Source organism: Oncorhynchus kisutch, linkage group LG18 (assembly GCF_002021735.2).
Source record: "Oncorhynchus kisutch isolate 150728-3 linkage group LG18, Okis_V2, whole genome shotgun sequence".
In the NCBI taxonomy this organism is placed as follows: domain Eukaryota; kingdom Metazoa; phylum Chordata; class Actinopteri; order Salmoniformes; family Salmonidae; genus Oncorhynchus; species Oncorhynchus kisutch.
The window spans coordinates 75,696,533-75,747,980 of NC_034191.2; the positions used below are offsets into that span (position 1 = coordinate 75,696,533).

Here is a 51,448-nt window from a genome sequence, read left to right on the forward strand (position 1 = left end):
CTGAGATGTTATTATTCAAAATGATGCGCAAACTGTCACGCTAAAACATGACCCTTTGACAGGCATAAACTGGGAGAACGGTCTGAATGGTCAAAGTATAGCCAGTTTGCTAACTCGACTAATATGTCAACAAATTATCTGTAGCTAGTTAGCAACTCTGCTAGCTATTAGCGTATCAAAACATATCTATGGATAATCTTCTCCTCCGCCGATTTATAGGAACCTCAATATAGGCGACGGTTGGGTTTCGAATCCCAGTCTGGTTCGTTCTATCACAATGCCACGCGGCACAGAACCAACCCAGGGAGGGTTCCACGTGAACAGCCTCGTTAAAAGGGCCACATTCTGGAACGCCGTTTTGAGAGAAAAAAAGATACAAGTCAAATAACACTATTTGATGTGTCATATCAACCCTATTTGACGTCCCAAATAACACTATTTGACGTGTCAAATAAGCTTGTTGACCACCCAGGACCTGAATATGACTGCACGTCACATAATTTAACGAATTCATACATTTAAAAAATGTTTACTAGTTATTACACATTGATTACACTATCACTCGTATTTAATATGTCACAACGATTCATCGATACGTATGCTAAAGTTGAATCGAGCACCTACAGTGCTGGTCATAAAAAGAGCTAGCTAGCTCATGGATGCAAACAATGTTCATCCCCAAAAGCATAGCAAAAACAACAATCTGTTTCAGTAGCTAGGGGTCATCTAAAATAACCCTAATTTACAAGACAGTTCTTATTTGATTAATGGTCAGACCCATCTATGTGAAGCTAGCCACAATAAGGATTAACCACAATAGTGGACTTTTGCAGTTAGCCTCCAAAATAAAATTATGTAATTGACAGTGATGCAAATAAAATACAAATAGTAGAATTATGCCATAATTGAATAGCTCATGCTAAACGAGGTTGGCTAGCTTCACAAACCGGTCCCGGTCCTAGCTGGCTGCTTATAACGTTAACTTTGGGCAACAGGGTTTAGTAGCTGGCTAGCTATTTATTTTCATGAACTGAAGTTTAATGTCAATAGGCGAACAACAAGCGACTACCTTGCTAATACTTACAAGGATTCCTAAATCATTGCTAAGAATAATGAAAATAACTGCAGTTTCTACTGGTCATTGTTTTCAGGCTGGTTGTATTGGTGTTAGTTAGGTACCAAGCTAACGCTAGCTAGCTACCCCAGAAGTTGCAGTCCAACACAACATTCTACAATTAAACTGTTATTTGTCAAATTATGAGATTATTTAACGTGTCAAATAGTGTTATTTGACGTGTTTGACACGCAAAGACCCAAACGGTGTTCCATACCACATTGAAATACACATCAACATCAGCTTTACAAGTGTAGAGCGCCTGTTTTGGGGCGAAAATGATCAATATTGTTTGTGAACAAACTACCGTAGAATATTCTTGCATGAGTGCGTGTCTAATTCTACACGTTTTCAAGTTGTAAAAACGTTGTTGTAGTTGAGCATGTCTCAATTGACATGCAGAGTAGTATGAGGTGACAATTCGCACCTTTTAATAAAGGTCACAAAAGAGACACGGACACTAAAGAAATCGATTATCGAACCTGCCAAACACACACTCCACACCTATGACCCCCCCTGCCCAGTTAGAGATCAGTAGCTATGTCAATAGTCCCATAGTCTCAACATGATCACATATTCTCACCTCTAACTGAACCATTACAATGCAGCCACGGAGGTAGACTAAAGCATTCAAGCATTTGAATGGTAATTCTTGGGCCAGTTTGGTCCAGTATGTGAAAGCATTGCTAACAGGTGCTGACTATACACTGCATTTACATGTGAAGCCATTGTAGCCATCTGTCTCCAAGTTGCCTGAATTGTCCTATGATACCTATAAAAAGTTATTTACTGTACTACATTAAGAAATATGGTCCGGCGGGGTGTGGTATATGGCCAATATACCATGGCTAAGGGCTGTTCTTATGCATTATGTAACATGGAGTGCCTGGATACAGCCTTTAGCCGTGGTATATACCACAAACCCCCGAGTTGCCTTACTGCTATTATAAACTGGTTAGAAACAAGTAATTAGAAACAGTAAACATGTACCTGTGGTTTAAGGTGCTATACACCATGGCTTTCAGCCATTTTTTTTCATAGGCAGACATGTTTGGAGAACCTGGCAACTGTTAATAGCTCTACACTGAACCACATGGAATGCTTCGACCAGGATTTTTGGTAATGTAATTTTGTTGCCTGATCTGTCACTCTTGCAAAGGGGAAACAAGGCCTGGTTGTACAAATAAAGCATGTCTTATCAGAGCAAACACTGACCCAATACTTGGTTTTAGGTTGGACCTCGACAACTTGTGCGGTATTAAGAGGGCAGCAGGTGCTGCAATATTCCAATTAGTTCAGAGTTGCCATAAACCCCCGAGTTGCATTCAGACTCTCAATGACAGGCAGGAAGTAAGGAACTAGCTTCTCTTTGGCTGCATTGGCTGAAAGGAAGAGAAGAGTTAATACAGTTAGCTACGTACGCACCACTTGCATCTCAACAGTCTCAAGTGGCTTCCTCAACTTCTGTCCTCTCCATCTGCACTGATCTGAAAACAGTTTTTAAAACAACTGGGACTACCTTTTAGCTTTCAGACCAGTGTGGATGAAGGAAGACACCAGCGCTACATTATTGAGATGTAACATGCTCTATTGAAAGGCCTTTTGCTGGGTGTTACCTATAGCTCCTATAGCACTGACAGCCAGCTCTTTGAGCTTCAGGTTCTCTGCGTTGCTGAGGGCAGACAACATGGTCTCCATCAGGGTGGGCAGGTAGGGCTCAATCTCTGAACCTGATAGGGGATGGAACACTGTTAGTGAAAATATCAGCACAGAACAGAGATGATGACAAATTCAACCTCATCTTATTTGTACATTGAAAGTAGTCTGGGGACGAGACTAAAAAACAAGAGAGTCATTGACTGAATATTTGTTTACCTAGCTACAGTTTAGCATTTTATTATCTGAGTATAGAACAGAACAGAATCAAATAATAGCAAGACAGATGGTTATGGATCAGGATAAGGTGAATGGGAGGATCCTCACCCAGGTTTTCCAGGAAGTTCTCCAGGGCGTAGAAGGCCTTGGTGACGTGTCCGATCTTGGCCTGGTTCAGAGCAGACATGTAGCCCAGCAACAGTGGCATCAGCTCAGCACAATACTTACTGACCTCAGGCTGCAGGTGCTCAGAAAACTGTCCCAGGGCAAAGAGGCCGGCGCTGCGGACCACTTGGTTACTGTCTGACAGACTCTGGCACACCGTCTGCAACATGGACGACAGCATCCTGACAGACAGAGTGGGATTAGCAGGAAAAATACAATCTCTCCATTTGAATAAGAGGAAAAATAAAAACCATGACTGTGGTTTATATCTACATTACACACATTGCCAAATGTAAACCTTTAAAAAAACTTATTTTTTTGGACACGGAGCCACTGAATAGACATCAGAAACAGCATTGCACAGGGGACTCACTTGGTCCGTATGTGGTCGGCACAGCCCTCGGCCAGCACTGCCAGACACATCAGGCCAGCTTTCCTCTCATAGGGGTTATCACTGGCCAGACATGCTTGAGTCAGCGGCATCTGATGGACACACCATGGGTCAGACATACATACTTACTAAAACCATATGTACTTCTATGCATGGAAATTGGTGTACCTCAGTACAAGACCGCAAATTAGTTTAAAAAATACTGCTGCTACAATCCTACCGCTATGTCACAGAGATGATAATAATATGAATTGAAATGACTGATTGGCAGGCAAATGATGTATGAAGCGAGTGAGTGTGTTCACTAACCAGTTGGTGGAATAGTTTCTCAGGGGGCATGCGAAGAGCCATGGTGTCAATAACCTGCAAACAAAAATACATTCTATTTCAAACACGCTCTCTGAAAAAACATCACCTGTTTTCTGTGCATGATATATTTTCTGTGCATGATATATACAGTCCAACAACAGAGAAGGGAAGTTTACCTGAGCAGCAAAGTGTTTGGGACTCTCGTTGTCAGTGTCGTCCTCATTGCTGTTCTCCTCGTCCTCAGGGTCCTCCTCCCCAGGTGGTGGCGCTGCACTAAGCACGGGGAACACCGTCTGCAGGATGGGATTGAGCAGCTTCTGCTTTAACACTGTCTGAAGCGGAGAGAGAGAACAACCCAGCATACATCACTTGACAAGCTACACATTTTTTAACTGACAAAAGGAGAAAGGCTCATCTCTATGGTTTAGTGGTTTAGAGAGACTTTTGACATATACCTCAGTTTAAGGACAAGAGGGCTCACTGGAGGGTGAATCTAGGCCAGGGCATCCATTTTATAACTGGTGACTTTACCTTGCTCTTGAGACGAATGAGAAAAGCAATGCAGGACAGAGCCTTCACACGCAGGGAGTCAGTCAGTGTAGTGTCTGCACTGACCTGAGACACACATACACACATGTCATTGTCAATAAGACAAACCATCACTTTTCCTACAATGGCATGTAAGCAAAAAGTCATTAGAAATATTTTTATAAGCTCCTTGTTCTCACCTCCAAGCAGAAGTGGACAATTTCAGTGATGTGTGGGACCATGATGGACACCTCACTCTCCATCAGCTCATCGAACACCTCCATGGCCTCACTGGCCTGATCCTGGTCAACACATAGAAACAGTCTAATAACACCTCCATGGCCTCACTGGCCTGATCCTGGTCAACACATAGACACAGTCTAATAACACCTCCATGGCCTCACTGGCCTGATTCTGGTCAACACATAGAAACAGTCTAATAACACCTCCATGGGCTCACTGGCCTGATCAACACATAGAATAACTCCAATCAAGGGACAATAGTGTTTTTCAACAGTCATCCCTGAAGACTGGTGCAGTCACCAGTGGTGCTAGTGGGGGCTGACATATTGAACTATTCCCTACCTGGTCTGCCTTGATGAGGTGTCTGAGAGCAATGATCAGTGTTGGGATGAGGGAGCGCATTAGGTTCTGAAAGACAAGACATTTCATTTCAACACAGCAACGAAGGAAACTGGTAGACTAAAACCTCTGTTCACTCCAAAAGGACATCAAATAGATAAGATTGTGGCCTCACCATCTCTTCTGTGCCAGTGTAGGCAGTCATAGCGGTGAGGGTGAGGATGCTGTAGTACATGGCTGTGGGGGTTGTCCAGGTCTCGCAGCACGGTGCCAAACAGCTGCAGCAGTTGGCGATAGTGGGGCTTGAAGGGCTCCGGATTGGACTCCACCACTTTGCTGAGCAAGAGTAGACCCACCTGAGGGAGACATTTTGATCAATGCATATTCTGACCAATCAGTGAGCAACCATCAAGAGCGCCGGTCAAATCCACGTAAAGCCCAACCTCTCGATGTTCACGTTGTCAGGACAAGCCAACTGAAGCCATCCTTTTATATCCCGTGAATTACAACAAAGATGTTGCAGTTTTTTAGTTCTATCTAAAGAAGCTGATACCTGTCTGTCCATTGGGTTGTTGCTCTTGGTGGACTGGTTGAGGAGTGTGAATAGAGCAGGCCAGCGGTCTGGCGTCTCGTGTTTGACCATCACTGCGCTGAGCTGCGAGAGGGAGTGGCGTACTGTGTGTCTGGAAACAGAGACAGGGGTTATTGTCAAGTTCAGATGTAACAAGTTTCATCGGTGTGTATGGATGAGTTAGTGGTTATGGTCCGATATAGGTTATAGCTATCTGTTTGATAATCCACTGATATTCTAATAAATCGCGTTTTCCACCTCAAAATAAAATGTGTGACTGTGTGTTTTTATGTAAAGGATAAAATATGCTTACTCTGTCTCCTGCTGGAAGGCTTTCAGGACCACTGCTTTCAAACTATGAAGCAAAAAAAACATCTCAAATACAATAGAAATGTTTAAAAAATAATGCTCAGTGGGAATTCATTCAACAGTCCAAATACAGAGGACTTGAAAATTACTGATGGGGGGGGGGGAATTGGACAACAAAGGGCAGCCAACCTCTCTCTGTGATCAGGGCTAATCTTCTTCCAATGCTTCTTCACTCTCATCCGCAACATTACTGCAGCTGACTGGCAGATCTGATGAGAGGGGGGAGCAACGATTAATTCACTGGTGAGAGTCAGCGATAAGCAGCACAAAGATAACTCATGCAAGGCCCTGGGTTCAACATCTGGTATCTTCACACAGATGATAGGTGTTAGTGTAACTCATGTGTCACCTACATACCTGCGTGTTCTGGGACCCAGTCATGACAGCACACAACGCTGGGATGATGGCTGGGTCTTTAAAAGCCAGCTTCAGCTGGGCGGTGGCCTGTAGGAGGAAAAAAATGTTGGATATGGCGAATACTGACTGAAATAAAGTAAACTAGCCAGGCAGCTAAAACATTCGTGAACTGTCAAGTTTATAAAGTGAGACAGACCATGTAGGAAAATAACTGTTTTAGCCACACTCGTTCGTGACATAATTTGGCTTGCTAATAGTTGTCCATTTTGATAACTAAACGTTAACAGTTTGATAGCCCGTTGGTGCTTGTTATCAAAGCATGCCAGGGTAAGTGTCAATCCCAATTTCACAGGCTAAATCAGGAGAGTCTTTACCTGCTGAATAATCGCATTGTCAGGCTGCGTGAGCTGTAAGAGAATCTGCTCTAGTTCCCCAGACATCTTGGCTCTTCCAAAATCTTAGTGTTTCTGAGATGTTATTATTCAAAATGATGCGCAAACTGTCACGCTAAAACATGACCCTTTGACAGGCATAAACTGGGAGAACGGTCTGAATGGTCAAAGTATAGCCAGTTTGCTAACTCGACTAATATGTCAACAAATTATCTGTAGCTAGTTAGCAACTCTGCTAGCTATTAGCGTATCAAAACATATCTATGGATAATCTTCTCCTCCGCCGATTTATAGGAACCTCAATATAGGCGACGGTTGGGTTTCGAATCCCAGTCTGGTTCGTTCTATCACAATGCCACGCGGCACAGAACCAACCCAGGGAGGGTTCCACGTGAACAGCCTCGTTAAAAGGGCCACATTCTGGAACGCCGTTTTGAGAGAAAAAAAGATACAAGTCAAATAACACTATTTGATGTGTCATATCAACCCTATTTGACGTCCCAAATAACACTATTTGACGTGTCAAATAAGCTTGTTGACCACCCAGGACCTGAATATGACTGCACGTCACATAATTTAACGAATTCATACATTTAAAAAATGTTTACTAGTTATTACACATTGATTACACTATCACTCGTATTTAATATGTCACAACGATTCATCGATACGTATGCTAAAGTTGAATCGAGCACCTACAGTGCTGGTCATAAAAAGAGCTAGCTAGCTCATGGATGCAAACAATGTTCATCCCCAAAAGCATAGCAAAAACAACAATCTGTTTCAGTAGCTAGGGGTCATCTAAAATAACCCTAATTTACAAGACAGTTCTTATTTGATTAATGGTCAGACCCATCTATGTGAAGCTAGCCACAATAAGGATTAACCACAATAGTGGACTTTTGCAGTTAGCCTCCAAAATAAAATTATGTAATTGACAGTGATGCAAATAAAATACAAATAGTAGAATTATGCCATAATTGAATAGCTCATGCTAAACGAGGTTGGCTAGCTTCACAAACCGGTCCCGGTCCTAGCTGGCTGCTTATAACGTTAACTTTGGGCAACAGGGTTTAGTAGCTGGCTAGCTATTTATTTTCATGAACTGAAGTTTAATGTCAATAGGCGAACAACAAGCGACTACCTTGCTAATACTTACAAGGATTCCTAAATCATTGCTAAGAATAATGAAAATAACTGCAGTTTCTACTGGTCATTGTTTTCAGGCTGGTTGTATTGGTGTTAGTTAGGTACCAAGCTAACGCTAGCTAGCTACCCCAGAAGTTGCAGTCCAACACAACATTCTACAATTAAACTGTTATTTGTCAAATTATGAGATTATTTAACGTGTCAAATAGTGTTATTTGACGTGTTTGACACGCAAAGACCCAAACGGTGTTCCATACCACATTGAAATACACATCAACATCAGCTTTACAAGTGTAGAGCGCCTGTTTTGGGGCGAAAATGATCAATATTGTTTGTGAACAAACTACCGTAGAATATTCTTGCATGAGTGCGTGTCTAATTCTACACGTTTTCAAGTTGTAAAAACGTTGTTGTAGTTGAGCATGTCTCAATTGACATGCAGAGTAGTATGAGGTGACAATTCGCACCTTTTAATAAAGGTCACAAAAGAGACACGGACACTAAAGAAATCGATTATCGAACCTGCCAAACACACACTCCACACCTATGACCCCCCCTGCCCAGTTAGAGATCAGTAGCTATGTCAATAGTCCCATAGTCTCAACATGATCACATATTCTCACCTCTAACTGAACCATTACAATGCAGCCACGGAGGTAGACTAAAGCATTCAAGCATTTGAATGGTAATTCTTGGGCCAGTTTGGTCCAGTATGTGAAAGCATTGCTAACAGGTGCTGACTATACACTGCATTTACATGTGAAGCCATTGTAGCCATCTGTCTCCAAGTTGCCTGAATTGTCCTATGATACCTATAAAAAGTTATTTACTGTACTACATTAAGAAATATGGTCCGGCGGGGTGTGGTATATGGCCAATATACCATGGCTAAGGGCTGTTCTTATGCATTATGTAACATGGAGTGCCTGGATACAGCCTTTAGCCGTGGTATATACCACAAACCCCCGAGTTGCCTTACTGCTATTATAAACTGGTTAGAAACAAGTAATTAGAAACAGTAAACATGTACCTGTGGTTTAAGGTGCTATACACCATGGCTTTCAGCCATTTTTTTTCATAGGCAGACATGTTTGGAGAACCTGGCAACTGTTAATAGCTCTACACTGAACCACATGGAATGCTTCGACCAGGATTTTTGGTAATGTAATTTTGTTGCCTGATCTGTCACTCTTGCAAAGGGGAAACAAGGCCTGGTTGTACAAATAAAGCATGTCTTATCAGAGCAAACACTGACCCAATACTTGGTTTTAGGTTGGACCTCGACAACTTGTGCGGTATTAAGAGGGCAGCAGGTGCTGCAATATTCCAATTAGTTCAGAGTTGCCATAAACCCCCGAGTTGCATTCAGACTCTCAATGACAGGCAGGAAGTAAGGAACTAGCTTCTCTTTGGCTGCATTGGCTGAAAGGAAGAGAAGAGTTAATACAGTTAGCTACGTACGCACCACTTGCATCTCAACAGTCTCAAGTGGCTTCCTCAACTTCTGTCCTCTCCATCTGCACTGATCTGAAAACAGTTTTTAAAACAACTGGGACTACCTTTTAGCTTTCAGACCAGTGTGGATGAAGGAAGACACCAGCGCTACATTATTGAGATGTAACATGCTCTATTGAAAGGCCTTTTGCTGGGTGTTACCTATAGCTCCTATAGCACTGACAGCCAGCTCTTTGAGCTTCAGGTTCTCTGCGTTGCTGAGGGCAGACAACATGGTCTCCATCAGGGTGGGCAGGTAGGGCTCAATCTCTGAACCTGATAGGGGATGGAACACTGTTAGTGAAAATATCAGCACAGAACAGAGATGATGACAAATTCAACCTCATCTTATTTGTACATTGAAAGTAGTCTGGGGACGAGACTAAAAAACAAGAGAGTCATTGACTGAATATTTGTTTACCTAGCTACAGTTTAGCATTTTATTATCTGAGTATAGAACAGAACAGAATCAAATAATAGCAAGACAGATGGTTATGGATCAGGATAAGGTGAATGGGAGGATCCTCACCCAGGTTTTCCAGGAAGTTCTCCAGGGCGTAGAAGGCCTTGGTGACGTGTCCGATCTTGGCCTGGTTCAGAGCAGACATGTAGCCCAGCAACAGTGGCATCAGCTCAGCACAATACTTACTGACCTCAGGCTGCAGGTGCTCAGAAAACTGTCCCAGGGCAAAGAGGCCGGCGCTGCGGACCACTTGGTTACTGTCTGACAGACTCTGGCACACCGTCTGCAACATGGACGACAGCATCCTGACAGACAGAGTGGGATTAGCAGGAAAAATACAATCTCTCCATTTGAATAAGAGGAAAAATAAAAACCATGACTGTGGTTTATATCTACATTACACACATTGCCAAATGTAAACCTTTAAAAAAACTTATTTTTTTGGACACGGAGCCACTGAATAGACATCAGAAACAGCATTGCACAGGGGACTCACTTGGTCCGTATGTGGTCGGCACAGCCCTCGGCCAGCACTGCCAGACACATCAGGCCAGCTTTCCTCTCATAGGGGTTATCACTGGCCAGACATGCTTGAGTCAGCGGCATCTGATGGACACACCATGGGTCAGACATACATACTTACTAAAACCATATGTACTTCTATGCATGGAAATTGGTGTACCTCAGTACAAGACCGCAAATTAGTTTAAAAAATACTGCTGCTACAATCCTACCGCTATGTCACAGAGATGATAATAATATGAATTGAAATGACTGATTGGCAGGCAAATGATGTATGAAGCGAGTGAGTGTGTTCACTAACCAGTTGGTGGAATAGTTTCTCAGGGGGCATGCGAAGAGCCATGGTGTCAATAACCTGCAAACAAAAATACATTCTATTTCAAACACGCTCTCTGAAAAAACATCACCTGTTTTCTGTGCATGATATATTTTCTGTGCATGATATATACAGTCCAACAACAGAGAAGGGAAGTTTACCTGAGCAGCAAAGTGTTTGGGACTCTCGTTGTCAGTGTCGTCCTCATTGCTGTTCTCCTCGTCCTCAGGGTCCTCCTCCCCAGGTGGTGGCGCTGCACTAAGCACGGGGAACACCGTCTGCAGGATGGGATTGAGCAGCTTCTGCTTTAACACTGTCTGAAGCGGAGAGAGAGAACAACCCAGCATACATCACTTGACAAGCTACACATTTTTTAACTGACAAAAGGAGAAAGGCTCATCTCTATGGTTTAGTGGTTTAGAGAGACTTTTGACATATACCTCAGTTTAAGGACAAGAGGGCTCACTGGAGGGTGAATCTAGGCCAGGGCATCCATTTTATAACTGGTGACTTTACCTTGCTCTTGAGACGAATGAGAAAAGCAATGCAGGACAGAGCCTTCACACGCAGGGAGTCAGTCAGTGTAGTGTCTGCACTGACCTGAGACACACATACACACATGTCATTGTCAATAAGACAAACCATCACTTTTCCTACAATGGCATGTAAGCAAAAAGTCATTAGAAATATTTTTATAAGCTCCTTGTTCTCACCTCCAAGCAGAAGTGGACAATTTCAGTGATGTGTGGGACCATGATGGACACCTCACTCTCCATCAGCTCATCGAACACCTCCATGGCCTCACTGGCCTGATCCTGGTCAACACATAGAAACAGTCTAATAACACCTCCATGGCCTCACTGGCCTGATCCTGGTCAACACATAGACACAGTCTAATAACACCTCCATGGCCTCACTGGCCTGATTCTGGTCAACACATAGAAACAGTCTAATAACACCTCCATGGGCTCACTGGCCTGATCCAACACATAGAATAACTCCAATCAAGGGACAATAGTGTTTTTCAACAGTCATCCCTGAAGACTGGTGCAGTCACCAGTGGTGCTAGTGGGGGCTGACATATTGAACTATTCCCTACCTGGTCTGCCTTGATGAGGTGTCTGAGAGCAATGATCAGTGTTGGGATGAGGGAGCGCATTAGGTTCTGAAAGACAAGACATTTCATTTCAACACAGCAACGAAGGAAACTGGTAGACTAAAACCTCTGTTCACTCCAAAAGGACATCAAATAGATAAGATTGTGGCCTCACCATCTCTTCTGTGCCAGTGTAGGCAGTCATAGCGGTGAGGGTGAGGATGCTGTAGTACATGGCTGTGGGGGTTGTCCAGGTCTCGCAGCACGGTGCCAAACAGCTGCAGCAGTTGGCGATAGTGGGGCTTGAAGGGCTCCGGATTGGACTCCACCACTTTGCTGAGCAAGAGTAGACCCACCTGAGGGAGACATTTTGATCAATGCATATTCTGACCAATCAGTGAGCAACCATCAAGAGCGCCGGTCAAATCCACGTAAAGCCCAACCTCTCGATGTTCACGTTGTCAGGACAAGCCAACTGAAGCCATCCTTTTATATCCCGTGAATTACAACAAAGATGTTGCAGTTTTTTAGTTCTATCTAAAGTAGCTGATACCTGTCTGTCCATTGGGTTGTTGCTCTTGGTGGACTGGTTGAGGAGTGTGAATAGAGCAGGCCAGCGGTCTGGCGTCTCGTGTTTGACCATCACTGCGCTGAGCTGCGAGAGGGAGTGGCGTACTGTGTGTCTGGAAACAGAGACAGGGGTTATTGTCAAGTTCAGATGTAACAAGTTTCATCGGTGTGTATGGATGAGTTAGTGGTTATGGTCCGATATAGGTTATAGCTATCTGTTTGATAATCCACTGATATTCTAATAAATCGCGTTTTCCACCTCAAAATAAAATGTGTGACTGTGTGTTTTTATGTAAAGGATAAAATATGCTTACTCTGTCTCCTGCTGGAAGGCTTTCAGGAACACTGCTTTCAAACTATGAAGCAAAAAAAAACATCTCAAATACAATAGAAATGTTTTAAAAAATAATGCTCAGTGGGAATTCATTCAACAGTCCAAATACAGAGGACTTGAAAATTACTGATGGGGGGGGGGGAATTGGACAACAAAGGGCAGCCAACCTCTCTCTGTGATCAGGGCTAATCTTCTTCCAATGCTTCTTCACTCTCATCCGCAACATTACTGCAGCTGACTGGCAGATCTGATGAGAGGGGGGAGCAACGATTAATTCACTGGTGAGAGTCAGCGATAAGCCGCACAAAGATAACTCATGCAAGGCCCTGGGTTCAACATCTGGTATCTTCACACAGATGAAAGGTGTTAGTGTAACTCATGTGTCACCTACATACCTGCGTGTTCTGGGACCCAGTCATGACAGCACACAACGCTGGGATGATGGCTGGGTCTTTAAAAGCCAGCTTCAGCTGGGCGGTGGCCTGTAGGAGGAAAAAAATGTTGGATATGGCGAATACTGACTGAAATAAAGTAAACTAGCCAGGCAGCTAAAACATTCGTGAACTGTCAAGTTTATAAAGTGAGACAGACCATGTAGGAAAATAACTGTTTTAGCCACACTCGTTCGTGACATAATTTGGCTTGCTAATAGTTGTCCATTTTGATAACTAAACGTTAACAGTTTGATAGCCCGTTGGTGCTTGTTATCAAAGCATGCCAGGGTAAGTGTCAATCCCAATTTCACAGGCTAAATCAGGAGAGTCTTTACCTGCTGAATAATCGCATTGTCAGGCTGCGTGAGCTGTAAGAGAATCTGCTCTAGTTCCCCAGACATCTTGGCTCTTCCAAAATCTCAGTGTTTCTGAGATGTTATTATTCAAAATTATGCGCAAACTGTCACGCTAAAACATGACCCTTTGACAGGCATAAACTGGGAGAACGGTCTGAATGGTCAAAGTATAGCCAGTTTGCTAACTCGACTAATATGTCAACAAATTATCTGTAGCTAGTTAGCAACTCTGCTAGCTATTAGCGTATCAAAACATATCTATGGATAATCTTCTCCTCCGCCGATTTATAGGAACCTCAATATAGGCGACGGTTGGGTTTCGAATCCCAGTCTGGTTCGTTCTATCACAATGCCACGCGGCACAGAACCAACCCAGGGAGGGTTCCACGTGAACAGCCTCGTTAAAAGGGCCACATTCTGGAACGCCGTTTTGAGAGAAAAAAAGATACAAGTCAAATAACACTATTTGATGTGTCATATCAACCCTATTTGACGTCCCAAATAACACTATTTGACGTGTCAAATAAGCTTGTTGACCACCCAGGACCTGAATATGACTGCACGTCACATAATTTAACGAATTCATACATTTAAAAAAATGTTTACTAGTTATTACACATTGATTACACTATCACTCGTATTTAATATGTCACAACGATTCATCGATACGTATGCTAAAGTTGAATCGAGCACCTACAGTGCTGGTCATGAAAAGAGCTAGCTAGCTCATGGATGCAAACAATGTTCATCCCCAAAAGCATAGCAAAAACAACAATCTGTTTCAGTAGCTAGGGGTCATCTAAAATAACCCTAATTTACAAGACAGTTCTTATTTGATTAATGGTCAGACCCATCTATGTGAAGCTAGCCACAATAAGGATTAACCACAATAGTGGACTTTTGCAGTTAGCCTCCAAAATAAAATTATGTAATTGACAGTGATGCAAATAAAATACAAATAGTAGAATTATGCCATAATTGAATAGCTCATGCTAAACGAGGTTGGCTAGCTTCACAAACCGGTCCCGGTCCTAGCTGGCTGCTTATAACGTTAACTTTGGGCAACAGGGTTTAGTAGCTGGCTAGCTATTTATTTTCATGAACTGAAGTTTAATGTCAATAGGCGAACAACAAGCGACTACCTTGCTAATACTTACAAGGATTCCTAAATCATTGCTAAGAATAATGAAAATAACTGCAGTTTCTACTGGTCATTGTTTTCAGGCTGGTTGTATTGGTGTTAGTTAGGTACCAAGCTAACGCTAGCTAGCTACCCCAGAAGTTGCAGTCCAACACAACATTCTACAATTAAACTGTTATTTGTCAAATTATGAGATTATTTAACGTGTCAAATAGTGTTATTTGACGTGTTTGACACGCAAAGACCCAAACGGTGTTCCATACCACATTGAAATACACATCAACATCAGCTTTACAAGTGTAGAGCGCCTGTTTTGGGGCGAAAATGATCAATATTGTTTGTGAACAAACTACCGTAGAATATTCTTGCATGAGTGCGTGTCTAATTCTACACGTTTTCAAGTTGTAAAAACGTTGTTGTAGTTGAGCATGTCTCAATTGACATGCAGAGGAGTATGAGGTGACAATTCGCACCTTTTAATAGAGGTCACAAAAGAGACACGGACACTAAAGAAATCGATTATCGAACCTGCCAAACACACACTCCACACCTATGACCCCCCCTGCCCAGTTAGAGATCAGTAGCTATGTCAATAGTCCCATAGTCTCAACATGATCACATATTCTCACCTCTAACAGAACCATTACAATTGCAATGCAGCCACGGAGGTAGGCTAAAGCATTCAAGCATTTGAATGGTAATTCTTGGGCCAGTTTGGTCCAGTATGTGAAAGCATTGCTACCAGGTGCTGACTATACACTGCATTTACATGTCCGGCCATTGTAGACATCTGTCTCCAAGTGGCCTGAATTGTCCTATGATACCTATAAAAAGTTATTTACTGTACTACATTAAGAAATATGGTCCGGCAGGGTGTGGTATATGGCCAATATACCATGGCTAAGGGCTGTTCTTATGCATTATGTAACATGGAGTGCCTGGATACAGCCTTTAGCCGTGGTATATACCACAAACCCCCGAGTTGCCTTACTGCTATTATAAACTGGTTAGAAACAAGTAATTAGAAACAGTAAACATGTACCTGTGGTTTAAGGTGCTATACACCATGGCTTTCAGCCATTTTTTTTCATAGGCAGACATGTTTGGAGAACCTGGCAACTGTTAATAGCTCTACACTGAACCACATGGAATGCTTCGACCAGGATTTTTGGTAATGTAATTTTGTTGCCTGATCTGTCACTCTTGCAAAGGGGAAACAAGGCCTGGTTGTACAAATAAAGCATGTCTTATCAGAGCAAACACTGACTCAATACTTGGTTTTAGGTTGGACCTCGACAACTTGTGCGGTATTAAGAGGGCAGCAGGTGCTGCAATATTCCAATTAGTTCAGAGTGGAAAGGTAGACAGTAACTTTGATTGGCTAGGATTTCAGCAGCCATTTGCATTCTTGGCTGATTTGTATTTATCCCAAAGCGGTCCATGTAAAGTAAATGGAGACTAACTGTACTACAGCTGCATATTATTCACTCTATCTAGATCAGTAAGTCATTTTTAAAGTGTTAAGTTGTAATAGAAATATGTCTTTATTGAAAAGATTGTATTGACATTGGACCCAAAATCAGTCGATGTCAACTACAGTACACAATATTGCCATAAACCCCCGAGTTGCCTTATTGCTATTATAAACTGGTTACAAAAGTAATTAGAAACAGTAAACAAGTACCTGTGGTATAAGGTGTGATATACGACAGCTTTCAGCCAATCAGCATTCAGGGCTCCATCAACCCGGTTTATAATAAGTATTTCTCCCTTCATTGGTGCAGCAAAACCAAACGTTCACACAATCCGATTTTAACCTTTTAACAATCAAATAAAGTTCTACCCACAAACTGCTGAGAATAGATAGGCTTCAGTCACATTTGCCATAACATGCAGTTACATTTGTCTGTGTTGTTTTGGGCATCTACAAAGGATGCTAAATGAAAGTTAAATAAAAAAAATAGCCCTATGATTTATATACTAAATGCATTTAGAATAAAAAAGCATTTAGGATACATCTTCTATTCACTTGCCTGCCCCCCCCCCCCCCCCCCCCCCAACAACAAGCCTCCCACCACACCCATCCCCCAAAACACACACCCCACTCTACCCCCCTATCACCCCCCTCTGCCCAGTTAGAGATCAGTAGCTATTTCAATAGTCCCATATTCTCACCTCTAACTGAACAATTACAATTACAATGCAGCCACGGAGGTAGACTAAAAGCAAGCATTTGAATGGTAATTCTTGGGCCAGTTTGGTCCAGTATGTGAAAGCATTGCTAACAGGTGCTGACTATACACTGCATTTACATGTCCAGGCATTATAGACATCTGTCTCCAAGTTGCCTGAATTGAACTACAAAAATCTGTATTTGAGAAGGGATAAAGGCTCAGGTAGAAAGTGATCGGTGATCACTTACCTTGTGTTTTGAGTTATGCTAACTGCATCGTCAACAGCATGCTGTGAGAAACATATAGATTCCTGCTTCCATTTCCACTTTTAAGCCAAATAACACAGATGCATATGTGATAATCACATCTAACCAAGTGGAGTTGTCCCCCGACCCAAGTCTATGTCCTATGTCTGGGCAAAACTAGGGAGAATAAAACATAGTCTTTAGGCTACATACTAGTCAACACATTTCTGCAGATTAAATAAATACATCTACAGTATTTCTACCACCATTGCTACACACATTTCTGTAGCCTTTCTCTACAATTCAAGCATAATGCACCACCAGCAGCCTTGGTCACATTAACTGTTGTGGTCACTATTGCCTTGAGGCAATGGGACAGCTCTGAAGAGACACTTTATGGCAGGGATGTGAGAGAATGAACATTATGATCCAAGCCGGAAATGTAAACATGTTTGACATTTGTTATAAATTAGGCTTTACACATAGAATTGATATGACTCTATGATTGAAATTTCAATTATAGAGCTAACAAATTAAAATATAAGAGAAGCAGACTAAGCAGAAAACTGTACTCATTAAACTTCAACACATTAATTAATCAAAGATTGAGAGAGGATAAAATATGGGATACACGAACAGTTGCAAATATTACAAAATACTGTGACCATTAAGTGTCCACTCATTGTGTTACTTCCAATTGATGAAACTTTTAAACTCATATGTTTTAAAATATAAAATAGTGAGGATTTAATGGATATCTGATATATATGTTGGATAATGACTAATGAATTGCACCAAAATAAATCAACCATCAAATAGTGTTTCTGAGAAAAAAATGTTGTTTTTTGCTGCTTATTTAGCTTCTTAGAATTACTAGTTCAAGAAATACATTAAAAGTTCAGGGCAGTGATTAAATGACAAAAATGTAATTTCTCCTGAACAGACCTTTCAAGGGGCGCGGCCTCAATACCGATACCTGAATGGAAGACTTGATGATTGGCTGAGACCTGACCCACACCTTGCCCTATAAACAAGACCCCCAGATTCGATGGACAGTATAAATATTCTTCAAAGCGATAAACTTCGGTTTTTTTCCAGCAGTCCGTAGTTAGTTTATACTAGCTAGCTACAGCAAGAAGCGTTCAAACTTCCGGAAGGTTGGCTACAGCATCCTTAATTTAGGGGGTCTTTTTGGACATTTCTTGCTTGCAAAGAAGAGGAACTGTGGAAGCGATGGCAGATTGGAGGTCACCAGTGAGCTACAATCCATCCTACCATGCTTTTTCCTATGGTATCATGTACCAAACAGGGCCTGAGCAAAATCATCCCAACATCTCAGGCTGGGCAGAGGCCGTTCACAACTCTGGGGTCAGCGGCGGATACCACCAGCAAGCGCCGCATGAATCCCCACCCAGGAATCCCGAACACAACATTAGTCATGGCAATTCCCACCACCCAGGTCCTGTAATGTATCTCGGCGACCCTCGGAGCCATACTCCGATTGGAGGCCTTTTCATTCCCCACAACCGGACTCCGTTTGATCAACCTCCGAAGGAGATCGAGCAGCCAGGTAACTACACTCAAAGAGATCCAGTGTTGCACAGATCACCAGGTAAATAACGTTAGCTAGCCAAGCTAGTTGACATTACATTTTGTTGTTTTGTGCAATATGGTTAAGAGCAGGTCTCTTACCGTGTATATACGGCCTACAGTACTCTAGGTAGTTCGTGCTTCTACACCTGCATTGCTTGTTTGGGGTTTTAGGCTGGGTTTCTGTACAGCACTTTGAGATATCAGCTGATGTAAGAAGGGCTATATAATTTTGATTTTGAATTGTCTATGAAGCAGACTGTTAGGTCGACATAGTGGTAGTTATTGTACTTGCATTTGCTGGGTCTCTGGCGAAAGTTGCGATCTCCCTCTCAAACAAAGTCCATGTGTGAGTATCTGACGCCATCTTGCTAACTACATGTTTGTGCTTGTGAACCGCCAAAAGTGTCCCCTCTTAACCTTTAGTCAGACTGCATGTACAATGGCGCCACCCTGTGGAACTGTTCAAATTCAACCAAGCCAAAATGCAGACTTTATGTACCGACAAGTGTAAATAACTTTCTCCTATTTTCTCGCGCAGATTCTTGGACTTCGGAGAAAATCTATCCTCAAACCAACCCTGCCACCTGGGTGAAAAGGGAGTTGGAAGAGGAGATGGAAAGTGGAAGGCCAAATGGTAGTGAGCTTGTCTCCAGCTCCTATCCAGAGAACACAAGCGTACAAATTCTGGGGAGTGAGGACAACGCCCCACCGTCTTTGCCCTTGCCTCTCCCGGAGAAAGCGAACAAGGACACCCCCAAACAAAAAGCTCGGACTGCTTTTTCAACAGGCCAGATGGATGCCCTGACCCATTGGTTTAACATGCAGAGGTACCTATCCCCTGCTGAGATGAAGGCCCTGGCTGGACTGACAGGGCTAACTTACAAACAGGTGAGTTGATTGATTAGCCTACTGTTATGAGCGTAACCCACTCTTCACCATTGTGTCAAATCATACATTTAGCTGGTATTTACTTCAGATGTTGACTAATTATATGCATGTCTTGTAGGTAAAAACTTGGTTCCAGAATCGCAGGATGAAACTGAAAAGGCACCAGAAAGACAACGGTTGGGAATCTGCTGGGTATCCAAACCCTGGCTACCCTAAAATGCCACCACGCCCTCAGGTGAGCACAATTATAATGCTGTGTAAAACTGCACAACAGACATGTTCTTTTCCTATTTGATATGTTTGGTTATGTTGTACAAGACTACATTTATCTTAAACTACATTTATTGCTCCAGCAGTTGTCTAGCTTGTGCCTCCTGTTGGTTGGTAACAGGGGCAATAGGCTTGGACATAGTGTCTTTAAAGGCAGGATGAAACATCTCTACACACATCAGTGCTCTAGCTTCATGCTGATCGTATGGTGATATTAACCACCATCTCTTTCTAGTTTCAGGGAGAAGCCCAAACACAGATTCTGGATCATCACTCCAACACTCAACAGTTCCAAGAGGCCATGTTCATTGAGAGCCGCCAGCAGAACCTGCCTTACTACACCGGTGGATACCCTCAGCCATCCTCCTCTCCCTCCCAGGCCACTGCGAGGCCCCTGGGCAACTGGCCCCTGCCACCAGCCATGCCCCACTAATGGCTTCTACAGCACAGCAAGGGGCTACAACATGGACAGTGTAAAACACGACTGCAGCATCACGACGACAGGAGCCCTACTCATACCAACAGCTCCATACGACCCTGTTTTCACAATGCTAGCCAATAATACACAGGGGAATGTCTCAGTGGTAAATCGATTGTTTTCCCAAATGTGTGGTTGTTTGGAAGGATTCTTATAATTAAGGTTGAGATTCAGACACAGGTTATTCTCAAATAATGCGGTGTTGGCTAATTATATCAATCCATCTTAAAAATGTGCAGGTCTGTTTGGACTTTTATCCCTTATTCATATGTTTTATCCCAATGTTGCCTTATTTTTTTTTTTAAAATACCTTTCCAGAGTATTTAATATCGTTAAAGAGTTCATTGCTCCTTGTGATTTTTTACACGCAACTCTGACAAACTTTTTCACTGTCTATGTTGGAAGTGGCAGGCTTTTTTTGTTTTTTTTTAAGCCATCACTTAACTACAGATGCTACACATCTGAACGTGTGACCTTTCTCTTTTTAACTTTTTAGAATTTTTACCTCTTTTAGTTATGCCTTATGCTTTTTTTCCCTTCTATTTGGATCATAAACCCTTTTGGTTTTACCGTCCACCTGTAATGAAATGATGTGGCCATGTTGGTGGGATTTACTTTTCTTTGTCTTTACACAGGGCAGTTTTTTGGAGAACCCGCCAACTGTTAAAAGCTCTACACGGAACGCTTCGACCAGGATTGTTGGTAATGTCATCTTGTTGCCTGATCTGTCACTCTTGCAAAGGGGAAACAAGGCCTGGTTGTACAAATAAAGCATGTCTTATCAGAGCAAACACTGACTCAATACTTGGTTTGTGTGTGTGTGTATATATCTCGTCTTACTCGCTATATCTATCTCATTGTAATAGATGTCTTTATTGAAAAGATTGTATTTACATTGGAACCAACTCAGTCGATGGCAACTATGGTACACAATATTGGTCCATCACTGACATTACATCATGCTAGAACTGATCCTTCTGCCAAACCGCAAGCCTGCGTCACACTGACACATTCACGTCATACACTTTCATCCCCTTCTAGAGCCATTAACATAATTCCTTGCATCCCCTTTCAGCCTTTGTGGCAGTCTGTCTGACATCTATATTTATTTTCCCCCCACAGGAGGTCTGTACACAGCCCTGTTAGTCATTTCCAAATGCATCTTTCCCCACTTCCTTGAGGCGATCATTGGCCTGTATGTGATTGGCTAAGCAAACACCCTTTTCACTTTGCTTCCACCAATCAGATTAACTACCTCAAAAGACAGGACACGCATTGGGTGTGTTCCTCTACTCGGATGTTCCTGACACATGTCAGATCTTACAATGCCTGGATAGGTATTTTACATATCTACTAGCCACCTCGTTAGAGCAATCTGGTGCCCGGCGTGCAACCATTGGTTGATGCAGGCAGCGTCTGAGCAGGGAAACCCAACCTGAAACATTCAAACTGGGCCGGTGTGTGTCCATACCCTTAGTCCATCTTGAGGATGCGGTAGACGTCTATGCAGTCACTTCACCCCTGCCGTTTTTATTTAACTAGGCAGTTAAGAACAAATTCTTGTTGACAATGACAGCCTACCGGGGAACAGTGGGGTAACTGCCTTGTTCAGAATTACAGATTTTTACCTTGTCCACTCGGGGATTCGATCCAGCAACATTTCAGTTCATGGCCTGCTCTAACCACTAGGCTACCTGCTACCTACATGTACAAATAACCTCGACTAACCTGTACCCCCGCACATTGACTGTGAACCGGTACCCCCATTGTTATTTTATTGTGTTTGGTAAAAAAAATTGTTAAGGGTGGTTAAGGGTTTGTAAGTAAACATTTCACGGTAAGGTCTACACTTGTTGTATTCGGCGCATGTGACAAATAAAGTTTGATTTGATGTAGCGAATGAAGTAGGTGAGCACCGCCGAGATGCAGGCGTATAACACGAGGATGATGCTACACAGGGTGTAATGCTCGCAGCCCCACGTAGTACAGCACCGACGAGATGCAGGCGTATAACACGAGGATGATGCTACACAGGGTGTAATGCTCGCAGCCCCACGTAGTACAGCACCGCCGAGATGCAGGCGTATAACACGAGGATGATGCTACACAGGGTGTAATGCTCGCAGCCCCACGTAGTACAGCACCGCCGAGATGCAGGCGTATAACACGAGGATGATGTTGAAGTCCAGGTGTGTCCACAGCCCCACCTGTGTACACATAAAAGACACAGACAGACACACACAGTGTCACACAGTGAGAGCACGTAGACATGTATCTGGGCTAAGCCATATGGGTCTGTACTGGGATGTAAAGGGAGATAGAACTGAAGAACGACCAACTGACCCTCCTTATGACTTTGAGGCAGGAAGCCACTCTCCTCCATGTACCCCACAAAGCCCCAGATGGGAATGTCATCCAGGACAAACTCGAAGTAGCGCGGCTCCTCTGTGGCCTCTCGGAGCTGGTCCACCTACAAGAAAGGAGACATAAAAGGAAAGATGTCACCAATTAGACTCAGGTACACCTTTCAATTATGCAATGTACTGTGAAGTTATGTGTATTTAGTCCAAATGCAAATACCTCTTTCTCTGTTAGACTTAGCTGGCAGTGACTTGTTTTTCTCTGTATTCTCCCAGAATTTGATTTTATGCAGGGACTCTGTCATCCGATCTCCATCAAGCACTTCTCCCACACTAAGGGACATATGGAGCACATGAGGAAAAAAAGTTTCTCAGACATGATATGCTAAGTCCTAATGGAGATATTATATACAGTACTGCTAACATACATTTCAGTTAACTGAAGAGCCGTACAAGCATAAAATCATTAGTCATGTATTTGCATATTCATATGTATTCACGGACCTCTTGGCCTGCAAACAGACAACATGTAGTAATGATAAGTTCCCTGGGGTTCCGGGTTGTGGTAAGGACCGACTTTGTTGACGTATATGGTTTCGGGATCCCCTTGCTTATAACCCATGTCACCTGTGGTATGAGACACAGGACCAATGTGCAATAGCCTATCATCCTGCAGACTTCTTGCTGTGTAGGATTCTCCATTTCAGCCATTACGAGCCCTGTTGAAAAGTAATAGAGTTTCAATTTATTAAGAATACAGTACCGCAAGAGTTGAACAGGTCAAGGGTGAAAAATACTAGAAGCATATTCTGGGATTACATCACACTATTGCAAAACATTAGCATTTCACCATAAGTAAATATACCCAATTTGTGGGAAGTTTATGGAAGGCTACCTGACAGTTTGACCCAAGTTAAACAATTTAAAGGCAATGCTACCAAATACTAATTGCGTGTATGTAAACTTCTGACCCACTGGGAATGTGATGAAAGAAATACAAGTTTAAATGAATAATTCTCTCTACTATTGTTCTGACATTTCACATTCTTAAAATAAAGTGGTGATGCTAACTAACTCAAGACAGGGAATTTTTACTTTGAATAAATATCAGGAATTGTGAAAAACTGAGTTTAAATTATTTGGCTAAGATGTATGTAAACTTTCCACTTCAACTGTACATCGAGGAACTAGCTATCGTGCCGTGCATCAACTAGCTCTAGAACGTACTTATTTTTACGCTACCAAACCTGGATTCCTCAGATTCCAGGCCCAATAATACTTACTCGACTCCTCTCTCCTCCTCACCAATGTCCTGCGGGGATTTAAAGACACATGAATCGAAGGAGACCGACACCTCACCTTAAAAAATACAAATAACGACGGCTGACTTTTTCGGAGTGGGCGGGGTGAAGAAGCAAAAAACACACCTCCAAAATTTGTCCTTGCCACCTCGTTAATCTATCTTCAAAGGATTATTCATTAAACCCTCATATTTGACCATTTAAATAATATATAATATTTTGAGTGTGCATATTCACTGTTGTAATGTGTACTGAGTAATGTGTACTAATAAGAACCGTCCTGTGTTTATTTTTATTTTTTATTTTTTTTTTATCCTTAAAAAAAAAAGTTTTTTATTTATTATTTATTAAACATAACAGCCAGAGTGATTCCACAAAGAAATGAAAAAAAAACGAATCCACATATCAATTCAAATACAGACATGTAGCGAATACATTTTTTAACATTTTGTTTTGTATACGTTTTAATGACTCTAAATAGCATTCCACATCAGATCTAAAAAAAAATGAGAAAAGGGGCTTTTTCTTCATAAATTTTGATTTGTGTAAGACAGATGTTCCTCTTAAAATAAAGAGATGTATGACATACTCACGTTCAATTGTGGAATCAGTGTAGTAGAACAATATGTCAAACTTAGAAATGTCAATGGTTGTATGCAATTTGAGGCCAAGATATAGTTTTACATCAGTCCAGAACACTTCACTATATAAACAATGACAGAATAAGTGTTCAATAGATTCCGTTTCTAGTTTTAAAAAACTGCATTCATTGGTAACATCAGGTATATATTTAGAAATCAAGGTACTACACGGATAGAATCTATGGATAATCTGAAAGGACATCTCCTTTACTTTATTGGTCACCATAAATGTGTGTGGAGTGAGCCAAGCACGGCTCCAGTTTACATCAAACGATGAAGGCCAACAAAATATCGCAGAGGGAATAGACTTCCTGTAGAAAATATCCCTTAATAAACAATTGTTGAATTTCGTATCTAGTAGACCAATGCCATTTACCTGGATATCACCTACAATCGGCGATATTCCAAAATATACATTATTCTGAAGAAAAGTTTTTATCCCACTAGGTATAACTGTAATAACAGTGTCATATTCCTCGCTTAAAACCTCAAAGTTGTATCTTTCCATAAATTATTTCCACGTAAATAGGTTCCCACTAATATTAACTAATTGTCTGGACAAGGATAATGTTTTTCGAGAACCATTTATGGTAAAATAACATGTTTTTTTCTATGTAATAACGACCCATTGTTCCATATAAAACATGTATGAGGTGAAAAGTTGTGTTTATAGAACAAAGCCGAGCACATTAAAGCCTGCTTGTGAAAAGCTGCCAGTTTCACAGGAAGTTTACCAACAATATATGGACATTGTAGTAAAAAAATGAAGCTTTTCGAACTTCTGAAAAACAAAAAGAGGTATAATTTTCCAGAAACTATGAGGATTTTTTATGTACCTTTTAACCCAATTGATTTTTGATATCTGATTGAATAGAGTGAAGTCTAAGACATTTAGAACGCCACCACAAACCCTGTTGGTGATAAACATCTCTTTTTTTTAATCTTATGTGGCTTGTTTTTCCATATGAACATGTACAATAGCCTATCTAAGAAACAGCAAGTGGATTTGGGAATGTCAATAGATTAAAAAAAGATAGGATGCACGAGATAGCCCCTCAGCTTTGGATAAAAGCACCCTTCCTTGAAGACTTAAATCCCTCCCTAACCATGAGATTTTTTTGACAGATTCAGTTACAAGGTTCAAATTAAGATCATTCACAGGCTTCAGATTTTTGGTGATCTTTACAGCGAGGTAGGTTACAGTATCTTTTTCAGAGATGTTACATTCTGCTGAATTGAAAGATCCTTTCAAAACAAACATCTCACATTTGGAAAGATTTAATACCAAACCTGAGATTTTGGAGAACTGCTTCACGATATCCAATGCTAATCTCGTTTGTGACACATTTTTCAAAAAAGTGAGGTTATCAATTATCATGATTTAAGAGATCCTTGTGTGGTTTAGGTATAAGAGTAATAACCGCTTGCTTCAAAGAGGCAGGTAGTTCTCCCTTCTTTAAAGCCTCCTTAAAGGTTTCAAGTAAAAATTGTGCTCTTTCTTCAGAGAAGGTTCAGAGGTTAATCCATCACAACCTGGAGATGTGTTATTTTTTTAACTGAGCAATCCCGTACTGGATGTCCATAATGGATAAATCTTGACAACAAGACCGATTGAATTCTTCACTAACCGAATTAACTTTCTCTATAGAATCAAGGAGATCCTTAGAGTCACCCAAATTGTTATCTAAGGATTAAAGATTCTCATACAATTTAGTGGTAAAGTCTGATAACAACTCTCTATCCTCAGTGGTAACCCCATTAATCTTACATTTCCGAAGTGTGTTGAGTTCCCCTCTCCTCTTTTCCAAATTAAAAAAGTATCTACTGTTCTTTTCGCCTTTTGCAAGCCATTGTTTTCTGGATCTTATGAATGCTCCTCTAGCCTTTTCCTCATACAATGTATCTAGTTGATTCTGTAAATCATCCAATTTAGCTTTTTCAATAAAATCAAGATGCTCAATCTCTGTGATATCCGCATTTGTCTTAGAGTTCAGCTACCTCACATCTCCTTCTTAAAGCAAGCCGTTTTCCATAAGTAATACAGGCTGAGCGGATTTTAAATTTCAGCAGTTCCCAATATTGACCAAATTCTGCATTAGATGTAGCTAAAATCCAGTAAACAGAAATTAGATTCTTAATCCCATTTTTTAAATCATCATGCAATAACAATGAGTTATTTAATTTCCAATAACCACCCGAGTATTCCTTACCATCATTGCTGCACATTCTTACAGTCAACCATATGACTCTATGATCCGTCAGGACTGCAGGCAATATTTTTACCTCTACAGTGTTGAGCTCAAGACTAGAGGTTATCACCCACAAATCAATTCTTGATTGTAGAGAACAATCTCTATTACTTCATGTGTATCGTCTCTCTCCGGGGTTTTTAACTCTCCATTTGTCAATTAAGTCCGGGTTTTGACAGAAATTCACGAACGTGTTCACACCAATGTTAGGCCTATGAGGCAATCTATCAGTCTCATTAGAATAAACCATATTAAAATCTCAACTAGCTATAATCTGACTGGACGGACATTTTCTCAAAATACTTTTAAGAGTTTCTTCAATTTCCTCTAGAAGTAAGTTATTTGGAGGACTAGAACAGTATCCATATACATTACACAACACAAATAACCTGTCCATGTGGTTGATGACCGCTACAAGCCAATGTCCATTGGAATCCATTTGAGTAAACAAAAAAATATATTTGGAATTGTGTGCCAAATCAAACTCTGTGCTGCAATGCCATGCTCCTCCCAAATGTTGTAACAATGCGGAGGGCTCTGTATAGCTCCGCATTGACATGATTGGTTGACGGTAGGTGAGGGCGGTACATCCTGATTAAACACAAACTCACTTCCTTGACAACTTCCTTCACAACAGCAATGCTCTGACTTTTGCAGAGGCGGTATCACCGTAAAGGTGCAGACGTCAGATTGACCATGCGGCATCCAGATGCACAATGTACTTCTGTCTCCAGAATGTGCTCTCTCCCGCCAATTTGTGCACATTCATTGTTTCATAACTGCATTGTGTGAATTGTTTGCATTTTATTGTTAGTGTTTGATTGCTAGTTTGTCTACTCCCCATTACATATATCAAATCAAAGTTTGTCACATGTGCCGAATACAACAGTGAAATGCTTACTTACAGGCTCTAACCAATAGTGCAAAAAAAGTATTAGGTGAACAATAGGTAGGTAAAGAAATAAAACAGTAAAAAGACAGGCTATATACAGTAGCGAGGCTACATACAGACTTCGCTGGCAGTGGGGTTAGTCAGGCTGATTGAGGTAGTATGTACGTGTAGATATGGTTATCACCAGTTACATTTACCGTTACTTCCTATAATTTTTAATCTACAATGTTTGTTTGGTTACGGTCATTTCTGTTTAATGCATTCAATATATTATTACTCCTTTTACCATTCTCGTTGTCAGAGTGGACAACCTATGCAACACTTGTGAGAAACAATGAAAGGTTTATGTCATTCCCTTTAAGAGTTTTGTCAATTCAATTTAGTCATTGTCTTTTGTTTGGAGCGTTCCTGTCAATGTTGAGTAAGGACATGCACCTGATTACGCTTAGAAGTAGGCCTATAGGCTACCTGGCTTGCGTACATATGTCGGCATAAATGTGCCCATCTGATAGTATTTCTGTTTTGGCTAGATCATTTGTTCTGTTTTGATAGTGAAGATACAATCTCCCATCTAAGCTCCGTGTGAGGCTGAGGCGAGCTGCGCTGCTCTGGTTAAGGCTGGGAAGGTGTTTGCCACTGCAACAGAGAATATGGACGGTCTGACTTTTGGAACAGGGGTCCTACTAAGGCAACTCACTGCCAGCGAAGCCAAGTACTACTGCACTTCCTATACTACCTTAATCATTACCTATCTTTTCATCCCATTATACAGTATTTGCAGCATCACAGCCATACAGTTTGTGGTCCTATTTTACCAGTAGAAAAAGCGGTGTATGTTATTGTATTTGATGTGTGTTAGATATTCATATATTTTTTAGTTTTATAACATTTATGTTCCTCTATCCTAGAAAGCTTCCTATCCAGGAGTTCCTGTTCAGTAGCCTTCTGCAGGACATTAATCTGACCCATGAGCAGGTATCTCCAGACATACCCGTCTTCTGTGGTCAAGAACTGTCAGTATAATGTCATGTTGTGACATCAGACCATGACCTTTTTGTTTGTAACTGTGTAGTCCTCTACCTCCGCCACTCACTCTTCCCCTCTCTCGCCTCTGTCTCAGTTCATAGACCTGTGCGTACTGCTGGGCTGTGACTACTGTGGTACTATCAAGGGAATCGGGCCCAAGAGAGCCATTGACTTGATCAAACACGGCTCCATCGAGGAGATTCTGGAGAACATCGACCCGTCTGTGAGTACTGCTCTACTGACTGTCCGTAGCTAAGTAGTGTTCACTGTATTACATTCTCCATTGTCTCCATTGCTCCTCTTCAGCGCAGACATTCAGGACACTCCCACATTACTAACAGTCTTTAGTTTAAGTTCAAAACAAGGATGCAGCAGTTCTCCCTGTCCCAGAAGTCAGTCTGAGTGTCTGTCTCCTTGGCCCCTTGCAGAAGCACCCTGCCCCAACGCTCTTAACTGCTAGGCTACCTGCCACACCAATTTCACACCACATCCACAAGTTATGCCGTGGTTGGTATTTCTATTTATTATGGATCCCCTTAAGCTACTCTTCCTGGGGTCCAAACACACCAAAGCACCTACATTATATGTAAAAACCAAAGATAAAACAGTGAACTACGTTTGTACTGAATGAACTAAAGATTAAACAGTACATCATATAACATCTCTACACCACCACACATCCACAACATGTTCAATACAACAATATCACAATGTGAATCTATGCATGCATGTGTGAGTGATGAAGTTTGTGACTCATCCTTTCAGGTGTGTGTGTGATGTGTTTTCAGTGAGGACCGCATCAAGAACGGCTGTAAGAAGATTCTGAAGAGCCGACAGGGCAGCACACAGGGACGACTGGACACCTTCTTCACCATCACCGGGTCTCTGTCATCAAAACGCAAGGTGCTTAGGTCACTACATCACATACTTGACAGCATGGCACACAGAGGGAGAGAAGTGGAGCTAGAAACCTGAACAATCTAAATGGTTGACAGTTTGTTCTATTACAGATTGTCTTGAGAGAGAAACAACAACATGAAGTCTCTTGACCATACTGTATCCATGTTAAAATAATCCTCTACTTCATCCTTGTTTAGGAACCTGAGACAAAGGGATCCAACAAGAAGAAGCAGAAGACCGGTGCAACCCCAGGCAAATAGACTACAAACAGGAAGTGAAGCAAGTATAGCAGAAGTTAGTGCAGGAGTGTATGAATCACTTAGCTACAATTACTTAGCTACAATTATAGTGCGTCTGATCAAGTCTGTTTTTCATGTTGAACTAGGCAAGTTTTATGAATGTTTATTCTTTTGAATAAAGTTTTTTTTTTTTTTACAAATTAAATGTAACATGCATTCCCATTCAAGTCAGAGCTAGGGGAGAGGGAGATGCCTCTTGCTGAAGCTTTGTTGCATTATCAATATGACAAACAAAATGTGCTAGAGTATAGAGTCATTAGAAAGGGGAAATGTTTTTATAGCACATTTCCGTTCTTGTGTAGACTTTAAAAGCATTATGTTAAATTAACACTGTCCTTTTTTTTTCTCTCTCTCTCTCTCTATATATATATATACACACACACAGTGCATTCAGAAAGTATTCAGATCCCTTGACTTTTTCCACATTTTGTTACATTACAGCCTTATTCTAAAATGGATTAAATACTCCCCCCCCCCCCCCCCCCAATCTACACACACTACCCCATAATGACAAAGCGAAAACCAGGTTTTTAGAAATGTTTGCATATTTATAAACAACTTATTTACATAAGTATTCAGACTGTTTGCTATGAGACTCGAAATTGAGGTGCATCCTGCATCCATTGATCATCCTTGAGATGTTACTACAACTTGATTGGAGTCCACCTGTGGTAAATTCAATTGATTGGACATGATTTGGAAAGGCACACACCTGTCTATATAAGGTCCCACAGTTGACTGCATGTCAAAGCCAACACCAAGCCGTGAGGTTGAAGGAATTGTCCGTAGAGCCCTGAGAGAGGATAGTGTCGAGGCACAGATCTGGGGAAGGTTACCCAAACATGTCTGCAGCCTTGAAGTTCCCCATGAACACATTGGCCTCCATTGGATGTCTTTCATGGGCAGGGAGACTGGTCTGGATCGAGGGAAAGATGAACAGAACAAAGTAAAATAAATCCTTCACTCAAACCTGGTCAGGACCTCAGACTGGGGCAAAGGTTCACTTTCCAACAGAACGACCCTAAGCACACATCCAAGACAAGGCAGGAGTGGCTGTTGGACAAGTCTCTGAAGGTCCTTGAGTGGCCCAGCCAGAGCCCGGACTTGAACCTGATCTAACATCTATGGAGAGACCTGAAAATAGCTGTGTAGTGATGCTCCCCATCCAACCTGACAGAGCTTGAAAGGGTCTGCAGAGAATAATGGGAGAAACTCCCCAAATACAGGTGTATCAAGCTTGTAGTGTCATACTCAAGAAGATTGGAGCTGTAATCACTGCTAAAGGTGCTTCAACAAAGTACTCTGTAATTCAGCACTCTATTACCCTCCTTCTTGGTCAAATAGCCCTGACACAGCCTGGAGGTGTGTTGGGTCATTGTCCTGTAGGAAAACATGATGGGATGGTGTATCGCTGCAGAATTCTGTGGTAGCCATGCTGGTTAAGTGCGCCTTGCATTCTAAATCATTGTCGGTGTCACCAGCAAAGCACCATCACAACTCATCCTCATGCTTCACAGTTGGAACCAAACATGGAGAGATCTTTTGTTCACCTACTCTGCGTCTCACTAAGACATGGCATTTGGAACCAAAAATCTTACATTTTTACTCCAGACCAAAGGACAGATTTCCACCAGTCTCATGTCCATTACGTGTGTTTCTTGGCACAAGCAAGTCTTCTTATTGATGTCCTTTAGGTGCGGTTTCTTTGGAAGTAATTTGACCATGAAGGCCTGATTCACACAGTCCCCTCTGAACAGTTGATGTTGAGATGTGTCTGTTACTTGAACTCTGAAGCATTTATTTGGGCTGCGATTTCTGAGGCTGGTAACTAAGGAACTTATCCTCTGTAGCAGAGGTGATTCTTGGTCTTTCCTGTGGCGGTTGTCATGACAGCCAGTTTCATCATAGCTTGATAATTTGAGACTGCACTGAAACGTTCAAAGTTCTTGACATTTTCCACATTGACTGACCTTCATGTCTGAAAGTAATGGACTGTCATTTATCTTTGCTTATTTGAGGTTTTCTTGTCATAATATGGGCTCCCGAGTGGTGCAGTGGTTTTTGGCACTGCATCTCAGTGCAAGAGGCGTCAGTCATTACAGTCCCTGGTTTGATTCCAGGCTGTTTCACGTCTGGCCGTAATTGGGAGTCTCATATGTAGGCGCACAACCCGGTCCCGGTCCTAGCTGGCTGCTTATAGTTAACTTTGGGCAACAGGGTTGCCCAACAGCTGGCTAGCTATTTATTTTCATGAACTGAAGTTTAATGTCAATAGGCGAACAACAAGCGACCTTGCTAATACTTACAAGGATTCCTAAATCATTGCTAAGAATAATGAAAATAACTGCAGTTTCTACTGGTCATTGTTTTCAGGCTGGTTGTATTGGTGTTAGCTAGGTACCAAGCTAACGCTAGCTAGCTACCCCAGAAGTTGCAGTCCAACACAACATTCTACAATTAAACTGTTATTTGTCAAATTATGAGATTATTTAACGTGTCAAATAGTGTTATTTGACGTGTACCTTTTTTGACACGCAAAGACCCAAACGGTGTTCCATACCACATTGAAATACACATCAACATCAGCTTTACAAGTGTAGAGCGCCTGTTTTGGGGCGAAAATGATCAATATTGTTTGTGAACAAACTACCGTAGAATATTCTTGCATGAGTGCGTGTCTAATTCTACACGTTTTCAAGTTGTAAAAACGTTGTTGTAGTTGAGCATGTCTCAATTGACATGCATAGTAGTATGAGGTGACAATTCGTACCTTTTAAGGGGTGATGATGAGTCTATCATTACATTAGAGGGTGGTGATGAGTCTATCAGTATATTACAGTGTGGTGATGAGTCAATCAGTATATTAGGGGGTGGTGATGAGTCTAATAGTATATTAGGGGGTGGTGATGAGTCTATCAGTATATTACGGGGTGATGATGAGTCTATCATTACATTAGAGGGTGGTGATGAGTCTATCAGTATATTAGTGTGTCAATCAGTATATTAGGGTGTGGTGACGAGTCTATCAGTATATTAGGGGGTGGTGATGAGTCTATCAGTATATTAAGGGGTGATGATGAGTCTATCATTACATTAGAGGGTGGTGATGAGTCTATCAATATATTAGGGGGTGGTGATGAGTCTATCAGTATATTAGGGGGTGGTGATGAGTCTATCAGTATATTAGAGGGTGGTGATGAGTCTATCAGTATATTAGGGGGTGGTGATGAGTCTATCAGTATATTAAGGGGTGGTGATGAGTCTATCAGTATATTAGTGTGTCAATCAGTATATTAGGGTGTGGTGACGAGTCTATCAGTATATTAGGGGGTGGTGATGAGTCTATCAGTATATTAAGGGGTGATGATGATGAGTCTATCATTACATTAGAGGGTGGTGATGAGTCTATCAGTTTATTAGATGGTGGTGATGAGTCTATCAGTATATTAGGGGGTGGTGATGAGTCTCAGTATATTAGGGGGTGGTGATGAGTCTATCAGTATATTAGAGGGTGGTGATGAGTCTATCAGTATATTAGAGGGTGGTGATGAGTCTATCAGTATATTAGGGGGTGGTGATGAGTCTATCAGTATATTAAGGGGTGGTGATGAGTATATTAGTGTGTCAATCAGTATATTAGGGTGTGGTGACGAGTCTATCAGTATATTAGGGGGTGGTGATGAGTCTATCAGTATATTAGGGGGTGGTGATGAGTCTATCAGTATATTAGGGGGTGGTGATGAGTCTATCAGTATATTAAGGGGTGGTGATGAGTCTATCAGTATATTAGTGTGTCAATCAGTATATTAGGGTGTGGTGACGAGTCTATCAGTATATTAGGGGGTGGTGATGAGTCTATCAGTATATTAGGGGGTGGTGATGAGTCTATCAGTATATTAAGGGGTGGTGATGAGTCTATCAGTATATTAGTGTGTCAATCAGTATATTAGGGTGTGGTGACGAGTCTATCAGTATATTAGGGGGTGGTGATGAGTCTATCAGTATATTAGGGGGGTGGTGATGAGTCTATCAGTATATTAAGGGGTGGTGATGAGTCTATCAGTATATTAGGGGGTGGTGATGAGTCTATCAGTATATTAAGGGGTGATGATGAGTCTATCATTACATTAGAGGGTGGTGATGAGTCTATCAATATATTAGGGGGTGGTGATGAGTCTATCAGTTTATTAGATGGTGGTGATGAGTCTATCAGTATATTAGGGGGTGGTGATGAGTCTCAGTATATTAGGGGGTGGTGATGAGTCTATCAGTATATTAGAGGGTGGTGATGAGTCTATCAGTATATTAGAGGGTGGTGATGAGTCTATCAGTATATTAGGGGGTGGTGATGAGTCTATCAGTATATTAAGGGGTGGTGATGAGTATATTAGTGTGTCAATCAGTATATTAGGGTGTGGTGACGAGTCTATCAGTATATTAGGGGGTGGTGATGAGTCTATCAGTATATTAGGGGGTGGTGATGAGTCTATCAGTATATTAAGGGGTGGTGATGAGTCTATCAGTATATTAGTGTGTCAATCAGTATATTAGGGTGTGGTGACGAGTCTATCAGTATATTAGGGGGTGGTGATGAGTCTATCAGTATATTAGGGGGTGGTGATGAGTCTATCAGTATATTAGTGTGTCAATCAGTATATTAGGGTGTGGTGACGAGTCTATCAGTATATTAGGGGGTGGTGATGAGTCTATCAGTATATTAGGGGGTGGTGATGAGTCTATCAATATATTAGGGGGTGGTGATGAGTCTATCAGTATATTAGGGGGTGGTGATGAGTCTATCAGTATATTAGAGGGTGGTGATGAGTCTATCAGTATATTAGGGGGTGGTGATGAGTCTATCAGTATATTAGGGGGTGGTGATGAGTCTATCAGTATATTAGAGGGTGGTGATGAGTCTATCAGTATATTAGGGGGTGGTGATGAGTCTATCAGTATATTAAGGGGTGGTGATGAGTCTATCAGTATATTAGTGTGTCAATCAGTATATTAGGGTGTGGTGACGAGTCTATCAGTATATTAGGGGGTGGTGATGAGTCTATCAGTATATTAGGGGGTGGTGATGAGTCTATCAGTATATTAGTGTGTCAATCAGTATATTAGGGTGTGGTGACGAGTCTATCAGTATATTAGGGGGTGGTGATGAGTCTATCAGTATATTAGGGGGTGGTGATGAGTCTATCAGTATATTAGGGGGTGGTGATGAGTCTATCAGTATATTAGGGGGTGGTGATGAGTCTATCAGTATATTAAGGGGTGGTGATGAGTCTATCAGTATATTAGTGTGTCAATCAGTATATTAGGGTGTGGTGACGAGTCTATCAGTATATTAGGGGGTGTTGATGAGTCTATCATTACATTAGAGGGTGGTGATGAGTCTCAGTATATTAGTGTGTCAATCAGTATATTAGGGGGTGGTGATGAGTCTATCAGTATATTAAGGGGTGGTGATGAGTCTATCAGTATATTAGTGTGTCAATCAGTATATTAGGGGGTGGTGATGAGTCTATCAGTATATTAAGGGGTGATGATGAGTCTATCATTACATTAGAGGGTGGTGATGAGTCTATCAGTATATTGGGGGTGGCAATGAGTCTATCAGTGTATTAGATGGTGGTGATGAGTCTATCAGTATATTATGGGGTGGTGATGAGTCTATCAGTATATTAGGGGGTGTTGATGAGTCTATCAGTATATTAGGGGGTGGTGATGTGTCTATCAGTATATTAAGGGGTGATGATGAGTCTATCATTACATTATAGGGTGGTGATGAGTCTATCAGTATATTAGAGGGTGGTGATGAGTCTATCAGTATATTACGGGGTGATGATGAGTCTATCATTACATTAGAGGGTGGTGATGAGTCTCAGTATATTAGTGTGTCAATCAGTATATTAGGGTGTGGTGATGAGTCTATCAGTATATTAGGGGGTGGTGATGAGTCTATCAGTATATCAGGGGGTGGTGATGAGTCTATCAGTATATTAAGGGGTGGTGATGAGTCTATCAGTATATTAGGGGGTGGTGATGTGTCTATCAGTATATTAAGGGGTGAAGATGAGTCTATCAGTATATTAGAGGGTGATGATGAGTCTATCATTACATTAGAGGGTGGTGATGAGTCTATCAGTATATTAGGGGGTGGTGATGAGTCTATCAGTATATTAGAGGGTGGTGATGAGTCTATCAGTATATTAGGGGGTGGTGATGAGTATCAGTATATTAGGGGGTGGTGATGAGTCTATCAGTATATTAGAGGGTGGTGATGAGTCTATCAGTATATTAGGGGGTGGTGATGAGTCTATCAGTATATTAAGGGGTGGTGATGAGTCTATCAGTATATTAGTGTGTCAATCAGTATATTAGGGTGTGGTGACGAGTCTATCAGTATATTAGGGGGTGGTGATGAGTCTATCAGTATATTAGAGGGTGGTGATGAGTCTATCAGTATATTAGGGGGTGGTGATGAGTATCAGTATATTAGGGGGTGGTGATGAGTCTATCAGTATATTAGAGGGTGGTGATGAGTCTATCAGTATATTAGGGGGTGGTGATGAGTCTATCAGTATATTAAGGGGGTGGTGATGAGTCTATCAGTATATTAGTGTGTCAATCAGTATATTAGGGTGTGGTGACGAGTCTATCAGTATATTAGGGGGTGGTGATGAGTCTATCAGTATATTAGGGGGTGGTGATGAGTCTATCAGTATATTAGTGTGTCAATCAGTATATTAGGGTGTGGTGACGAGTCTATCAGTATATCAGGGGGGTGGTGATGAGTCTATCAGTATATTAGGGGGTGGTGATGAGTCTATCAGTATATTAGGGGGTGGTGATGAGTCTATCAGTATATTAAGGGGTGGTGATGAGTCTATCAGTATATTAGGGGGTGTTGATGAGTCTATCAGTATATTAGGGGGGTGGTGATGTGTCTATCAGTATATTAAGGGGTGATGATGTCTATCATTTACATTATAGGGTGATGATGAGTCTATCGGTATATTAGAGGGTGGTGATGAGTCTATCAGTATATTAGAGGGTGGTGATGAGTCTATCAGTATATTACGGGGTGATGATGAGTCTATCATTACATTAGAGGGTGGTGATGAGACTCAGTATATTAGTGTGTCAATCAGTATATTAGGGTGTGGTGATGAGTCTATCAGTATATTAGGGGGTGGTGATGAGTCTATCAGTATATTAGTGTGTCAATCAGTATATTAGGGTGTGGTGACGAGTCTATCAGTATATTAGGGGGTGGTGATGAGTCTATCAGTATATTAGGGGGTGGTGATGAGTCTATCAGTATATTAGAGGGTGGTGATGAGTCTATCAGTATATTAGGGGGTGGTGATGAGTCTATCAGTATATTAAGGGGTGGTGATGAGTCTATCAGTATATTAGTGTGTCAATCAGTATATTAGGGTGTGGTGACGAGTCTATCAGTATATTAGGGGGTGGTGATGAGTCTATCAGTATATTAGAGGGTGGTGATGAGTCTATCAGTATATTAGGGGGTGGTGATGAGTCTATCAGTATATTAGGGGGTGGTGATGAGTCTATCAGTATATTAGGGGGTGGTGATGAGTCTATCAGTATATTAGGGGGTGGTGATGAGTCTATCAGTATATTAGTGTGTCAATCAGTATATTAGGGGGTGGTGATGAGTCTATCAGTATATTAGTGTGTCAATCAGTATATTAGGGGGTGGTGATGAGTCTATCAGTATATTAGGGGGTGGTGATGAGTCTATCAGTATATTAGGGGGTGGTGATGAGTCTATCAGTATATTAGGGGGTGGTGATGAGTCTATCAGTATATTAGAGGGTGGTGATGAGTCTATCAGTATATTAGGGGGGTGGTGATGAGTCTATCAGTATATTAAGGGGTGGTGATGAGTCTATCAGTATATTAGTGTGTCAATCAGTATATTAGGGTGTGGTGACGAGTCTATCAGTATATTAGGGTGTGGTGACGAGTCTATCAGTATATTAGGGGGTGGTGATGAGTCTATCAGTATATTAGGGGGTGGTGATGAGTCTATCAGTATATTAGTGTGTCAATCAGTATATTAGGGTGTGGTGACGAGTCTATCAGTATATTAGGGGGTGGTGATGAGTCTATCAGTATATTAGGGGGTGGTGATGAGTCTATCAGTATATTAGGGGGTGGTGATGAGTCTATCAGTATATTAGGGGGGTGGTGATGAGTCTATCAGTATATTAGGGGGTGGTGATGAGTCTATCAGTATATTAGAGGGTGGTGATGAGTCTATCAGTATATTAGGGGGTGGTGATGAGTCTATCAGTATATTAGGGGGTGGTGATGAGTCTATCAGTATATTAGAGGGTGGTGATGAGTCTATCAGTATATTAGGGGGTGGTGATGAGTCTATCAGTATATTAAGGGGTGGTGATGAGTCTATCAGTATATTAGTGTGTCAATCAGTATATTAGGGTGTGGTGACGAGTGTATCAGTATATTAGGGGGTGGTGATGAGTCTATCAGTATATTAGGGGGTGGTGATGAGTCTATCAGTATATTAGGGGGTGGTGATGAGTCTATCAGTATATTAAGGGGTGGTGATGAGTCTATCAGTATATTAGTGTGTCAATCAGTATATTAGGGTGTGGTGACGAGTCTATCAGTATATTAGGGGGTGGTGATGAGTCTATCAGTATATTAGAGGGTGGTGATGAGTCTATCAGTATATTAGGGGGTGGTGATGAGTCTATCAGTATATTAGGGGGTGGTGATGAGTCTATCAGTATATTAGTGTGTCATCAGTATATTAGGGGGTGGTGATGAGTCTATCAGTATATTAGGGGGTGGTGATGAGTCTATCAGTATATTAGGGGGTGGTGATGATCTATCAGTATATTAGGGGGTGGTGATGAGTCTATCAGTATATTAGAGGGTGGTGATGAGTCTATCAGTATATTAGGGGGTGGTGATGAGTCTATCAGTATATTAAGGGGTGGTGATGAGTCTATCAGTATATTAGTGTGTCAATCAGTATATTAGGGTGTGGTGACGAGTCTATCAGTATATTAGGGTGTGGTGACGAGTCTATCAGTATATTAGGGGGTGGTGATGAGTCCTATCAGTATATTAGGGGGTGGTGATGAGTCTATCAGTATATTAGTGTGTCAATCAGTATATTAGGGTGTGGTGACGAGTCTATCAGTATATTAGGGGGTGGTGATGAGTCTATCAGTATATTAGGGGGTGGTGATGAGTCTATCAGTATATTAGGGGGTGGTGATGAGTCTATCAGTATATTAAGGGGTGTTGATGAGTCTATCAGTATATTAGGGGGTGTTGATGAGTCTATCAGTATATTAGGGGGTGGTGATGAGTCTATCAGTATATTAAGGGGTGATGATGAGTCTATCATTACATTAGAGGGTGGTGATGAGTCTATCAATATATTAGGGGTGGTGATGAGTCTATCAGTATATTAGGGGGTGGTGATGAGTCTATCAGTATATTAGAGGGTGGTGATGAGTCAATCAGTATATTAGGGTGTGGTGACGAGTCTATCAGTATATTAGGGGGTGGTGATGAGTCTATCAGTATATTAGGGGGTGGTGATGAGTCTATCAGTATATTAGGGGGTGGTGATGAGTCTATCAGTATATTAGGGGGTGGTGATGAGTCTATCAGTATATTAAGGGGTGGTGATGAGTCTATCAGTATATTAGTGTGTCAATCAGTATATTAGGGTGTGGTGACGAGTCTATCAGTATATTAGGGGGTGTTGATGAGTCTATCATTACATTAGAGGGTGGTGATGAGTCTCAGTATATTAGTGTGTCAATCAGTATATTAGGGTGTGGTGACGAGTCTATCAGTATATTAAGGGGTGATGATGAGTCTATCAGTATATTGGGGGTGGCAATGAGTCTATCAGTGTATTAGATGGTGGTGATGAGTCTATCAGTATATTATGGGGTGGTGATGAGTCTATCAGTATATTAGGGGGTGGTGATGAGTCTATCAGTATATTAGGGGGTGGTGATGTGTCTATCAGTATATTAAGGGGTGATGATGAGTCTATCATTACATTATAGGGTGGTGATGAGTCTATCAGTATATTAGAGGGTGGTGATGAGTCTATCAGTATATTACGGGGTGATGATGAGTCTATCATTACATTAGAGGGTGGTGATGAGTCTCAGTATATTAGTGTGTCATCAGTATATTAGGGTGTGGTGATGAGTCTATCAGTATATTAGGGGGTGGTGATGAGTCTATCAGTATATTAAGGGGTGATGATGAGTCTATCATTACATTAGAGGGTGGTGATGAGTCTATCAGTATATTGGGGGTGGCAATGAGTCTATCAGTGTATTAGATGGTGGTGACGAGTCTATCAATATATTATGGGGTGGTGATGAGTCTATCAGTATATTAAGGGGTGGTGATGAGTCTATCAGTATATTAGGGGTGGTGATGTGTCTATCAGTATATTAGGGGGTGGTGATGAGTCTATCAGTATATTAGAGGGTGGTGATGAGTCTATCAGTATATTAGGGGGTGGTGATGAGTTTATCAGTATATTAGGGGGTGGTGATGAGTCTATCAGTATATTAGGGGGTTGGTGATGAGTCTATCAGTATATTAGGGGGTGGTGATGAGTATCAGTATATTAGGGGGTGGTGATGAGTCTATCAGTATATTAGAGGGTGGTGATGAGTCTATCAGTATATTAGGGGGTGGGGGATGAGTCTATCAGTATATTGGGGTGGCAATGAGTTATCAGTATATTAGGGGGTGGTGATGAGTCTATCAGTATTAGGGGGTGGTGATGAGTCTATCAGTATATTAGGGGTGGTGATGAGTCTATCAGTATATTAGTGTGTCAATCAGTATATTAGGGTGTGGTGACGAGTCCTATCAGTATATTAGGGGGTGGTGATGAGTCTATCAGTATATTAGTGTGTCAATCAGTATATTAGGGTGTGGTGACGAGTCTATCAGTATATTAGGGGGTGGTGATGAGTCTATCAGTATATTAGGGGGTGGTGATGAGTCTATCAGTATATTAGTGTGTCAATCAGTATATTAGGGTGTGGTGACGAGTCTATCAGTATATTAGGGGGTGGTGATGAGTCTATCAGTATATTAGGGGGTGGTGATGAGTCTATCAGTATATTAGGGGGTGGTGATGAGTCTATCAGTATATTAGGGGGTGGTGATGAGTCTATCAGTATATTAAGGGGTGGTGATGAGTCTATCAGTATATTAGTGTGTCAATGAGTATATTAGGGTGTGGTGACGAGTCTATCAGTATATCAGGGGGTGGTGATGAGTCTATCAGTATATTAGGGGGTGGTGATGAGTCTATCAGTATATTAGGGGGTGGTGATGAGTCTATCAGTATATTAGGGGGTGTTGATGAGTCTATCAGTATATTAGGGGGTGGTGATGTGTCTATCAGTATATTAAGGGGTGATGATGTCTATCATTACATTATAGGGTGATGATGAGTCTATCGGTATATTAGAGGGTGGTGATGAGTCTATCAGTATATTAGGGGGTGGGGATGAGTCTATCAGTATATTAGGGGGTGGTGATGAGTCTATCAGTATATTAGTGTGTCAATCAGTATATTAGGGTGTGGTGACGAGTCTATCAGTATATTAGGGGGTGGTGATGAGTCTATCAGTATATTAGGGGGTGGTGATGAGTCTATCAGTATATTAGAGGGTGGTGATGAGTCTATCAGTATATTAGGGGGTGGTGATGAGTCTATCAGTATATTAAGGGGTGGTGATGAGTCTATCAGTATATTAGTGTGTCAATCAGTATATTAGGGTGTGGTGACGAGTCTATCAGTATATTAGGGGGTGGTGATGAGTCTATCAGTATATTAGGGGGTGGTGATGAGTCTATCAGTATATTAGGGTGGTGATGAGTCTATCAGTATATTAGGGGGTGGTGATGAGTCTATCAGTATATTAGGGGGTGGTGATGAGTCTATCAGTATATTAGGGGGTGTGGTGATGAGTCTATCAGTATATTAGTGTGTCTATCAGTATATTAGGGGGGGGTGGTGATGAGTCTATCAGTATATTAGTGTGTCAATCAGTATATTAGGGGGTGGTGATGAGTCTATCAGTATATTAGGGGGTGGTGATGAGTCTATCAGTATATTAGGGGGTGGTGATGAGTCTATCAGTATATTAGGGGGTGGTGATGAGTCTATCAGTATATTAGAGGGGGTGGTGATGAGTCTATCAGTATATTAGGGGGTGGTGATGAGTCTATCAGTATATAAGGGGTGGTGATGAGTCTATCAGTATATTAGTGTGTCAATCAGTATATTAGGGTGTGGTGACGAGTCTATCAGTATATTAGGGGTGGTGATGAGTCTATCAGTATATTAGGGGGTGGTGATGAGTCTATCAGTATATTAGGGGGTGGTGATGAGTCTATCAGTATATTAGGGTGTCATCAGTATATTAGGGTGTGGTGACGAGTCTATCAGTATATTAGGGGGTGGTGATGAGTCTATCAGTATATTAGGGGGTGGTGATGAGTCTATCAGTATATTAGGGGGTGGTGATGAGTCTATCAGTATATTAGGGGGTGGTGATGAGTCTATCAGTATATTAGGGGGTGGTGATGAGTCTATCAGTATATTAGAGGGTGGTGATGAGTCTATCAGTATATTAGGGGGTGGTGATGAGTCTATCAGTATATTAGGGGGTGGTGATGAGTCTATCAGTATATTAGGGGTGGTGATGAGTCTATCAGTATATTAGGGGGTGGTGATGAGTCTATCAGTATATAAGGGGGTGGTGATGAGTCTATCAGTATATTAGGGTGTCAATCAGTATATTAGGGGGTGGTGACAGTGTTATCAGTATATTAGGGGGTGGTGATGAGTCTATCAGTATATTAGGGGTGGTGATGAGTCTATCAGTATTAGGGGTGGTGATGAGTCTATCAGTATATTAAGGGGTGGTGATGAGTCTATCAGTATATTGTGTGTCATCAGTATATTAGGGTGTGGTGATGAGTCTATCAGTATATTAGGGGGTGGTGATGAGTCTATCAGTATATTAGGGGGTGGTGATGAGTCTATCAGTATATTAGGGGGGGTGGGATGAGGTGGTGATGAGTCTATCAGTATTAGGGGGTGGTGATGAGTCTATCAGTATATTAGTGTGTCATCAGTATATTAGGGGTGTGGTGATGAGTCTATCAGTATATTAGGGGGTGGTGATGAGTCTATCAGTATATTAGGGGGTGGTGATGAGTCTATCAGTATATTAGGGGGTGGTGATGAGTCTATCAGTATATTAGAGGGTGGTGATGAGTCTATCAGTATATTAGGGGGTGGTGATGAGTCTATCAGTATATTAAGGGGTGGTGATGAGTCTATCAGTATATTAGTGTTGTCAATCAGTATATTAGGGTGGTGGTGATGAGTCTATCAGTATATTAGGGTGTGGTGATGAGTCTATCAGTATATTAGGGGGTGGTGATGAGTCTATCAGTATATTAGGGGGGGTGATGAGTCTATCAGTATATTAGTGTGTCAATCAGTATATTAGGGGTGTGGTGACGAGTCTATCAGTATATTAGGGGGTGGTGATGAGTCTATCAGTATATTAGGGGGTGGTGATGAGTCTATCAGTATATTAGGGGGTGGTGATGAGTCTATCAGTATATTAAGGGGTGTTGATGAGTCTATCAGTATTAGGGGTGTGATGAGTCTATCAGTATATTAGGGGGTGGTGATGAGTCTATCAGTATATTAAGGGGTGATGATGAGTCTATCATTACATAGGGGTGGTGATGAGTCTATCAGTATATTAGGGGGTGGTGATGAGTCTATCAGTATATTAGGGGTGGTGATGAGTCTATCAGTATATTAGGGGGTGGTGATGAGTCTATCAGTATATTAGGGTGTGGTGATGAGTCTATCAGTATATTAGGGGGTGGTGATGAGTCTATCAGTATATTAGGGGGTGGTGATGAGTCTATCAGTATATTAGGGGGTGGTGATGAGTCTATCAGTATATTAGGGGGGTGGTGATGAGTCTATCAGTATATTAAGGGGTGGTGATGAGTCTATCAGTATATTAGTGTGTCAATCAGTATATTAGGGTGTGGTGATGAGTCTATCAGTATATTAGGGGGTGTTGATGAGTCTATCATTATTAGAGGGTGGTGATGAGTCTCAGTATATTAGTGTGTCAATCAGTATATTAGGGGTGTGGTGATGAGTCTATCAGTATATTAAGGGGTGGTGATGAGTCTATCAGTATATTAGGGGGTGGTGATGAGTCTATCAGTATAGATGGGGGGTGGTGATGAGTCTATCAGTATATTAGGGGTGGTGATGAGTCTATCAGTATATTAGGGGGTGTGATGAGTCTATCAGTATATTAGGGGGTGGTGATGAGTCTATCAGTATATTAAGGGGTGATGATGAGTCTATCAGTATATAAGGGGGGTGATGAGTCTATCAGTATATTAGGGGGTGGTGATGAGTCTATCAGTATATTAGGGGTGGTGATGAGTCTATCAGTATATTATGGGGTGGTGATGAGTCTCAGTATATTAGTGTGTCAATCAGTATATTAGGGTGTGGTGATGAGTCTATCAGTATATTAGGGGGTGGTGATGAGTCTATCAGTATATTAGGGGGGATGATGAGTCTATCAGTATATTAGAGGGTGGTGATGAGTCTATCAGTATATTGGGGGTGGCATGAGTCTATCAGTGTATTAGATGGTGGTGATGAGTCTATCAGTATATTAGGGGGTGGTGATGAGTCTATCAGTATATTAAGGGGTGGTGATGAGTCTATCAGTATATTAGGGGGGGTGGTGATGAGTCTATCAGTATATTAGGGGGTGGTGATGAGTCTATCAGTATATTAGAGGGTGGTGATGAGTCTATCAGTATATTAGGGGGTGGTGATGAGTCTATCAGTATATTAGGGGGTGGTGATGAGTCTATCAGTATATTAGGGGGTGGTGATGAGTCTATCAGTATATTAGGGGGTGGTGATGAGTCTATCAGTATATTGGGGTGGTGATGAGTCTATCAGTATATTAGGGGGTGGTGATGAGTCTATCAGTATATTAGGGGGGGTGGTGGTGATGAGTCTATCAGTATATTAGGGGGGGGTGGTTGATGAGTCTATCAGTATATTAGTGTGTCAATCAGTATATTAGGGTGTGGTGATGAGTCTATCAGTATATTAGGGGGTGGTGATGAGTCTATCAGTATATTAGTGTGTCAATCAGTATATTAGGTGGTGGTGACGAGTGATCAGTATATTAGGGGGTGGTGATGAGTCTATCAGTATATTAGGGGGTGGTGATGAGTCTATCAGTATATTAGTGTGTCAATCAGTATTATTGGTGGGTGACGAGTCTATCAGTATATTAGGGGGTGGTGATGAGTCTATCAGTATATTAGGGGGTGGTGATGAGTCTATCAGTATATTAGGGGGTGGTGATGAGTCTATCAGTATATTAGGGGGGTGGTGATGAGTCTATCAGTATATTAAGGGGTGGTGATGAGTCTATCAGTATATTAGGGTGGTGATGAGTATATTAGGGTGTTGGGGTGGGGGGGGTGGTGACGAGTCTATCAGTATATTAGGGGGTGGTGATGAGTCTATCAGTATATTAGGGGGTGGTGATGAGTCTATCAGTATATTAGGGGGTGGGTGATGAGTCTATCAGTATATTAGGGGGTGTGATGAGTCTATCAGTATATTAGGGGGTGGTGATGAGTCTATCAGTATATAAGGGGTGATGATGTCTATCAGTATATTATTAGGGTGGTGATGAGTCTATCAGTATATTAGAGGGTGGTGATGAGTCTATCAGTATATTAGGGGGTGGTGATGAGTCTATCAGTATATTGGGGTGGCAATGAGTCTATCAGGGTATTAGATGGTGGTGATGAGTCTATCAGTATATTAGGGGGTGGTGATGAGTCTATCAGTATATTAGGGGGTGGTGATGAGTCTATCAGTATATTAGGGGGTGGTGATGAGTCTATCAGTATATTAGGGGGTGGTGATGAGTCTATCAGTATATTAGAGGGTGGTGATGAGTCTATCAGTATATTAGGGGGTGGTGATGAGTCTATCAGTATATTAGGGGGTGGTGATGAGTCTATCAGTATATTAGTGTGTCAATCAGTATATTAGGGTGTGGTGATGAGTCTATCAGTATATTAGGGGGTGGTGATGAGTCTATCAGTATATTAGTGTGTCAATCAGTATATTAGGTTGTGGGTGGTGATGATCTATCAGTATATTAGGGGGGGTGATGAGTCTATCAGTATATTAGGGGTGGTGATGAGTCTATCAGTATATTAAGGGGTGGTGATGAGTCTATCAGTATATTAGGGGGTGGTGATGAGTCTATCAGTATATTAGGGGGTGGTGATGAGTCTATCAGTATATTAGGGGGTGGTGATGAGTCTATCAGTATATTAGGGGGTGGTGATGAGTCTATCAGTATATTAGGGGGTGGTGATGAGTCTATCAGTATATTAGAGGGGGGTGGTGATGAGTCTATCAGTATATTAGGGGGTGGTGATGAGTCTATCAGTATATTAAGGGGTGGTGATGAGTCTATCAGTATATTAGTGTGTCAATCAGTATATTAGGGTGTGTGGTGACGAGTCTATCAGTATATTAGGGGGTGGTGATGAGTCTATCAGTATATTAGGGGGTGGTGATGAGTCTATCAGTATATTAGGGGGTGGTGATGAGTCTATCAGTATATTAAGGGGTGGTGATGAGTCTATCAGTATATTAGTGGTCAATCAGTATATTAGGGGTGGTGATGAGTCTATCAGTATATTAGGGGGTGGTGATGAGTCTATCAGTATATTAAGGGTGGTGATGAGTCTATCAGTATATTAGGGGGTGGTGATGAGTCTATCAGTATATTAGAGGGTGGTGATGAGTCTATCAGTATATTAGGGGGTGTGGTGATGATGTCTATCATTATATTAGGGGTGGTGATGAGTCTATCAGATCATATTATTAGGGTGGTGATGAGTCTATCAGTATATTGGGGGGGTGATGAGTCTATCAGTATATTAGAGGGTGGTGATGAGTCTATCAGTATATTAGTGTGTCAATCAGTATATTAGGGTGTGGTGATGAGTCTATCAGTATATTAGGGGGTGGTGATGAGTCTATCAGTATATTAGGGGTGGTGATGAGTCTATCAGTATATTAGGTGTGATCAGTATATTAGGGGTGGTGATGAGTCTATCAGTTATTAGGGGGTGGGGTGGTGATGAGTCTATCAGTATATTAGGGGGTGGTGATGAGTCTATCAGTATATTAGGGGGTGGTGATGAGTCTATCAGTATATTAGGGGTGGTGATGAGTCTATCAGTATATTAGGGGGTGGTGATGAGTCTATCAGTATATTAGGGGGTGGTGATGAGTCCATCAGTATATTAGGGGGTGGTGATGAGTCTATCAGTATATTAGGGGGTGGTGATGAGTCTATCAGTATATAGAGGGGGTGGTGATGAGTCTATCAGTATATTAGGGGGTGGTGATGATGAGTCTATCAGTATATTAGTGTGGTCAATCAGTATATTAGGGGTGGTGATGAGTCTATCAGTATATTAGGGGTGGTGATGAGTCTATCAGTGTATTTTATTAGGGGGGGTGATGAGTCTATCAGTATATTGGGGGTGGTGATGAGTCTATCAGTATATTAGGGGGTGGTGATGAGTCTATCAGTATATTAAGGGGTGGTGATGAGTCTATCAGTATATTAGGGGGTGGTGATGAGTCTATCAGTATATTAGAGGGTGGTGATGAGTCTCAGTATATTAGTGTGTCAATCAGTATATTAGGGTGTGGTGATGAGTCTATCAGTATATTAGGGGGTGGTGATGAGTCTATCAGTATATTAGGGGGTGGTGATGAGTCTATCAGTATATTAGGTGTAATCAGTATATTAGGGTGTGGTGATGAGTCTATCAGTATATTAGGGGTGGTGGTGATGAGTCTATCAGTATATTAGGGGGTGGTGATGAGTCTATCAGTATATTAGGGGGGTGAGGTGGTGATGAGTCTATCAGTATATTAAGGGGTGGTGATGAGTCTATCATTATATTAGAGGGTGTGATGAGTCTATCAGTATATTAGGGGGTGGTGATGAGTCTATCAGTATATTAGGGGGTGGTGATGAGTCTATCAGTATATTAGGGGGTGATGATGTCTATCAGTATATTAGGGGTGGTGATGAGTCTATCAGTATATTAGGGGGTGGTGATGAGTCTATCAGTATATTAGGGGGTGGTGATGAGTCTATCAGTATATTAGGGGGTGGTGATGAGTCTATCAGTATTATTAGGGGGTGGTGATGAGTCTATCAGTATATTAGGGGTGGTGATGAGTCTATCAGTATATTAGTGTGTCAATCAGTATATTAGGGGTGTGGTGACGAGTCTATCAGTATATTAGGGGGTGGTGATGAGTCTATCAGTATATTAGGGGGTGGTGATGAGTCTATCAGTATATTAGGGGGTGGTGATGAGTCTATCAGTATATTAAGGGGTGGTGATGATGAGTCTATCAGTATATTAGGGGGGGTGTGATGAGTCTATCAGTATATTAGGGGGTGGTGATGAGTCTATCAGTATATTAGGGGTGGTGGGATGAGTCTATCAGTATATTAGGGGGTGGTGATGAGTCTATCAGTATATTAGAGGGTGGTGATGAGTCTATCAGTATATTAAGGGGTGGTGATGAGTCTATCAGTATATTAGGGGTGGTGATGAGTCTATCAGTACATTAGAGGGTGGTGTGATGAGTCTCAGTATATAGGGGTGTCAATCAGTATATTAGGGGTGGTGATGAGTCTATCAGTATATTAGGGGGTGGTGATGAGTCTATCAGTATATTAGGGGGTGGTGATGAGTCTATCAGTATATTAGTGTGTCAATCAGTATATTAGGGGTGGGTGACGAGTCTATCAGTATATTAGGGGTGGTGATGAGTCTATCAGTATATTAGGGGGTGGTGATGAGTCTATCAGTATATTAGGGGGTGGTGATGAGTCTATCAGTATATTAGGGGGGTGATGAGTCTATCATATATTAGGGGTGGTGATGAGTCTATCAGTATATTAAGGGGTGGTGATGAGTCTATCAGTATATTAGGGGGGGTTGATGAGTCTATCAGTATATTAGGGGTTGATGAGTCTATCAGTATATTAGGGGGTGATGATGAGTCTATCAGTATTAGGGGTGGTGATGAGTCTATCAGTATATTAGGGGTGGTGATGAGTCTATCAGTATATTAGAGGGTGGTGATGAGTCTATCAGTATATTAGGGGGTGGGGATGAGTCTATCAGTATATTGGGGGTGGTGATGAGTCTATCAGGGTATTAGGGGGTGGTGATGAGTCTATCAGTATATTAGGGGTGGTGATGAGTCTATCAGTATATTGGGGGTGGTGATGAGTCTATCAGTAATTAGGGGTGGTGATGAGTCTATCAGTATATTAGTGTGTCAATCAGTATATAGGGTGGGGTGACGAGTCTATCAGTATATTAGGGGGTGGTGATGAGTCTATCAGTATATTAGGGGGTGGTGATGAGTCTATCAGTATATTAGTGTGTCTATCAGTATATTAGGGGGTGGTGATGAGTCTATCAGTATATTAGGGGGTGGTGATGAGTCTATCAGTATATTAGGGGTGGTGATGAGTCTATCAGTATATTAGGGGGTGGTGATGAGTCTATCAGTATATTAGGGGGTGGTGATGAGTCTATCAGTATATTAGGGGGTGGTGATGAGTCTATCAGTATATTAGGGGGGGGTGATGAGTCTATCAGTATATTAGGGGGTGGGTGATGAGTCTATCAGTATATTAGGGGTGGTGATGAGTCTATCAGTATATTAGGGGTGGTGATGAGTCTATCAGTATATTAGGGGGTGGTGATGAGTCTATCAGTATATAAGGGGGGTGATGAGTCTATCAGTATATTAGTGTGTCAATCAGTATATTAGGGTGTGGTGATGAGTCTATCAGTATTAGGGGGGGTGGTGATGAGTCTATCAGTATATTAGGGGGTGGTGATGAGTCTATCAGTATATTAGGGGGTGGTGATGAGTCTATCAGTATAGAGGGGGTGGTGATGAGTCTATCAGTATATTAGGGGGTGGTGATGAGTCTATCAGTATATTAAGGGTGGTGATGAGTCTATCAGTATATTAGTGTGTCAATCAGTATATTAGGGTGTGGTGATGAGTCTATCAGTATATTAGGGGGTGGTGATGAGTCTATCAGTATATTAGAGGGTGGTGATGAGTCTATCAGTATATTAGGGGGTGGTGATGAGTCTATCAGTATATTAGGGGGTGGTGATGAGTCTATCAGTATATTAGTTTGTCAATCAGTATATTAGGGGGTGGTGATGAGTCTATCAGTATATTAGGGGGTGGTGATGAGTCTATCAGTATATTAGGGGGTGGTGATGAGTCTATCAGTATATTAGGGGGTGGGTGGTGATGAGTCTATCAGTATATTAGAGGGTGGTGATGAGTCTATCAGTATTATTAGGGTGGTGATGAGTCTATCAGTATTAAGGGTGGTGATGAGTCTATCAGTATATTAGGGGTGTCAATCAGTATATTAGGGTGTGTGGGATGAGTCTATCAGTATATTAGGGTGTGGTGATGAGTCTATCAGTATATTAGGGGGTGGTGATGAGTCTATCAGTATATTAGGGGGTGGTGATGAGTCTATCAGTATATTAGTGTGTCAATCAGTATATTAGGGTGTGGTGACGAGTCTATCAGTATATTAGGGGGGGTTGTGAGTCTATCAGTATATTAGGGGGTGGTGATGAGTCTATCAGTATATTAGGGGGGGTGTGGTGGTGATGAGTCTATCAGTATATTAAGGGGTGGTGATGAGTCTATCAGTATATTAGGGGGTGTTGATGGTCTATCAGTATATTAGGGGTGGTGATGAGTCTATCAGTATATTAGAGGGTGGTGATGAGTCTATCAGTATATTAGGGGTGGTGATGAGTCTATCAGTATATTAAGGGTGGTGATGAGTATATTAGTGTGTCAATCAGTATATTAGGGTGTGGTGAGTCTATCAGTATATTAGGGGGTGGTGGTGATGAGTCTATCAGTATATTAGGGGGTGGTGATGAGTCTATCAGTATATTAGGGGGTGGTGATGAGTCTATCAGTATTAGTGTGTCAATCAGTATTATTAGGGGGTGGTGATGAGTCTATCAGTATATTAGGGGGTGGTGATGAGTCTATCAGTATATTAGGGGGTGGTGATGAGTCTATCAGTATATTAGGGTGGCAATCAGTATATTAGGGGTGTGGTGGGTGATGAGTCTATCAGTATATTAGGGGTGGGTGATGGTGGTGATGCGTCTCAGTATATTAGGGGGTGGTGATGAGTCTATCAGTATATTAGGGGGTGGTGATGAGTCTATCAGTATATTAGGGGGTGGTGATGAGTCTATCAGTATATTAGGGGGTGGTGATGAGTCTATCAGTATATTAGGGGGTGGTGATGAGTCTATCAGTATATTAGGG

At 41.6% G+C, this 51,448-nt stretch overlaps 4 protein-coding genes and 2 long non-coding RNA genes across 7 annotated transcripts; 3 read left to right on the forward strand and 3 right to left on the reverse strand.

Moving 5' to 3' along the window:
• Positions 1 to 1,147: 1,147 nt before the first annotated feature.
• LOC116354699 (importin-4-like) lies at positions 1,148 to 5,313 on the reverse strand. Its single transcript, XM_031795258.1, has 10 exons — positions 5,140 to 5,313; positions 4,968 to 5,033; positions 4,583 to 4,684; positions 4,386 to 4,469; positions 4,031 to 4,186; positions 3,855 to 3,908; positions 3,528 to 3,637; positions 3,098 to 3,336; positions 2,731 to 2,844; positions 1,148 to 2,496 (listed from the first exon to the last, which is right to left on the reverse strand). The coding sequence occupies exons 1-10, from the start codon at positions 5,197 to 5,199 to the stop codon at positions 2,405 to 2,407; spliced, it is 1,077 nt and encodes a 358-aa protein (XP_031651118.1). The 5' UTR covers positions 5,200 to 5,313; the 3' UTR covers positions 1,148 to 2,404.
• A 2,562-nt stretch (positions 5,314 to 7,875) lies between these two features.
• Positions 7,876 to 12,042, reverse strand: LOC116354700 (importin-4-like). The gene is made up of 10 exons (XM_031795263.1): positions 11,869 to 12,042; positions 11,697 to 11,762; positions 11,311 to 11,412; positions 11,114 to 11,197; positions 10,759 to 10,914; positions 10,583 to 10,636; positions 10,256 to 10,365; positions 9,826 to 10,064; positions 9,459 to 9,572; positions 7,876 to 9,224 (listed from the first exon to the last, which is right to left on the reverse strand). The coding sequence occupies exons 1-10, from the start codon at positions 11,926 to 11,928 to the stop codon at positions 9,133 to 9,135; spliced, it is 1,077 nt and encodes a 358-aa protein (XP_031651123.1). The 5' UTR covers positions 11,929 to 12,042; the 3' UTR covers positions 7,876 to 9,132.
• A 5,973-nt stretch (positions 12,043 to 18,015) lies between these two features.
• On the forward strand, positions 18,016 to 20,955 carry LOC116353005 (homeobox protein pv.1-like). Of its 2 annotated transcripts, XR_004203900.1 has the most exons (5): positions 18,016 to 18,517; positions 19,079 to 19,428; positions 19,547 to 19,663; positions 19,934 to 20,282; positions 20,812 to 20,955. XR_004203900.1 is itself a non-coding variant. In XM_031795268.1 (4 exons), the coding sequence occupies exons 1-4, from the start codon at positions 18,181 to 18,183 to the stop codon at positions 20,129 to 20,131; spliced, it is 1,002 nt and encodes a 333-aa protein (XP_031651128.1). In that variant the 5' UTR covers positions 18,016 to 18,180; the 3' UTR covers positions 20,132 to 20,459. The 2 variants fall into 2 exon arrangements, 1 of the variants encoding a protein (XP_031651128.1); XM_031795268.1 differs by lacking the exon at positions 20,812 to 20,955 and having other exon boundaries at positions 19,934 to 20,459.
• Positions 20,956 to 21,979: 1,024 nt separating this feature from the next.
• On the reverse strand, positions 21,980 to 23,930 carry LOC109880271 (uncharacterized). Its single transcript, XR_004204071.1, has 5 exons — positions 23,820 to 23,930; positions 23,041 to 23,255; positions 22,757 to 22,869; positions 22,520 to 22,646; positions 21,980 to 22,383 (listed from the first exon to the last, which is right to left on the reverse strand). It is a non-coding gene; the product is annotated as an uncharacterized LOC109880271 (long non-coding RNA).
• Positions 23,931 to 27,919: 3,989 nt separating this feature from the next.
• LOC116354717 (flap endonuclease 1-like) lies at positions 27,920 to 28,901 on the forward strand. The gene is made up of 3 exons (XM_031795309.1): positions 27,920 to 28,331; positions 28,528 to 28,594; positions 28,740 to 28,901. The coding sequence occupies exons 1-3, from the start codon at positions 28,270 to 28,272 to the stop codon at positions 28,899 to 28,901; spliced, it is 291 nt and encodes a 96-aa protein (XP_031651169.1). The 5' UTR covers positions 27,920 to 28,269.
• A 358-nt stretch (positions 28,902 to 29,259) lies between these two features.
• On the forward strand, positions 29,260 to 29,972 carry LOC116354824 (uncharacterized). Its single transcript, XR_004204055.1, has 2 exons — positions 29,260 to 29,548; positions 29,743 to 29,972. It is a non-coding gene; the product is annotated as an uncharacterized LOC116354824 (long non-coding RNA).
• The last annotated feature ends 21,476 nt before the right edge of the window (positions 29,973 to 51,448 follow it).

Bases quoted from the DNA above. Each gene is read 5' to 3' on its own strand.
- LOC116353005 (XM_031795268.1), top strand. From the start codon at position 18,181: ATGGCAGATTGGAGGTCACCAGTGAGCTACAATCCATCCTACCATGCT. The intron at 18,518-19,078 runs GTAACTACACTC...TTTCTCGCGCAG, and splicing joins GAAGGAGATCGAGCAGCCAG to ATTCTTGGACTTCGGAGAAA. The intron at 19,429-19,546 runs GTGAGTTGATTG...CATGTCTTGTAG, and splicing joins CAGGGCTAACTTACAAACAG to GTAAAAACTTGGTTCCAGAA.
- LOC116354700 (XM_031795263.1), bottom strand. From the start codon at position 11,928: ATGTACTACAGCATCCTCACCCTCACCGCTATGACTGCCTACACTGGC. The intron at 10,366-10,582 runs GTTAGTGAACAC...TGTGTCCATCAG, and splicing joins AGAAACTATTCCACCAACTG to ATGCCGCTGACTCAAGCATG. The intron at 9,573-9,825 runs GTGAGGATCCTC...ATCCCCTATCAG, and splicing joins GAACTTCCTGGAAAACCTGG to GTTCAGAGATTGAGCCCTAC.
- LOC116354717 (XM_031795309.1), top strand. From the start codon at position 28,270: ATGGACGGTCTGACTTTTGGAACAGGGGTCCTACTAAGGCAACTCACT. The intron at 28,332-28,527 runs GTACTACTGCAC...CCTCTATCCTAG, and splicing joins CTCACTGCCAGCGAAGCCAA to AAAGCTTCCTATCCAGGAGT. The intron at 28,595-28,739 runs GTATCTCCAGAC...CCTCTGTCTCAG, and splicing joins TTAATCTGACCCATGAGCAG to TTCATAGACCTGTGCGTACT.
- LOC116354699 (XM_031795258.1), bottom strand. From the start codon at position 5,199: ATGTACTACAGCATCCTCACCCTCACCGCTATGACTGCCTACACTGGC. The intron at 3,909-4,030 runs GTAAACTTCCCT...TTTTGTTTGCAG, and splicing joins CCAAACACTTTGCTGCTCAG to GTTATTGACACCATGGCTCT. The intron at 3,638-3,854 runs GTTAGTGAACAC...TGTGTCCATCAG, and splicing joins AGAAACTATTCCACCAACTG to ATGCCGCTGACTCAAGCATG.